We start from the raw sequence: 72089 nt of genomic DNA on the forward strand, positions 1-72089 counted from the left end.
ATATAAGCAGCTTCTCCAAGGTCCTTCATTGAAAAACTTTTATTCAAGTAGGCCTTGATGCTGTCCAAGAGTTCTATATCATTTCCCATCAAAAGTATGTCATCCACATATAATATGAGAAATGCTACAGAGCTCCCACTCACTTTCTTGTAAACGCAGGCTTCTCCATAAGTCTGCGTGAACCCAAACGCTTTGATCATCTCATCAAAGCGAATGTTCCAACTCCGAGATGCTTGCACCAGCCCATAAATCGAGCGTTGGAGCTTGCACACCTTGTCAGCATTCTTAGGATCGGCAAAACCTTCCGGCTGCATCATATACAATTCTTCCTTAAGGAAACCATTAAGGAATGCCGTTTTGACGTCCATTTGCCATATTTCATAATCATAGAATGCGGCAATCGCTAACATGATTCGGACGGACTTCAGCTTCGCTACCGGTGAGAAAGTCTCATCGTAGTCAACCCCTTGAACTTGTCGATAACCCTTAGCGACAAGTCGAGCTTTGTAGATGGTCACATTACCATCCGCGTCTGTCTTCTTCTTAAAGATCCATTTATTTTCTATGGCTCGCCGTTCAACGGGCAAGTTAGTCAAAGTCCATACTTCATTTTCATACATGGATCCTATCTCGGATTTCATGGCTTCTAGCCATTTTTGGAATCCGGGCCCGCCATCGCTTCTTCATAGTTCGAAGGTTCACCGTTGTCTAACAACATGATTTCCAGGACAGGGTTGCCGTACCACTCTGGTGCGGAACGTGTCCTTGTGGACCTTCGAATTTCAGTAGGAGCTTGATCAGAAGTATCTTGATCATTATCATTAACTTCCTCTCTAGTCGGTGCAGGCACCTCAGGAACATTTTCTTGAGTTGCGCCATTTACCGGTTCAAGAGGTAATACTTCATCAAGCTCTACTTTCCTCCCACTTACTTCTTTCGAGAGAAACTCTTTCTCTAGAAAGGACCCATTCTTTGCAACAAAGATCTTGCCTTCGGATCTGAGGTAGAAGGTATACCCAATAGTTTCTTTTGGGTATCCTATGAAGACGCATTTTTCCGACTTGGGTTCGAGCTTCTCAGGTTGAAGTTTCTTGACATAAGCATCGCATCCCCAAACTTTTAGAAACGACAGCTTAGGTTTCTTTCCAAACCATAATTCATACGGTGTCGTCTCAACGGATTTCGACGGAACCCTATTTAAAGTGAATGCGGCAGTCTCTAAAGCATAGCCCCAAAAAGATAGCGGTAAATCGGTAAGAGACATCATAGATCGCACCATATCTAATAGAGTGCGATTACGACGTTCGGACACACCGTTACGCTGAGGTGTTCCAGGCGGCGTGAGTTGTGAAACTATTCCACATTTTCTTAAGTGTGTGCCAAACTCGTGACTCAAGTATTCTCCTCCACGATCTGATCGTAGAAACTTGATTTTCCTGTCACGTTGATTTTCAACCTCACTCTGAAATTCCTTGAACTTTTCAAAGGTTTCAGACTTGTGTTTCATTAAGTAGATATACCCATACCTACTTAAATCATCAGTGAGGGTGAGAACATAACGATAGCCACCGCGAGCCTCAACACTCATTGGACCGCACACATCAGTATGTATGATTTCCAATAAGTCAGTTGCTCGCTCCATTGTTCCTGAGAACGGAGTCTTGGTCATTTTACCCATAAGGCATGGTTCGCACGTGTCAAATGATTCATAATCAAGAGACTCTAAAAGTCCATCTGCATGGAGCTTCTTCATGCGTTTGACACCTATGTGACCAAGGCGGCAGTGCCACAAGTATGTGGGACTATCATTATCAACCTTACTTCTTTTGGTACTCACATTATGAACATGTGTAGCATCACGTTCGAGATTCATAAAGAATAAACCATTCACCATAGGAGCATGACCATAAAACATATCTCTCATAAAAATGGAACAACCATTATTCTCAGATTTAAAAGAGTAGCCATCTCGAATTAAACGAGATCCCGATACAATGTTCATGCTCAAAGCTGGCACTAAATAACAATTATTAAGGTTTAAAACTAATCCCGAAGGGAGATGCAGAGGCAGCGTGCCGACGGCAATCACATTGACCTTGGAACCATTCCCGACGCGCATCGTCACCTCGTCCTTTGCCAGTTTCCGCTTATTCCGCAGCCCCTGCTTTGAGTTACAAATGTGAGCAACTGCACCGGTATCAAATACCCAGGAGCTACTACGGGCACTAGTAAGGTACACATCAATTACATGTATATCACATATACCTTCTGTTTTGCCGGCCTTCTTATCCGCTAAGTACTTAGGGCAGTTCCGTTTCCAGTAACCGCTTCCCTTGCAATAAAAGCACTCAGTCTCGGGCTTGGGTCCATTCTTTGGCTTCTTCCCGGCAGCTTGCTTGCTGGGCGCGGCAACCTCCTTGCCGTCCTTCTTGAAGTTCTTTTTACCCTTGCCTTTCTTAAACTTAGTGGTTTTATTGACCATCAACACTTGATGTTCCTTCTTTACTTCTACCTCCGCTGATTTCAGCATTGAGAACAACTCAGGAATGGTCTTTTGCATCCCCTGCATGTTGAAGTTCATCACGAAGCTCTTGTAGCTTGGTGGAAGCGACTGGAGGATTCTGTCAATGACCGCATCATCCGGGAGATTAACTCCCAGCTGAGACAAGCGGTTATGCAACCCAGACATAGTGAGTATATGCTCACTGACAGAACTATTTTCCTCCATCTTACAGCTGAAGAACTTATCGGAGACTTCATATCTCTCGATCCGGGCATGAGCTTGAAAAACCATTTTCAGCTCTTCGAACATCTCGTATGCTCCATGTCTCTCAAAACGTTTTTGGAGCCCCGGCTCTAAGCTGTAAAGCATGCCACACTGAACGAGGGAGTAGTCGTCAACACGTGTCTGTCAAGCGTTCATAACGTCTTGGTTCTGTGGTACGGGAGGATCACCTAGCGGTGCTTGTAGGACATAATCTTTCTTGGCAGCTATGAGGATGATCCTCAGGTTCCGGACCCAGTCCGTATAGTTGCTGCCATCGTCTTTCAGCTTGGTTTTCTCTAGGAACGCGTTGAAGTTGAGGACTACGTTGGCCATTTGATCTACAAGACATATTGCAAAGATTTTAGACTAAGTTCATGATAATTAAGTTCATCTAATCAAATTATTAATGAACTCCCACTTAGATTAGACATCCCTCTAGTCATCTAAGCATTACATGATCCGAGTTAACTAGACCGTGTCCGATCATCACGTGAGACGGACTAGTCAACGTCGGTGAACATCTTCATGTTGATCGTATCTTCTATACGACTCATGCTCGACCTTTCGGTCTTCTGTGTTCCGAGGCCATGTCTGTACATGCTAGGCTCGTCAAGTCAACCTAAGTGTTTGCATGTGTAAATCTGTCTTACACCCGTTGTATGTGAACGTCTGAATAAAACACCCGATCATCACGTGGTGTTTTGAAACAGCGAACTGTCGCAACGGTGCACAGTTAGGGGGAACACTTCTTGAAATTATTATGAGGGATCATCTTATTTACTACCGTCGTTCTAAGTAAACAAGATGCAAAACATGATAAACATCACATGCAATCAAATAATAAACGTGACATGATATGGCCAATATCACATAGCTCCTTTGATCTCCATCTTGGGGCTCCATGATCATCTTGTCACTGGCTTGACACCATGATCTCCATCATCGTGTCTCCATGAAGTTGCTCGCCAACTATTACTTCTACTACTATGGCTAACGCGTTTAGCAGTAAAGTAAAGTAATTTACATGGCGATTCTCGATGACACGCAGGTCATATAAAAGAATAAAGACAACTCCTATGGCTCCTGCCGGTTGTCATACTCATCGACATGCAAGTCGTGATTCCTATTACAATAGCATGAACATCTCATACATCACATATAGATCATTCATCATCCATCACAACTTTGGCCATATCATATCACAACCCACTTGCTGCAAAAACAAGTTAGACGTCCTCTAATTGTTGTTGCAAGTTTTACGTGGCTGAATTAGAGTTCTAGCAAGAACGTCTTCTTACCTACGTTAAAGCCACAACGTGATTTGTCAACTTCTATTTACCCTTCATAAGGACCCTGTTCATCGAATCCGCTCCAACTAAAGTGGGAGAGACAGACACCCGCCAGCCACCTTATGCAACTAGTGCATGTTAGTCGATGGAACCGGTCTCACGTAAGCGTACGTGTAAGGTTGGTCCGGGCCGCTTCATCCCACAATACCGCTGAAGCAAGAAAAGACTAGTAACGGCAAGAAAGTTGACAAATCTACGCCCACAACTCATTGTGTTCTACTCGCGCAAGAAGAACTACGCATAGACCTAGCTCTGATACCACTGTTGGGGAACGTTGCAGAAAACAAAAATTTTCCTACTCGTTTCACCAAGATAATCTAGGAGTTCATCTAGCAACGAGTCATCTAATGCATCTACATACCTTTGTAGATTGCGCACGGAAGCGTTCAAAAGAACGGTGATGATGTAGTCGTACTCGACGTGATCCAAATCACCGATGACCAGCGCCGAACGGACGGCACCTCCGCGTTCAACACACGTACGGGACGGGAGACGTCTCCTCCTTCTTGATCCAGCAAGGGGGAAGGAGAGGTTGATGAAGATCCAGCAGCACGACGGCGTGGTGGTGGATGCAGGGCGTCACAGAAGCAGGGCTTCGCCAAGACTACGAGGGAGAGACGCAACGGGGAGAGAGGGAGGCGCCAGGGGCTGGTGTGAAATCCCTCCTCTCCCCCCCACTATATATAGGGGTTCCAGGGGGGTTGGTGCGCAGCCTAGGAGATCTGATCTCCTAGGTGCGGCGGCCAGGGGAGGGTTTCCCTCCCCCCCAAGGCACCTCGGGGTGCCTTCCACCACTTGGACTCCTCCTTGGTGGAAACCCTAGGCGCATGGGCCTAGTAGGGCTGGTGCCCTTGGCCCATGTAGGCCAAGGCGCACCCCCTACAGCCCATGTGGCCCCCCGGAACAGGTGGCCCCACCCGGTGGGCCCACGGGACCCCTCCGGTGGTCCCGGTACAATACCGATAACCCCGAAACTTGTCCCGTTGCCCGAAACAGCACTTCCTATATATAATTCTTTACCTCCGGACCATTCCGGAACTCCTCGTGACGTCCGGGATCTCATCCGGGACCCCGAACAACATTCGGGTTACTGCATATACATATCTTCACAACCCTAGCGTCACCGAACCTTAAGTGTGTAGACCCTACGGGTTCGGGGGACAAGCAGACATGACCGAGACGACTCTCAGGTCAATAACCAACAGTGGGATCTGGATACCCATGTTGGCTCCCACATGCTCCACGACGATCTCATCGGATGAACCACGATGTCGAGGATTCAATCAACCCCGTATGCAATTCCCTTTGTCAATCGATATGTTACTTGCCCGAGATTCGATCGTCGGTATCCCAATACCTCGTTCAATCTCGTTACCGGCAAGTCACTTTACTCGTACCGTAATGCATGATCCCGTGACCAGACACTTGGTCACTTTGAGCTCATTATGATGATGCATTACCGAGTGGGCCCAGCGATACCTCTCCGTCATACGGAGTGACAAATCCCAGTCTCGATCCATGTCAACCCAACAGACACTTTCGAAGATACCCGTAGTCTACCTTTATAGTCACCCAGTTACGTTGTGACGTTTGGTATACCCAAAGCACTCCTACGGTATCTGGGAGTTACACGATCTCATGGTCTAAGGAAAAGATACTTTGACATTGGAAAACTCTAGCAAATGAACTATACGATCTTGTGCTATGTTTAGGTTTGGGTCTTGTCCATCACATCATTCTCCTAATGATGTGATCTCGTTATCAATGACATCCAATGTCCATAGTCAGGAAACCATGACTATCTATTGATCAACGAGCTAGTCAACTAGAGGCTCACTAGGAACATGTTGGTGTCTGTTATTCACACATGTATTATGATTTCCGGATAACACAATTATAGCATGAATAAAGACAATTATCATGAACAAGGAAATATAATAATAATGCTTTTATTATTGCCTCTAGGGCATAGTTCCAACACCTGCATCTACTACTATTACTCCACACATTGACCGCTATCCAGCATGCATCTAGAGTATTAAGTTCATAAAGAACTGAGTAATGCATTAAGTATGATGACATGATGTATAGGAATTAACTCAAGCAATATGATGAAAACCCCATCTTTTTATCCTCGATGGCAACAATACAACACATGCCTTGCTGCCCCTACTGTCACTGGGAAAGGACACCGCAAGATTGAACCCAAAGCTAAGCACTTCTCCCATTGCAAGAAAAACCAATCTATTTGGCCAAACCAAACCAATAGTTCGAAGAGAATTACAAAGATATCAACTCATGCATAAAAGAATTCAGAGGAGATTCAAATAATATTAATAGATAAGTTGATCATGAATCCACAATTCATCGGATCTCGGCAAACACACTGCGAAAAAGTATTACATTGGATAGATCTCCAAGAACATCGAGGAGAACATGGTATTGAGAATCAAAGAGAGAGAAGAAGCCATCTAGCTACTAGCTATGGACCCGTAGGTGTGTGGTAAACTACTCACGCTTCATCGTAAGAGCAATAGAGTTGATGTAGAAGCCCTCCCTGATCGAATCCCCCTCTGGCAGGGTGTCGGAAAAGGTCCCTAGATGGGATCTCATGGGTACAGAAGGTTGCGACGGTGGAAAAGTGTTTTCATGGATGCCTCTGTTGGTTTGGGGGTATATGGGAATATATAGGCGAAAGAATAAAGTCAGGAGGTGCACGAGGGGGCCACAAGGGTGGGGGCGCGCCCTACCCCCTGGGCGCGCCCTCCGTCCTTGTGGCCGCCTCGTGGCTCCTCCGACTTCATCTCCAAGTCTCTTGGTTGTCTTCTAGTCCAAGAAAAATCATCACGAAGGTTTTATTCTATTTGGACTCCGTTTGGTATTCCTTTTCTGTGAAACTCAAAAATAGGGGAAAACTAGAACTAGCACTGGGCTCTAGGTTAATAGGTTAGTCCCAAAAATAATAAAATAGCATATTAATGCATATGAAACATCCAAAACAGATAATATAATAGCATGGAACAATAAAAAATTATAGATACGTTGGATACGTATCATGGAGCCCTCTGTGGACTCGCGCAACCGTTACCCTTCGTGGGTTGAAGTCTCCATCAACGTGGATGTACGATAGCACCACCTATTAGAACCATGCCAAAAATCTCCGTGTCTTCATTGTGTTTGCACACTCCAATCACATCCCTTTACTTTCTTGCAATTAGCATGCTTTACTCTTTCCGCTGCTCATACTCTTGCCATGCTTTCTTGAAATGTATTGTGAATGCTTAAAATTGTGCTAAAACTCCACCTCAACTTGAAGAACCTAAAAACTGTTATTTTTGCTTCTTGAGGGTCTAAGCACCCCCCTCTAGACACCTCTTCTCGATCCTTTCGATTGGTATCAGAGCTTTGGTCTCCATTGCTTTGGTTTAATCAACATTGGAGGAAGATGGATGAGTCTACGATTGGGAGTATTAGACGTAGAGTGCCTATGCTTGATGGAGAGTTCTATAGTGCTTGGAAAAATGATATGCTTGATATTTTCAATGACTATCATTTGAACAAGTATATTACTAGCCCTTGTGCGCCTCATATTGATCCCTTGCATCCTACCCCCGATGAGTATCTTGACATGACCCGCAATCTTAGAGCTATTGATCTTATCATAAGAGGGTTGCCTAGAAATTTACTTGTATGCATGCCTACATTTGAATGTGCTTATACCATATGGATATATCTTGAGGAGCGCTTTCCAAACTATTCCTTGAAAAATCTAGATGAGATCCTTCAAAAGTCCATAGCTTTTCATAAAATGAATACTAGTGATCCCAAATTTGGTGATTGTCTATTTGAGCTTCGTGACCTTATGCGTGCCAAAGGAGAAGTTGGAGTCATCAGTAGCATCATTTCTCAAGTCATTAGAATTCATAAAGATGCACATTATCATGGTCATAAATCTAATGAATCACTCTCTCTAGGTGATGATCAATCGCAAGACAATGTTGAACATGGATATTATTATAAGGATGGTGATAGTGACTTCGATCTTGACGAGTCAATGGGACACTTTGGTCTTATGGCTAACCTTCGTGGTTACATGACCGGAGGAAAGGAATGGGTTCTTGATAGTGGATGTACTGATCATATGATCGGAGATAAGGACATGTTTCATGAGCTTGCTGAAACCGACGGTCCCCGAAAGTATGTCACGTTTGGTGATAACTCAAAGGGTAAGGTGGTTGGCCTTGGTATGGTGGCCATCTCACATGACAACTCTATCCAAAATTTTATGCTCGTTGAATCTCTCGGCTATAATTTACTTTCCGTATCTAGACTAGCCGACTTCGGTTTCAATGTCCTATTCACTGAAATAGATTGCCAAGTGTTTCGAAGAGATAATCATAATATGGTCTTTACGGTACATGTAGAGGTGATCTATACATTGTTGACTTCACTAAAAGAGCTAAACCTAGAACTTGCTTAATTGCTAAATCTTCTAAAGGTTGGTTGTGGCATAGAAGGTTAGGTCATGTGGGCATGCGAAATCTTGATAAGCTCATTAAAGGTGAGCATATCCTTGGTGTTAAAGATGTTATATTTGACAAGGATAGACTTTGCAGCGCCTGTCAAGCAGGAAAACAAGTTGGAAGAAGTCATCCCGTGAAGAACATCATGACCACGAGAAGACCACTTGAGCTACTTCATATGGATCTTTTTGGTCCCAACGCCTACAAGAGTCTCGGTGGTAACTCGTTTGGATTGGTTATTGTTGATGATTTTTCAAGATTTGTGTGGGTGTTCTTTCTTGATGATAAATCGCATGTCCAGAAGATCTTCAAGAACTTCGCTAGGAAGGCCCTAAATCAATTTGAAGTGAAGATCAAGAAGGTTCGGAGCGACAACAGAATGGAGTTCAAGAACGCCAACGTGGATACCTTTCTTGACGAAGAAGGGATTTCACATGAGTTCTCGGCTACATACACACCTCAACAAAATGGAGTTGTTGAGAGGAAGAACCAGACACTTATTGAGATGGCAAGAATGATTTTGATGAATACAAGACTCCAAAACACTTTTGGGCGGAAGCGGTTGAGATAGCTTGTCATGCAACAAATCAACTATATCTTCCCAAGCTTCTCGGCAAGATGGCATACGAGCTTCTCACCGGTAACAAACCCCAAGTTGGATACTTTCGAGTATTTGGCTCAAAGTGCTACATTCTTGACAAGCATCATCGTTCAAAATTTGACCCTAAATCTCATGAAGGTTTCCTACTCGGTTATGGCTCAAACTCTCACACTTACCGTGTCTACAACAATTTCACCCGAAAGGTTTCATCGTTCAAAATTTGACCCTAAATCTCATGAAGGTTTCCTACTCGGTTATGGCTCAAACTCTCACACTTACCGTGTCTACAACAATTTCACCCGAAAGGTTGAAGATACGGTAGATGTGAAGTTTGAAGAATCTAACGGCTCGCAAGTAGAGCAATTGCCAATTGGTGTAGGAGACAAAGACCCTTCAGAAGCAATTCAAGACTTGCCTATTGGAAAGATTCATCCAGCGGAGGTGAAGGAGAGTACCTTGTCCGTTCAAGTGGAAGCCTCGACTTCAAGGCAAGGTGAACCATGGGTTGACTTGGAGGCATCCACAAGTGGAACACGTCAAGATGAAGGAAACGAGGAAGTACAATAAGATGAACCTCATCGACCTCCTTTAGAAGAGGGTGTTCCACCCCGACCCAAACAAAAGCTCTCATGAGTTAGAGCAAGAGTCTCAAGAGACCATCCCGTCAAACAAATCTTTGATGATATTCAAACCGGGAGAATTACTCGCTCTAAAACTCGTTTGGCTAACTTTTGTGAACATTACTCATTCATTTCTAGTATTGAACCTATGGAGGTTGAAGAAGCTCTTGATGATCCATATTGGGTGAATGCCATGCATGAAGAGCTACACAATTTTGAGAGGAATCAAGTGTGGACATTGGTAGAAAAGTCAGATGAGAACCACAATGTCATTGGAACCAAGTGGGTGCTTCGGAATAAGCAAGATGAGAATGGACAAGTTGTACGCAACAAGGTTCGTCTCGTCGCCCAAAGCTACACTCAAGTCGAAGGTATGGACTATGGTGAGACATATGCCCCCGTTGCTAGACTTGAGTCCATACGCATCTTACTTGCTTATGCCAATCACCATGATATCACTTTATACCAAATGGACATTAAAAGTGCTTTTCTAAATGGTGAAATTGAGGAGGAAGTCTATGTTAAACAACCTCCCGGCTTTGTTAATCCCAAGAAACCTGGTCATGTTTACAAACTTCACAAAGCTCTTTGTGGTCTTAAACAAGCTCCTAGAGCATGGTATAAATGCTTGACCAAGTTCCTTATTGAAAAAGGCTTTGAAATTGGTAAAATTGATTCTACTCTTTTTACTAAAAGGGTTAATGGAGAAATATTTGTGTGCCAAATTTATGTTGATGATATCATATTTGGTTCAACTAACCCTCATTTTAGTGAGAAGTTTGGAAAGCTAATGTCGGAGAAGTTTGAGATGTCTATGATGAGTGAACTCAAATTCTTTCTCGGTTTGCAAATCAAGCAAACTAAGGAAGGTACCTTTGTCTCTCAAACAAAGTACACCAAGGACTTATTCAAGAAGTTCAATATGCAAGAATGCAAAGGTATGACTACACCCATGCCTACTAGTGGACATCTTGATTTGAGCAAAGATGGTGAACCGGTTGATCAAAAGGTTTATCGCTCTATGATTGGTTCATTGTTATATCTATGTGCCTCTCGTCCCGATATTATGCTAAGTGTGTGCATGTGTGCACGATATCAAGATGCTCCTAAAGAGTGTCATCTTAAGGCTGTGAAAAGGATAGTGAGATACCTAATCCATACACCAAATTTTGGCATTTGGTACCCTAAGAGGTCCTCTTTTGATCTTGTTGGCTACTCCAATTCGGACTATGCCGGAGACAAGGTTGATAGAAAATCCACTTCGGGTACTTGTCAATTCCTTGGTAGATCTCTTGTGTCTTGGTCCTCCAAGAAACAAAACTCGGTGTCCTTATCCACCGCCGAAGCGGAATACATTGCCGCCGGATCATGTTGTGCTCAATTACTTTGGATGACCCAAACTCTTAAGGATTATGGGATATATGTGAAACATGTTTCATTGCTATGTGATAATGAAAGTGCTATTAAGATTGCTCACAATCTCGTGCAACATTCTCGAAGTAAGCATATTGAAGCTCGACATCATTTCATTCAAAATCATGTTGCTAAAGGAGATATCAATCTTAACCATGTTCATACCGATAAGCAATTGGCGGATACATTCACCAAACCGCTTGATGAGAAAGTATTTTGCCGTTTGAGAGGTGAATTGAACATCATTGATGCCTTAAACTTGTAGTAGAAACTCCATTTGGATACATGCAAGGCATGAGCCTTTTTGACTAATCCTTGATATCTCTCTTATGATGATGATCATATGTCTTGGATCTATACATGTACCCTTGCATATTATCTAATCCTTGTAGATACTTGGATGAGCCCAAATCTATGAGATTGCAAGTCACTCGCGTATTTAGCAATCTCTACATCACCAAGTTTCTACTATATGGTTGTTGACTACAAGGAAGCATGAATCCACTCAACATATCCTTTGACAATTTCTATATATCAAATTTCATTTGATATCAAGCTTCATGGTTGCCATTTTGGATACACAAGTGCTTTTCCTTTTAACACTAACCCATGTAGGAAGATGAACTCAAACTATAAGTGGTGCTCCCAACTCTTGATGAACTACATCAACCTTGAGCATCCAACATAAGTTCGACTACATGACCAAGATCAACACCACCACCCAAGGTATGTTATTCCATCTTAGAGAAGCTTTACTCCAAGTCATGGGTCAAAGCAACTCAACAAGATGTGAATACATAAAAGTTCTTAAACGAAAAATGGTAACCCCATTTTGAGCTTAAACGATGAGTATGACCTACGAGCAAGTGTCATCACTTGACTCCTCAATCAATATACTCTAACATAGGCGACCTTGTCGCCGACCCCTTCTAGATGAAGTTCTCTAGTGTTTCTTTGTTTTGTGTTTTGCATACGTTTCTTGCTATCTTGTTTCCCCTAATCAAAAAAAACTTCATCTAGATTTCTTTTCCTATTGTATGATTTTCTTTGTATTTTCTGCATCTAATTCATTGCAAATATTTTAGTTAATTCATTGCAAATACTTGTGAGATTTAATTTTCCTAGTGAGCTGAGTTGACAAAAAAATCCTCTACACTGAACTCGGACTCACCGATCCAAGCCTATCGGCTAGACCAAACTACAAGAATACCTTGTAGATAGTTCACCGGTACAACCGACATGGACTAACCCGGTCTGACCGGTATGCAACATCTATGACACTGCCAACTCGGTGTCACCGATGAAAACTGATCGGCATTACCGATTTCACTGCTGAGAAAACTTTTTGCCATTGCATATTTCATTTCTTCTCCAGCTCCACTCAATGATTCTTATCTTCTACCCGCATCTTAATCTACACTAGTAGAATGCCCGTGCGTTGCCACGGGCTTTTAAAATTTTTTTACTGGTTACATATATAAACATAATGCATGTCAAATTTCACATGTATAAAAAAAATTGGCGTCGAATAACATAACAATGTTGCTCTGGTTGTATTTGTTCGGACAACTTTATCTCTTCTAACATTGGTTCTTAATTTTAAGGACACATATCTTATTTCTCACACCCCATCAACAAGACAAAATTGCCTCTTCCTTCACCCTCTTTTATCTCGGTCTACTCCTTTCTCTAGCTTTGGTGTCATCACTTTATGTCTACTCCTTGCTCTAGCTTTGGTGTCATCACTCTATGTCACTCCATACAGTTTCATTATGACATGACAAACTAACTCTTACTATGCCTTCTCGCAAAAAAAATCTCTTACTTTGCTTGTCATTTGTTATTTTTATCGATCAGAAACGCTCATATAGGTGTGTGTTTATCAACTATTTGGATTTTGGACTATCAGGCCACTAAAAATGCTTCCCATGATTTTCTTAAGATGAACATATTTTGCCATTTTCTGGTCAAAGCAAGTGTAGCAAAAACATAGTGGTTTTGGAAGATGAAAACACAATATGCATGAACTCTTACTAAAATCTGATGATGATATATAGAAAGTGAAGATAGTTCTATATGTACATGCTTGCCCACCAAATGGAATTTGAACCACATAGACATGTGAAAAATAATCTAAGTGTATATTGATGCCATCAAAATCTTAGTGTGAACCTTGCGGAACAAGTATTGAACCAATTGATCTTTCTTTCAAAAATTTAAGATGCATTGACAAACTCCGATGTCTTTCTCCCACATCACTACATACTTAGTGATCATCATGTCCATTTATCCACATGCAAGTCCCACCCGAAACACATATAGGTAAAGTTTGATGATGGTCTTCATCTTCCTTCACTACTTTTCTGTCTGGTCTTCATATATGCCTTCGGCTCCCTATACCTTCTTTCTTATGTATCATTTCTTCTAACTCCAAAGAGAATTGTTGTCGTGCTCTCATTGTTTGCGATGAGAAATGTACACGTGAAAAGCAAACTTTAATATAGGTAATGAAGGAGGACATGTCACAATCACAATATCCCTGCAACCCACACTCACTAATGTGAACAAATGTGCAATCAAGTTTGCCTCCGACTTCACACCAACCAATGCCTAAGCAGGGGTGAAGGGTTTAGAAAAAAGTTTAGAATGTAAACAAAACATATATCAACAATGCTATGAGATTTCAAGAAAAAAACATAAACATAGCTTATTAAAAAAAGTACCGTTCGTCTATTAGCTCTATAAATTTGTCATTTCGGTTTCCCAGGCTCATAAATTTTGCAGAACAGACATACTCCATGGGAATATGATAAGTCGATCACCATGATTGTTTATATTTTGGATGACCGGCCGAGCGCTCGGTCGGTCGCCCCTCGCTCGCTGGCCTTTTTACGCGGAAGCGATTGGGCCAGGTGCGTTCATGGGCCTCAAGCGAGATATCCCTTTTCTCCCACACAACCTTTTTTTCTTTGCTTTTTTCTTCTTCCTCTTGCCTTTTGCTTCTTTGCCTCCTTACGCAACCCGGCCATCCCTTACTCCTTTCATCATTCACGGGGAAAGCTATAACCAACAAGTCCCCGTATTGCAACCTTCGTCGCCTTTTGCTACGACCTCTGACGGGAATTGCTGCAACCATTCATGTCTATAACGGCAATGACAATTTTTGCTTCAACCGTTATCGGTATTTGCTATGACCGGCGATTGGAATTGCTACAACCATTCATGTCGATGTCACGACATGCGGCCCACGATAACGACGACGACGATTTTGCTTCAACCTTTGTCAGCTTTTGTTACGAGCGGTGATGAGAATTGCTACAACCATTCATGTTGATGATGTGACCTGTGACGATGACAACAATGTTTTTTTCAACCTTCATCGACTTTTTCTACAACCAGCGATTAGACTTGCTACAACCATTCACGTTCACAAGCGACCCATATGGCGGCGGCGCGACATTTTTGTTGCAACTGTCAATTAATTTTGCTACAACCGCCAAAGGAAAGTGCTACAACCGGCAAGGCCGGGAGCTGCAACCGGCACAGGCGGCGGTGGCAATTGTTAAGTACCTTTACTCTTAAGTATGAGCTAGCAGCTCTCTCCTAACAGAGTAACAACAAGCATGTGATTACTCATTCTCCTCATATGTACATAGCTTAGGACTCGTATACAAGATAGATTTGTTATCCTCTCTGTTATTTCCCCAACCCCTATTACTCATTTCATCTTATTTTTGATGGCAAAGCACATATATAGCCTTGTAGATAGAAAAACAGGTATGTCATATAGAGATAAGAACACACCGGAGATTTACGTGGACATGGTGCATTTTCATCAATAAAGTTACGAAAAGAAAGAGAATAGCTCGAACAGAGATTTGCATAAAAGATATTAGCGGATACAAAGGTCGTATGTTGTGTCCAGGTGAGTCAGACAATGTTTCAAAGATTCAACCGATGTTGGACTTGACAGGATAGGAATCATGCTTTAAAGGGGTCACAATCTAGCGTGGATGAAATGGTGCCTGGTAATCCTGTGCGCTCGTCCTCTGAAGTGCAGTTGTAGTAGGCTAACATGTCAAGGAGAGAAATCATCATCAAGATGAAACCTACATCATCTCTCAAAGGAAACATGAACAAAATCAGATGATACAAATAAGATCCCTCCAGCCAGGTGAACACCTTATTTAACTATATGTATTCACACTCAGAGACTCCTACAAACATATATACAGATTCACCAAATGACTAAGAAGTGATGCTAAAAAGACACACCAGCAAGCACAGAAATTTCAGTTGCTCAACAAAACCCGACGAGAAGACAGGCCAAGCTTCCAATTTCAGTACTAATTGAAGTGATTCTAAAAAGACACGCCATAACCCATACCGAGCTTCCAATTTCAAAACCGCCTCGGAATCGATGGAAAAACATGATGAATTTTTTTCAAACTCCTTGAAAAATATACTTGTCCTGTAATTAGTTCTCATACAACTCAGTACACGTTACACGGTATGGTTAACCTTGCAGCTTTCGAGGGGAGTGACAAAAAGCCATGGTACATCTTCAGCTCCACCCCCAGTCATGGCAAGCTTGCTGTCATCTATGGAGTTGCACATGGTCTCTTGAAACATGGTGTGAATAAAAATCAGAAGGTGAGAACAAGTATGAGCTGCAAATAATCTATAATTAGGTGCCCATGTGTTCGAGCGGGGCCATAAATTTTCAGTGGTTCAACATCAATTGTGTCAAACATATACCTCATAATACTATCCAATTTATTTTTCAAACATCATAGCTTTAAGGAGTTGCACACTGAGTAATAAAAATTGAAATAATATTTAATGAATAAAAATATATAGTTTTGAGAATGTCCCTCATTATACAAGCATTACTGAAAACCCGGATCTTATTATCGGTTGGAAATTCTTGTAATACAGTCTTGACTGAATGAAGTTATCATGGCTCTACTTTTGGTAGATTACTGATTCCTTCTACAACATAGCATGTGACTATATAGCTTGATGGTTCAACAAATGATATCGAGTAGGCTAATTAATGTAGAAACTACATCAAATTTGCTCAAGAGAACTGGACCCAAGTACACCATATAGGAAATCAAAGGTAAACTCTATATGACCAGCAATAACCAATGGAAGAATTTCCATCTAATTCAGCCACACACACCAATTAGCAAAGACCTCAAATAAAAGCATGCTAGAAACCTACTTATAACACAACTTAGCAAAGACCTCAAATAAAAGCATGCTAGAAACCTACTTATAACACCACTTAGCAAAGACCTCAAATAAAAGCCTGCTAGAAACCTACTTATAAGTGTAATGAAATGCACATGTACTGAAACTATGTACCAAATTTACATGCACATTTATTCTCTAGACATATCATTCTACTCCCTCTGTTTCTAAATATAACTCTTTTTAGATATTTCAACACATGCTACATAAGGATGTATATAGACATATTTTAGAGAGTAGATTCACTCATTTTGCTCCGTATGTAGTCCCTTATTGGAATCTCTAAAAAGACTTATATTTAGGAACGGAGGGAGTAGTTTCTACAAGAAAAGGGTAAGTTAGCCTAAGAATATTGCACCATGACCAAATCTTGTCGGAATCATTTTTATTTCAAACTATCAAGTTACTTTCCTCTTACATTGATGAACAAAAATATCACACGGATGGCCCGCGGACACAGCGTATCCGCACAGGCGACCCGCATCACACCAAGCCCAACACAACAGGACACACCCTGCAATGAACAGAGGAATCTAATGGAGAATCAGCGAATATGATACCCCAAGATCTTACCTGACATATCAAAGGCCACCACGGAACCAGCATCATCCAAGCGAACATGAAAGCCATCATCCTCAATGCTCCTTTATTTTGCAGGACAGGTTTTGACACATCATAAGGTGTCTCTGCAAACAGAACAAGACCAAGATCAACACATCACACCACATGCCTGCAAAATTCGGAACAAGCAAATATAATTCAAACAGAAAAGAACGAGGGCCATCTTATGCTAACTATTCTGAAACAAGTCATCATTTGAAAACAGGTAAACTTCTTATGGTGCATCACGTCATGTTGACTTCAATCTGACAGTAAATAGGAACATAAATAAAAAAATCGTGAGGGCACAGGAGAGATTGGGGGGGTCATCGCCGACCCTGGCCAGAGCCGGGTAAGGTCCCGCTCTGCATCCAGTAACGTCCATGACGTCATCTAGTATTACACGAAAGCTAAAGAAATGCATAAGAAACAATACTAAGTTCAGCAAAACGGAGCTAAAACACTAAATTAGTAGGTCCTGCTTTACACAAAAGCGTAAAAAGGTGATGCAACATACATATTAAACTTGCATGCAAATATGTGTAATAAGAAAGATTAGATTTGTAACCATCTAGAGTGGTTTGACATTTTTTTAATCACCTCTTTCCTTTTGTTTCTAGTTAGTCCTCAAATCCATTTATACAACTTGTACCCAAAGCATTTATACATCTTGTACTACATATTAGAAGGCTAGATCTTCTACCAGTTCTATATGGAATTTTGCAAGACATGGAGCTCAGAACAGATTGCAGCAAGAATAGGATATGCAATTAGGCATTTAGATAGTAGAGTTGTTATTGAATCAGCTGTGATACTCACTACTCAGAACCTAACTAAGAACTAAAGTAACTGATCCTAGCTAGGCTAGCCTTTTCCTATAAATATCTTATTATTAAAAACTAAAGCCTTCTCCAATAATTGCAGTAACTTGGTCATCACAGCCACATTCTTAAATCAGATACATACTTTTAAGGTTGATTTAACTATGATGATGTAGTGGACACTCCGCACTTAACAACACAAGTTAAGCATAGGAAATTAAACAACCCGGTTACTTGACATGCAGCGAGACAAAAGTAAATTCACCAGTGAGCGAAGGAGAAACTTTGGACCATAAATAAGAAAGAACAAACATATACCATAATTCCATGGGTTCAACTCATCGTCACCTTCCTTCGGAGTTCAGACTCCTCAAGTGTGTCATTGCTGAGGCATGGGCAGGTTAGATAAGACATCAAATGGAGGATATATTGTAAAAGAATGAGAAAAGAGTGCATACTTTTCCTCTGTACAGAATCAATTGCATAACTGATGAAAATACCGACGATAACTCCCTCTCCATGCTATTAAATAATAAATATAGATGTACCAAAGATGCAAGTCAGAGAAGGAAAACTGTAAGAAGTGTTAGGAATATGCAACTTGTATTCCCATGAGGCCATAGGCCGATATATATATACATGTACAGGTGTGGAACATATGCAGGAAACCCCTTATACAACGGGATAAATACAAAGGGGTACATGACTTATATTATAACTCTAACACCCCCCCTCAAACTCATGGTGGATGAACAACACTGAGTTTGGAGAGATAAAAGCCATGTTGTGCTCTAGTCTGAGCCTTCGTCAGGAAATCCGCCAACTGTAACTCGGAAGGCACATACTGAAGAGCAATAACCTGATCCTGCACAGCAGCACGCACATAGAACGCATCAACACCAATATGCTTGGTGAGCTCATGCTTCACAGGATCGCGTGCAATGCTGATAGCACCCGTACTGTCAGATAAAAGCAGAGTTGGTGTAGTGACAGAAACACCAAAATCCTGAAGTAACCACCGTAACCAAGTCACCTCTGCCGTCAAAAGAGCCATTGCTCGCAACTCAGCCTCGGCACTCGAACGGGAAACTGCAAGCTGTTTCTTCGTCTTCCAGGCAATGAGAGAACCACCAAGAAAAACACAGTAAGCAGAAAGTGAACGGCGATCGGAAGGATCACTAGCCCACGTAGCATCCGAATAGGCCTGGAGCTGTAAAGAACTGGAGCGAGGAAAGAATAGACGGTGAGAGATCGTGCCTCGAAGATATCGAAGAACACGAAGGAGATGACTAGTGAACCGAGGTGGGGGCAGAGACAAACTGACTCAGAATATGAACCGGATAAGAGATGTCCGGACGAGTGACAGCTAGATAGACAAGACTGCCAACAAGATGACGATAACGCGTCGGGTCAGGGAGAGGATCACCATCAGTAGCACGAAGGTGAACATTGAGCTCCATAGGAGTCTCAACAACGCGCTCGTCAGTAAGAGCAGCACGAGCAAGAAGATCCTGGATATACTTTTCCTGGGATATAAAAAAGCCATCAGAGGTAGAAGAGACTTCAATCCCAAGAAAGTAGCGAAGAGGTCCAAGATCAGACATAAGAAACTGCTCACTAAGACGGGCCTTTACAAAGGCAATATACTCGGGATCATCCCCCGTGATGATCATGTCATCAACATAAAGAAGAAGAAGAGTCCGACCACGAGGAGAAAGGTGAATAAACAATGCTGGATCATGAGCACTGGCTAAAAAACCAGCAGCAGTGATCACAGAAGCAAAGCGCTCAAACCAGGCGCGGGGGGCTTGCTTAAGGCCATAGAGAGAGCGACGAAGACGACATACCATGCCATCAGGAACAGAATACCCAGGTGGTGGCTGCATATACACCTCCTCACGCAGCTCACCATTAAGAAAGGCATTCTTAACATCAAGCTGAGATATAGACCAGTGGCGTGCAGAGGCAACGGCAAGAAGTGTACGAACAGTGGTCATATGAGCCACAGGAGCAAAAGTCTCGTCATAATCACGACCATGCTCCTGCTGAAAACCACGAGCCACAAGACGAGCTTTGTGACACTCAAGAGAACCATCGGAGCGAGTCTTAACCTTGTAGACCCACTTACAAGTGATCGGACGGACTCCGGGAGGAAGAGAAACAAGATCCCGGGTACCAGTGCGTTCAAGAGCAGCAATCTCCTCTGCCATCGCAAACTGCCATTCAGGATGAACAACAGCCTGACGGTAAGAAGTCGGCTCAAGAACAGCAGCACCAGCGGTGGGAAATCCAAAGCGATCAACAGGCGGACGAGGACGAGAACGCAAGCCATAAGTAGGCTGGGAGGAAGATGACGACCCATCCACAGAGGCATCGACTGGTCGTGGACGACGAGTGTAATGCTGAGGAAAAGATGGAATAATCGAAGGAGGATTCGGCAAGGTAGAATCAGGGGGTGGCGACGAAGAAGTCACCGGAGATGAAGGTGTAGAATCCGGTGACAGGCTGGGAGAGGAGACCGGGGAGGAAGTCACCGGAGATGAAGGTGGAGAACCCGGTGACATGCGAGGCGAGGAGACCGGGGAGGATGGTGGCTGCAAATCAACTAGATGGGGAGAAGAAGAGGAAGTGAAACGAAGAGGTACATTCTCGGCGGAGGTGATAGGTGAGTCAGGAAAAGTGAGGAAAGAGATATCCTGCACTGAAAAAGTCGAGGAAGATGGGCGTGGGTAGAAGGGACGAGACTTCAAAAGTCACATCTCGAGAGATACGCATCCGACGACCAATAGGATCCCAACAACGATAGCCCTTATGCTCATCACTGCAGCCTAAGAAGACACACTCAACAGACTGAGCGGTCAGTTTGGTGCGTTCGCGAGGGGCAAGAAGGACATAGCAAACACAACCAAACGAGCGAAGCATCGAATAATCAGGAGAACGATCAAAAAGTCGCTCAAAAGGAACACCACCCTGTAGAGCAGCGGAAGGTTGTATATTGATAAGATAGGTGGATGTGGAGACGGCCTCAGCCCAAAAATGAGGCGGGAGAGAGGCAGCAATCATCAATGCACGAGCCGTCTCAAGAAGATGTCGATGCTTTCGCTCAGCTACACCATTCTGAGCATGAGCACCAGGACAAGAGAATTGAGAGAGAGTCCCGTGCTCAGCAAGAACACCACGCAACATCTTAGAGATATACTCGCCAGCGGAGTCAGCACGAAAAACACGAATGGGTGAAGAGAACTGAGTATGAACCATGGCAGCAAAACGCTTATAAATAGACAACACCTCAGAACGAGAAGTCATGAAATAAAGCCATGTGTAACGAGAGAAATCATCTATGAAAATAATATAGTATTTATGACCACCTTTCGAAGCGAAAGGGGCCGGACCCCATACATCAGAATGGACTAAATCGAAAGGACGCTTAGACACTGACTCACTATGTGAATATGGTAACTGAATCTGCTTGCCAAGATGACAACCCTAACACTCTAAAGAGACATCTCCTGAGACAGACCCCAGAAGGCCTCGACGAACTAAAGAAGACAACCGAGAACCACACAGATGACCAAGTCGATGATGCCACTGCTGGAAGGAACCAGTGACGGAGGCGACAGAAGCGGAAGAACTGGCGATGGTGGTGGCAGCAGAAGGAACATGAAGCCAGTCCAACTCCCAAAGACCCTGAGAATCACGGCGGCGAGGGCCAGCCCCAACCAGAGTGTGCGTGTGACGGTCCTGGACAGAACAAGAGTCAGCGTCAAGGAGGACGCGACAACCAGAATCCGTAAGTTGACCAGCAGAAAACAAATTCATGGTAAGGCGAGGAACATGAGCAACATCAAGAACAGAATAAGGAGTAGTAAGATTGCCTCTACTAGCAACAGAAAGTGGAGTACCATCAGCAGTGAAGACATGAATAGGGGAATCCAGTGATCGAAGAGAGGACAAAGTGGAAGAATGAGAAGACATATGAAAAGAAGCTCCAGAGTCCAGAACCCAAGGGGATGTACCTGACTGTGTAGAGGGTGATTGCTCAGTGCGGGAAGCATTAGTCACAGAACCGGCAGTACCCGTCGAGGAAGAACCTGAAGCCACGAGCAGACGCTTAAGTCGCAGAATATCCTGCTCAGTCAAAGCAATGGCTGAAGCTGTCGAGGTAGATGACGAAGTCCCGGAAGATGATGATCGAGCCTTGCGCAGGTGTTTCTTCTTCGTGTAGCACTGAGACTCAAGATGACCATCATTGTTGCAATAGGCGCAATGTGGACGGGGGCGACCTGAACCTCCAGAAGGAGTGGGCAAGAGCGGCGGAGCACTCGAGCGAGAAGGGGACGGTGGAGCAAGTGGCGTAGGAGCACGAGTAGCAAGCACAGAGGGAACCTCCAGCAAACCAGCACCACGTAAGCGAGTCTCCTCAGCACGAATCTCAGAAAGCGCCTCCATGAGAGAAATACGGCCACGAGCAAACAGCTGAGCACGCCGGGGCTCAAACTCCTTACGGAGCCGAGACAAGAACTCATAGACGCGATGAAACTCCAAATTGGCCTGGACAGCCTGGCAACAGGGGCAGGTACGACACCCAGCACTACGGAGAGAATCAAGCTGGCGCCAGATAGCAGAACTCTGTGCATAGAAGTCATCAACAGTGGAGTCACCCTGCTGAAGAGCATGCTCCTGACGGATCACAGAGAGGTATAAGGCATCACCAGAGGGCTGATAGCGCTCACAAAGACGGGTCCACATCTCAAAGACAGTAGAAAGACCCAGAAATTCAGAAGCAAACTGAGGTAGAACACTAGCAGTGAGAACAGCTGCAGCACGAGCATCATCATCAAGCCACTGGGTGTAAACAGACAGAGCACCATGATATGTCTGAAGAGCCTCCTCATAAGCCAAAACCCTCTCATCATAAGCACGATCAGCAGCCTCATCAGCAACCTTAGCCGCATCCTTGGCGGCCTGATTAGCATCCGTAGGAAGAACCGATGGAGTTGGCGGAGTAGGAGCCACCGGAGGAACTGGACGTGGCGGACAGCAGACCTCGCCAGAAAGAACACCCCAAAGACGGATGCCACGCATGTGAATGCGCATGAAGCCAGTAAACTCAGTGTAGTTAGTACCATCAAAGATCACCGGACAGCGAGGGACAGCAACATAGCCCGATGCAGCAGACATTTTTTTTAGGAACCAACGAGAGCACCAGCGACAGCCGAGGACGCTAGCGATGGGATCCTAGCGGAAGAGAGAGCGCTGGGGGATCGAGGCCGGCCCGTCGATCGGGAAAGAGGGCAGTTGGGACCCGGCTATCTTGGGCAGCTCAGCTGGATCGCGGGCGGGACCTCGTGGCTGAAGCACGAGCGGAGCCGGGCAGGAATCGATCGGGAACCGGGCGCGGATCCTGGCGGCGGCCGCCGATTCCGCCGTAGGGGAGGGAGGCGTCCCGAGAGCAGTTGCGTCCCGGCGTGGAAGTCGCGCCGGAGCTGGCTGGGGAGATCCGATCGGGAGGGAGATCCGATCGGGAGGGAGATCCGATCGGGAGGGCCCAGGAGATCGAGGACGGGGGGATCGAGGACGGGGGCTTCGAGTGAGATGAGACAGGCGGCTGGGAATCGATAGCACGAGTTGCAACGTGCAGAAAAAATTACCCTAGCTCTGATACCATGTTAGGAATATGCAACTTGTATTCCCATGAGGCCATAGGCCGATATATATATACATGTACAGGTGTGGAACATATGCAGGAAACCCCTTATACAACGGGATAAATACAAAGGGGTACATGACTTATATTATAACTCTAACAAGAAGAACACAGCTGCTACGACCACAAACTCTCCCGTTTCACCTACATGATGTGCGTCCACTCCCACAATTTCCCCCCTTACTCTGGTGAGGCCGTCGTTACCTCCAAATGTTAGGTTGCCATCACGGATAAATTGGCATACTGCACACAAACATATGTGATAAAAGTTCCTGCGATCTAACAATACAGAGATAGAGCAACACGGAAAACGAAATATCATGCTTCTCAGCTTCAGACATCTGCAGTTTAAAAAAATGGTGATAGCCTTACCACATTTTTCAGACTCACATCCATATTGAAAATAATTCATGCATTGAGGAACACCACAGAAAGTAATTTCGAATCCAAGAAGAACGAACAGCAAGCAACGGCGACATGGATGGCTACTGAATGGCATGAGCCATTGCCCGCATGCACGAAAATAGTCCCAACCATGCACAGCTTGCCAAGAAACTTTGTGTCAAAACCAGGGTGTTGGTACCTTGAGCAACGACACGCTCGCATTGGCAAGTGCCCAATCCAACTCCTTGTGGCCACCTCGGCCGCCGCATGGCCATCCTCGTCCGACGCATGTACACACGCCCCTAGAACCTAGGGGCATTCCGAATGACATCCTTCCCACTTCCCAAGCAAGATGGTCAGCCACCGTAGCTTCTCCATGGCGAATCCTTTCAAAGGCGCCGCTGACAACGACGTCCCTATGGCGTTACTCCTTTCTCCTAGTGCCTTTTGCTCCATATGCCTCCTTCCTATGAAATGTTTAGTAACAAGATAATTTCAGTAATAGTCAGTAAAAAAAGTAAATTTTAGTACAAGAAAAATGAATATCTTGACAAAGTTTTAGTAGAAATCAAATCTCCATACAGTAGGATATTTCAGTACCTTTTGAAAAGAATAGTACAAGGGCAATCATCCAGGCAAACTGAACAATATCATCACAAGTATGAAACTGAACCTTTAGTTGCACCAGATGACTACCCTTGTCACCTCAAACTTCAAGCCTCTCCTCTTATCCTCTTCTTCAACCATGCACTGAAAAGTGCACAAAATGCAGAAAATGTACCTTAAACCAACCTTCATCAATAAACCTTTTTTGAACGATGGTCGACTTTGTACATGGTCCAGAGATTGGATCGTAATGAAAACTAAAATATTGGGTTAGCCTTTCCCATAAGTTTTTTGAAGAAGAAAATCAGAAGCATCAGCGCCTACTACATGAAAAAAAATCCCTTCAGAAAAGTTCTGCATGTAAATTATGATATTATCCTAGCTTCTTTATGATTCAGATTTTAACCGTATTCAGGACAATATCAGTGGCATCTCAACGATCTAGTTAAATACCTAGACCAAAACTCAATGAAGAACCACAAACCAGTCGAACCTAAACATGAAAATTTGGAACTCGCTGACTTTATGTCAGTCTAGCAGTAATAGTAGTACGAGCTCTGGTAGAAAATGTAACTCGCAAGGTGCATATAGATACACTGCTGTCTTTTTTGTTTCGAAGAGAATGCTCGTGAAGAGAAGATACAAAGGATATGTTAAAAACATTTTCATGTAATAAAACTGCAGCCAACGAAGTAGATAACTGCATAGGCTATGCACCGTAATCGTGGCAGCAACCCAGCAACAGTAAATACCAGATATCAGTTGACAACGTCAAAAATAACCCAAGAATAACGTGTTATTCTTTTCAAACAGAAAAAGCATGCTCTGCATAATATACCTGGGTTAAGTCTCATCTTCCTCCATTACCCTGCCGAGGGAAACACCAAACAAGAACTTCTAGACCATCAGAATGAAGCTTCTCCATTACCCTGCCGAGCTACACTGTCATGCACGACATAACATTAATTTGGCATGTATTATGTGAAAGTCAAACTTACGTATACGCATGACAGACACTAGTTGTTCCTGTCACTTGCTCGTCTCAAAAACAGAGGAAAATCAACCTAATTGCGGGGAAATTTTGGGATCAATTTCATTCAGATCTGAGGCGAGTAGCTAGGGTTTCCGCCAGCCGGAACACGGCGGCTTAAGGGCCAAGCCCCGATAGAATTCAGAATACCTTCTCCACAAGCCAGAGGAGGGTTTATAAAGCGAATTCAGAGCTAAAAGTAGAAAGCGACAGGTTCATCAGGTAAAAGCAACGCGGTAACTTTTAAAAGTAAGTTGACAATGGTCTGAGCCGTCCAGATGAAGATCTACGGCTGAAAACGCAGCTCGGCAGCAAAGCGGTAAGTTCTTCTAAGCTTCATTGGATCGCAGATCGACGGTTGACACGCATCCAGGCAAAACTCAATGTCACTGTGCTTCATCAGGTGATCTTCTACAGTTACCTGGCCTGACAATTCCCCCCGACGAAGAACAGACTTGCCCTCAAGGATGGAAATCAGGGAATACTTTCTGAATGAAAGCCGCATCTTCCCAGGTGGCATTCTCCACTTGTAGATTGAGCCACTTGATACGCCATTGCACTACTGGAATGCTAATGTCTCCCTGGACTCGTGGGATTAGCCTTCATTCAAGCAGAGCTTAAGGCTGAATGAGGATGTTACCATGTTCATCTAGGAGAGGCAATTTAGGGTTAGGTACAGCTTCAGGACCAATGTGCTTCTTGAGTTGGCTTACATGAAAAGTGGGATGAAGCTGACAACCCTCAGGCAGGAGGAACCTATAAGCCACAACTCCAATTCTCTCCAGGACTCTGAAAGGCCCATAATATTTGGAGTGAAGTTTCAGGTGTTTGTGTATGCTCAAGCTGGTGTGTCTGTATGGTTGCAATTTGACATAGACCATATCTCCAACAGCAAGTTATCTCTTAGATCTCTTCTTGTCTGCAAAGAACTTCATTCTCTCTTGTGCTTTGAGTAAATTGTCCTTGATCTGTTGGGCTATTGTGTCCCTGTCTAGTTCAGCTTGGTGATCCTCACCTTCCGCTGGTGGTAACATTAACTCAGCAATCAGGGGGAGGTCTGGCATACAGAGCTTGAAAAGGAGTCATTTTCAGTGATGTGTGGAATGTGGTGTTGTACCACCATTCAGCCATGGAAAGCCAAGTATGCCATTTCTTGGGATGAGCAAAAGTCGTGCATCTTAAGTAATTCTCAAGACATTGATTTACTCTCTCCGTTTGCCCATCTGATTAGGGGTGGTAGGAAGTACTCATGTGTAATTTGACTCCCATTTTATTGAACAAGTGCTACCAGAGATGACTAGTGAATATCCTATCTCTGTCAGTTACTATGACTGTAGGCAGTCCATGTAATCTAAATATGTTGTCAGTGAAAGTTTGTGCTACTGTCTTTACAGTGATGGGGTGTCTCATGGCCACAAAGTGAGCATATTTAGTGAAACGATCAACCACAACCAGTATCATGTCTTTGTGTTCAGATTTGGGCAGCCCTTCCACAAAGTCCATGCTAATGTGGGTCCAAGCAAAATCTGGAACTAGGAGGGGTTGTAACAGGCTAGGGGGTGCACATGTTGTGCCTTGTTCAATTGACAGACAAGGCACTGCTGAACAAAGGTTTGCACTGCCTTCCTCATTCCAGGCCAAGTAAAAAGGATTTTCAATCTGTGATAAGTTGCTCTTTCCCGAGAGTGTCCTCCTAATTCAAACTTGTGAAAAGAAGTGAGCAAGGAATTTTCCAGTTCACTGTTGTTGCCAATCATGATTTTTCCCTTATACCCAAGCACTCCACTAGTGAGAGTATAGGGAGGTTGGCCAGTTGGATCTATTGCAAGTTTAGCAATTAAGTCAGAACATTTAGTGTCTCCTTTGTAACTATTCACCACTTCAGAAATCCAAGAGGGAATTGCAGTGCTAGAGCCCAGGGCATTTAGAGCATATTTAACTCTGGAGAGAGCATCAGCTACTCTGTTTTCCTTGCCTTTCTTGTATTCCACTGTGAAATTGTACCCCATGAGTTTAATGAGGAGTTTGTGTTGAACCCCTTCAGTTACTTTTTGCTCCTGTATGTATTTCAAACTCTGCTGGTCAGTTCTGATAATCAGAGAGGATGAAGCAAAGTAGTGTTTCCATTTCTTAAGTGCTTCATTGATTGCCAGTGCCTCTTTGTCATATGTGGACCAGCCAGCAGCTTTAGGGCCTAGAGCTTTGCTCATATATGCAATGGGCTGTCCCTTTTGCATTAACACTGCTCCTTTAGTTGTTGGGAAGAAATCAGGAAAAGTGGTCATTTGTCTGTCAGTCCATTGAAATCCTTCCTTTTTCAATGCATCAAACAATGGCTTGCAAATCAGTGCATAATTCTGAACAAACCTCCTGTAGTATCCAGCTAATCCCAAGAAACTCCTCAAGTGTGTCACATTCTGAGGTGTGGGCCAGTTTACTATGGCTTCTATTTTTGCAGGATCTGTGGAGACTCCCTTGTCAGTAACCACATAGCCCAAATACTCCACTTTGTTTTGTGCAAAGGTGCACTTAGAGAGCTTTGCATATAGCTGATGTTTCCTGAGTTCTTCCAATACTAGGGCTACATGTTCCAAGTGTTCCTTGTATGTCTTGCTAAAAATGAGGATATCATCAAAGAAAACTAGCACATAGTGTCTCAGTAATGGCCCCAATACAGTGTGCATGAGTTCTGTAAAGGTGGGAGGGCCATTTGTCACTCCAAAAGGCATTACCAAGAACTCAAACAAACCAATGTGTGTGCTAAAAGCAGTTTTCTCCATGTCTCCTTTCATTCTGATTTGATGATAACCACTTTCAGATCCAGTTTGGTGAAGATTTTGCTCCATTCAATTCATCCAAAAGATCCTCTATCATGGGTATGGGATATTTGTTTTTGATTGTGTGTGCATTCAGTTTTCTGTAATCAATGCATAGCCTCCAAGTCATGTCCTTTTTCTTGACCAAAATAGCAGGAGAGGAATATGGACTGTGACTTAATCTGATAATCCCTTTTTGGAGAAGATCTTTAATGATTTCTTCCAATGCATTTTTCTGATGATGTGGCAATCTGTATCTTCTCTGATTTATAACTGGGGCTCCAGGTTCAAGGTTAATTGCATGGTCACATTCTCTTTGTGGAGGTAAACCAGTGGGCTCTGCAAAAACATCTTTTAAGTTTTCTAATATTGTAGTAATTCCAGGTTTCTGCACAGAGTTATGTATGGTTTCCAGTTGCACTGGTTGCATCCACATCAAAGCTCCAGTAAGCATGTCATCTAGTATGTTTTCCATGTCTTGCAATATAGGAGTGCAAGGGTTAGTGGGCAAACTCTCATCCAGGAAGGTGGTTTGGTACCCATTGGGTTGTCTGATCCCCAACCTCATGTTAGGCAGATCAAAAGTGACAGGGTTGTGCTTATACATCCAGCCAGCTCCAAGTATGATATCATATCCAGTGAGTTTCAACATCCTGAAATCAGATACCAATTCTACTCCTTGGATGTTGTACTTGATGTTGTGGAGAGAAAAATCACTGTATAATTTGCTACTGTCACTTGGACTTGTTTTACTGCTGTGGCAGGGCATCCAGATTGTAAAGCAAGAGCAGGGGAGATGAAAGTAGTAGTGCTTCCACTATCCACCAAGGCTAGACCCATTGTTTTTCCAATTTGGACCTGGAGAGTAAAAGTATGTTTCTTTTTCTCTTCAGGTACTCCTGTAGTTGCATGCATGGAAATTTTGAGCTCTTGGTTATCAAGAGGTTCTTCATCCCCATATGATTGTAGCTCCTCTGCATCTACTATGTAGATAATGTCAGGGTTTTCTCCTTGTTCTTGCAGTGCCTGAACTTGTGCTTTTTGTGACATCTTGCACACTTGCTTGTGCCCTGGGAACCATGGTTCTCTGCATTTATAACAAATGCCCTTTTCTCTAGCTTGTTGTATAACAGAAGCAGGAGATGTGCTTGCAGGAAGTACAGGTTTAGATATTTCTCATGTAGTTCCTCTTGTGTAGTTCGGCACATAGGGTTTCTGAGTAATGGCAGGAGGACAAGACTTCTCAATTCTTCTGGCTAACCACATAGCTTTGTTCATGTCTGTAGGTTCTAAACATTCCAGGTGACTTTGGATGTAAGGGTTTAGCACAGCAATGAAACTATGCATATAATAGTCATCTGGTACTGCAGGGTTGTCCCTCCTCATTAAGTTCATGTGTTGTTAAAACTCTGTTATATACTGAGCAACTGAAGTTGTTGTGTTAACTTGTGAAAAGCTTTCACATTTTCACATACAGACGTTACTGCAAATCTTTGTGTGATTGCAGAGCAGAACTTGTGCCAAGGAGTATGATTGGCAATGAACCCTGTACCTCTCCACCATTGGATAGCTTCTCCTTTTAAGTATGAAACTGCTATCTCAGTTCTTTGCTCAATTGGGGTTCGAGCAGCCGAAAAATACTGTTCAATATTCTGTATCCATGAGTCTGCATCAACTCCATCGAATTCAGCAATGTTTAACTTTGCAGGTTTAACACAAAGGAGATTTCTTCGAACTTCAGGTGTATAAGGTATGTTCTTTTCTCTTCTGACCTCTGCTTCAGGTAATTCCTCCACTGTCATGAAATGTTTTGTGACCTGGCCTTGTTGTTGCTGAGGGGTGTGGAATTCTTGCTTGTTGGTTGTATGATTAGGGTGCCTATAAGGGCCCTTTGGCGTGCCATCCATGTTCATCTCTCTGTCTGTTGCTTTGTCAACTAGAACAGCAAATCCCCCAGTTGCAGGATCATGTTTATCAGTGGCAAGGTGGTTGTTTGGTAGTTGCTTTGGCCTTCCTGGAGGAACAGTCGTGCTTCCTTGCCCTGACAGCGGATCTGGTCTTTCTTCCTCCTCTTCTTCTTCGTCAACTGACTGCTCTGCTGTTAACTTCAGCAAGGAACTCTGAATTTTCTTGAAGTTCTTATGTATGCTAGCGAAGTTCTTGTTGACATAGTTTGTGAAATGGTAGAATTCCTTTCTGTCTTCCTCGCGTTCTTGCCGAAGTGTTTTTATGTCAAGTTGCAGAGATTCAAGCTCCAAACAATTAGTATCTTGCGTCTCACCTGCCATGTCTTCAGGTGCCTTGTTGGTCATTCCTTGAAGATCTGGTCCAAGGGTGAACTTGGGAGGGAGTGGGAAGGGATTTTACGCCGGTCGCCCAGCAACCAACCACACAATCTCAAATTTCTCCATCAGATCGGAGTAGAAACTGCATCGCCGGAACGAGCAGCACTGAAAGGGAGGGTTGGGTGGTATTTTCTACTGAAGAAATTTTCTTCAGAAACCACGGCTCTGCCTTTCTGCTACCGAACGATCTCCGCCGCCGCAACAGATCAGAGCCCAGATTGGATCTGGAGCTCAATTCTCGCCTCCAAGGACTACAACCTACGCTCTGTATAGCACTTGACAGACACTAGTTGTTCCTGTCACTTGCTCGTCTCAAAAACAAAGGAAAATCAAGCTAATTGCGGGGAAATTTTGGGATCAATTTCATTTAGATCTGAGACGAGTAGCTAGGGTTTCCGCTAGCCGAAACACGACAGCTTAAGGGCCAAGCCCTAATAGAATTCAGAATACCCTCTCCACAAGCCAGAGGAGGGTTTATAAAGCGAATTCAGAGCTAAAAGTAGAAAGCAACAGGTTCATCACGTAAAAGCAACGCGGTAACTTTTAAAAGTAAGTTGACAACGGTCTGAGCCATCCAGATGAAGATCTACGGCTGAAAACGCAGCTCGGCAGCGAAGCGGTAAGTTCTTCTAAGCTTCGTTGGATCGCAGATCGACGGTTGACATGCATCCAGGCAAAACTCAATGTCACTGTGCTTCATCAGGTGATCTTCTACAGTTACCTGGCCTGACAACGCATCTCCTGCAATATTTAAAAAAATTAGTATCCTTTAATTGTCATAAGGAACACGTATGTAGAGATAAAAAGTTGTCTGCAACCAGAGATAACTACATAATTATATCCAAAGAATAATTTTGCAATTTGTCAATAATCTCATGAATCATAAAGAAGGATCAATAGCTATACGTACAAAATAAATTGAATTGGCTATAAAATCATTCAACATGAAACTAAATGTGCCTGAGATTAGGGAGTTATTGGAGACACCAAATCTGATTTGAGCAATAAGGGTTATAGAAGAAAAGATACATAATGTTGACAATAAATTACATGAAACACCAGAAACTTAAACCTGATTATAAGTAGACTCCATGAACAACATGAATCGAATTCAAGAACAAACCTGGAATTTGATGCCAAGCAACATCTTGTATACATCATCACGACATCAGAGTCTAATATTCTTAACAATTTGGTCACTGCGGCCCCTAGAGTGTGTTGCCTCTTAGCGTGCTCACCAACCTTCTCAATCCAGGGCACCTTCTTCTCCGCTGGTGTGTCAGTTAAAGCAATTGAAGCGGTGCACAAGGAAAAAAAGACACACTCAAGCAAACATACCTGAAGTCACAACGGCTGTCTCGCTACCCATCTTGTCGTTTGACACCAGCGGCAGCCGGAACCTTCATATTGTCCACCTGCAGCACCCACATCTATCGAGGGAGGCCGCTAGCGGGAGGAAGGGAGGGAGGGGAAGGGGGTGGTGTGCACCTATGGGTTGGGGGAGGGGAGATCAGCAGCAACAACATGGCTAGGACATGGGTGTCTGGTCAAGGAGATGACAGATCAAGGTGGGGACGGGTGGCCATGGCGGCAAACATGACCAAGGAGGCATGACACGAGCAGAGCAGCGAGCAGCGCGGGTAAGTCAGTGGTGGCAGCGACGTGACCTCTTACGTCGGCGGCGGTGATCCCGTACCGTGGAGGCGACTCCGTACGTCGGCGGCGCGAGATCGCACGAGATCCGGCTGTGAGATCGGCGGCGGCGGCTGTGAGATCGCATGAGATCGGGCCGCATCGGGTCGACGGAGCAGTAGGGGCGGCGCCGGAGCACGAGGAGAGGGAAGGAGAGAGGCCGCATCGGGAGGGGTGGATCGAGAGGATCGGCGGCACTGTGTGCCTGTGTCCTCCAGGAGGATCGATAGGGTTTTTTTGCGGTGTGTTTTTTTTGCGTGCGCGCGTGGGGTGGGGAGGGAGACGGAGAAAAACCAGCAAAATAAAATGGACGAAAGTGGTGGGACGAAAATAAACTGTGGATATTTTTCACCAACTCACACATTAAGAGTAGAGATTTTGCTTTGTAGTATGTCTCAAGGACCAAACCTATTTGACTCATGTTCCAGAAGGTCCATTGCTGGAAATTGATGTCAAAGAGGGAGAGAGAGCACATCAAAGCTTATCATATGGGAGAGAGAGCACATCTTTTCAGATGTTAGTAAAACAAAGAGGAGAGAAGTCACATGTTTGTAAGAGGGGAAAGACATGTCAATATATGATTGTTTGCACCTTCTCATTGCTCAAATTTTTCTTGCTCTGGTTTTCTCTCACCCTACCTTCTCCTATTATCCAATATCAGATTCAAGGAGAGAAAGAGTCCATGTCTAGGAAAGAAAAACTTTGAAATTCTTAGCATATCTTTAATCCTTGGGGACATGTCTATCCAAATGAAGTACTAAGTAATCACCCATTTCATGTTATCCCAATCTTGATACTCTTTTGGTTTCCTGAACTTGCTTTAATTAGAGTATTCTTGCGTTATCTAACCTTATTTTCTCAAGTTCACCTCCTCCAAAGCTAGCTCAAGACCACAAAGTAAGTATATGTATCACACTCATGTGCATGATAATCTCTTGCTGCTGCACATATTGTTTGCAAGAAGGATTCATGAACATGAAGGTACACTTATTTTATTTACATCATCTGCTTTGATGCATATAGCCAAGATACATGTAACTCATTACTTGCTTTGACATGCTTATGCATTCACATGTTCTTATATTCCATCTTTACATGATTACATACATGTGGAGGGAGCCTATGCATGTTACATGTCCTTCCAAAGCTTTACTTGTTACTCTTCATATTTTTATCCAAAACTTTGATGTATGTTGTCATCAATTACCAAAAAGGGGAAGATTGAAAGCACAAGTGCTCCCTGGGTGATTTTGGTAATTAATATCAACATATATCTTGTTGGACTAATATTTTTATCTAATATATTTCAGATGAGTTCAACAAGAGCGTGGCAAGGGCAAGAGGATGTGGAACCCCTTCAAAATGCTAAGGACAAAGATTGGCAAAGGCTCAAGACTCTTCATTTTCATTTTAGTGATCCAAGATCACATTGAGTCCATAGGAAAGACAATACTATTAAAAGGGGATGAGGTGTTGCTTAATGATCTACTTGCTCACAGTGCTTAGTGATATTGCTCCAAAACCCTCAGCCACTTTCTCATTTCCACATATGTCCAAAACCTAAAAGTCAAACACGGCCCCACCGATTTGATCTATCCAACGCCACCGAGTTCATTTGACCTAGTCAGTGCCAGAAACCCTAAACGGTCTCACCGATCGGGATCTTGGTCTCACCGAGATGGCCTTGCAAACTCTTTGTTGCCTGTTGTAATTATTTCATTCTCACCGAAATGTGCAATCGGTCCCACTGAGTTTGCTTGACTAGCTCTTTGTTTGCTCATTGCTGAAATCGGTCTCACCGAGATGAGGTTTTGCCCTAACCCTAGCACATCGGTCCCACCAAGTTGATCATGTTGGTCCCACCAAGATTCCTAACGTTCACATTTTGAACCGAATCGGTCTCACCAATTTCTTCTATTCGGTCTGACCGAGTTTGGTCAAATGTGTGTAACCGTTGGATTTTGTGTGGAGGCTATATATACCCTCCACCCCTTCTCCATTTGAGAGAGAGCCATCAAAACGTGCGTACACTTCCACTACTCATTTTCTGAGAGAGAACCACCTACTCATGTGCTGAGACCAAGTTTTTTTTTGGACCTTCACTTTTTTTATAGCCTCTTTTTTCTTTCTTTTTTTATTTTTCGTCCGGAGTCTCATACCGACTTGTGGGGGAATCATAGTCTCCATCATCCTTTCCTCACATGAGACAATGCTCTAATAATGATGATCATCACACTTTTATTTACTTACAACTCAAGAATTACAACTCGATACTTAGAACAAAATATGACTCTATATGAATGCCTCCGGCGGTGTACCGGGATGTGCAATGGATCAAGAGTGACATGTATGAAAGAATTATGAATGGTGACTTTGCCACAAATATGATGTCAACTACATGATCATGCAAAGCAATATGACAATGATGAAACGTGTCATAATAAACGGAACGGTGGAAAGTTGCATGGCAATATATTTCGGAACGGCTATGAAAATGCCATAATAGGTAGATATGGTGGTTGTTTTAAGAAAGATAATGGTGGGTGTATGGTACCGGTGAAAGTTGCGCGGCACAACAGAGACTGGCAATGATGGAAGAGTGAGAGTGTGTATAATCCATGGACTCAACATTAGTCATAAAGAACTCACATACTTATTGGAAAAATCTATTAGTTATCGAAACGAAGTACTATGTGCATGCTCCTATGGGGATAGATTGGTAGGAAAAGACCATTGCTCATCCCCGACCGCCACTCATAAGAAAGACAATCAATAAATAAATCATGCTCCGACTTCATCACATAATGGTTCACCACTACGGGAATCATAAAATTTAACACAAATATCTCTCAAACTCACAACTACTCAACTAGCATGACTCTAATATCACCATCTTCATATCTCAAAACAATCATCAAATATCAAACTTCTCATAGTATTCAATGCTCTATATGAAAATTTTTATTATACCCATCTTGAATATCCATCATAGTAGGACTAATTTCATAACCAAAGCAAATTAACATGTTGTTCTAAAAGATTCTCAAAATAATATAAGTGAAGCATAAGAGTTCGACAATTTCTTCAAAATAAAACTACCGCCATGCTCTAAAAAGATATAAGTAAAGTACTAGAGCAAATGATCGACTATTCCAAAAGATATAAGTGAAGATCAATGAGTAGTTGAATAATTATGTAACTATGTGAAGACTCTCTAACATTTAAGAATTTCAGATCTTGGTATTTTATTCAAACTTCAAGCAAAACAAAAAAAAATAAAATAACGATCCAAGCAACACACATATCATGTGCTGAATAAAAATATAGCCTCGAGTAAAGTTACCGATGAACGAAGACGAAAGAGGGGATGCCCTTCGAGCTTAGGCTCTTGGTTGTCCTTGAATATTACCTTGGGGTACCTTGGGCATCCCCAAGCTTAGGCTATTGCCACTCCTTATTCCGTAGTCCATCGAATCTTTACCCAAAATTTAAAAACTTCACAACCCAAAACTTAACAGAAAATCTCATAAGCTCCGTTAGTATAAGAAAATAAATCATCACTTTTGGTATTGTTATGGACTCATTCTAAATTCATATTGGTGTAATATTTATTGTGTTCCAACTTCTCTATGGTTCATACCCTCCGATACTACTCATAGATTCATCAAAATAAGCAAACAACACATAAAAAACAGAATCTATCAAAAATAGAACAGTCCATAGTAATCTATAGGTTTCGAATACTTCTGTAGCTCTAAAACTCCTGAGAAATTAAGAAGTCCTAAAAAATATGTTTATTAATCTACTGCAAGTGGAATTGGTATTTTATCGCTCTGGTAAAAAACTAAAATTATTCTTGTGAGCGCATACTTTCTGGTTTTTACAGCAAGATCAAATAACAATCACCCAAGAAGATCATAAAGGCTTTACTTGGCACAAACACTAATTAAAACATAAAAAACACAATCATAACAGAAGCTAGATTAATTAATTATTACTAAACAGAAGCAAAAAGCAAAGAGCAAAAATAAAATTGGGTTGCCTCCCAACAAGCGCTATCGTTTAACGCCCCTAACTAGGCATGATGATTTCAATGATGCTCACATAAAAGATAAGAATTGAAACATAAAGAGAGCATCACGAAGAATATGACTAGCACATTTATATCTAACCCACTTCCTATACGTAGGGATTTTGTGAGCAAACAACTTATAGGAACAATAATCAATTAGCATAGGAAGGCAAAACAAGCGTAGCTTCAAGATTTTCAACATGTATAAAGGAAACTTGATATTATTGCAATTTCTACAAGCATAAATTACTCCCTCATAATAATTTTCAGTAGCATCATGAATGAATCCAACAATATAACTATTACATAAAAAGCATTTTTTTTCATGAGCCACAATCATAAAAAAAAATTTACTCTCCACATAAGCAAAATTCTTCTCATTCGGAATAGTGAGAGCATCATAAGAAACTCGAATACTATAAATTGTTTCCACATTAAAGGAGAAATGTTTAGAAAAAGGGTAATCATAATCATGACAAGTTTTATAAATATAATCATCTCTACTTTTTATAGCATAAGTATCATCATAATAATCATCATAAGTAGTAACTTTGTTCTCATCATAATCAATTAAAACCTCTTCCAAAATGATGGAATCATTACTAAATAAAGTCACGACCTCTTCAAATCCACTTTCATAATTGTCACAATAAGATTCAACATCCTCCAAAATAGTGGGATCATTACTTCCTAAAGTTGACACTCTTCCAAACCCACTTTTATCAATATAACCATCATAAATAGAAGGCATACTATCATCATAATCTAAGCAACTGAAGAAAACTCATATAAAAATACAGGTTTTGCTTCCAAAAAAGGCGCTCTAATCATACTCAAGCCCTTACAAGGTAGTGATGAGTTTCACGCGCTCTAAGCCCCAGTAGATGCTATTCGTACAGTATGTTTGCAACGAGCGAAAGTTATGAAAATTTGCATATCAAAACTTGGAAGGTTAAATAAATCATATTCATGAAACATAACATCCCCAAATTTGAGACAAACATTAATTGCAGCAAATAAATTCTCAAACATGTCATTCTCATCAAACATAGCATCCCTAAGCTTGAGCCTTTTCATATCATAAGCATAATCACTCTCATCATTAATAGTATGGATAGCACCTATAGTATTGACATTATCATCACTAGTAGAATGCCTGTGCGTTGCCACGGACATTTTAAAAAAATTGACTAATTTGTCATGATAATGTTCCACTGGAAAAAACATATGAGGTTTACGGATATATGATATTCCCCCGCACACGTGGTGATTATGCCAATATTATGACACTGGCAAACCTCAAAAAAAATATTATGACACTGGCAGAATCCACGCACTAAACATGTGATGGTGACCAGGCTTGGTTAGCGGTTGAAACGTGCCTATGTTTAAGAAATGTTTACTCAAAACAGATAGTTCCAGGGATAATTTATTTAAAGGAAAAGGAGATATTTGGGTACAACCCAAATTACCGCATACATTTTAGGGAACAAATTTCATCAACTCACCATCTAAAATAGATGGACTTCTTATTAGGGGTAGATAGAGTTGCAGAATAATAGAAAACGATGTTATATATACTCCATGATGGACTTTCTTATTATGGCCATAATTCTGTGAAGCAAATAGTGAAGACTCAATAGCATGAAGTTATTCCTTTTAAAAGGTAAGTCACATAACACCTATAAATCTATTTTTCCTTCCTCTTGGACACACAATAAACCGTGTCATTCTATATAGAGGAAATAAACTAATAACTACAAACAATAGCCTTCTACTTTGCGCAACAATCAGTATAAATATATTTTTATGACATTGTGCTAACGGGATCTAGGGGGTGGCTGCCCCGCCCATGCATCACCGTAACTTGGAGGTTGCGGTAAATCGATAGTCTTGGAAGAGTGGGCTTGGTCAAGTCGGTCATGTAGTAGCAGTAGCACGTGCATAAAAGTTTCAGGCGATATTTCCATTTTTTAGTGAAATGAAAGTAGAGAAGGATAAGCTAAGGCCATGTATGCACAACCAACATATGAAAGACCAATGTACTATAGTCGGACATCATTTCAGTTCATAGATAATCAGTGAACAAGAGGGCATCAATTTAGTTCAAAACCAACCTTCTATATAAATTCATGCTAATTGAAAGGGTAAAACTACTAACCCATCTCCAGTAATTCTACAGCCAGAGAAAGTTAGAACATAACTGCTCATTATAAATTCTAGAAATGATTTTCATCACTATTCCATGTTACAAAAAATACCCCCACCCAAAGGTTAAAACCTAAGAGAGAGAAAAATGTATTTCAGAGTTCATGTAATATCCAGAAAATATTGAGCATCAACTGATCCACACATATTGCAGCCTAGAGAAAATGGCTATCTGAATTTCTAAGAACTTATGAATGCTTAATAAAATCAATTAGCTTTAGGAGAAACATACTCAACCACTATCTGAGTCAACTGTTACTCATTAATTCCCTATTATGACTTTTTGTGCTACCACTACAACCTAAAACAGTAAATCATATAACAGCAAATTGAGGTACATCCAAGTGAATCGGACCCTGATTACTCTATGTACAAAGGATCACCAATTGGTTTCTTATACATATATAAAGATTGATCCGCATATTGAATTTAGTATTATCAGAAGAATATGCGATTGATGCACATAACTATTGCTTGTGCTTAAAAAAAATACAAATTGGCAATGTGGATGTAAAACTGCAACCAATGGTATAAAATGAGCTATTCTGCTTCCGCTCGTTAGATTTTCAAAGACGATTTAATGAGTGGCAAGCACAAACAATAGTTTCCACTGCAAATAACCCCCAAAACGAAAAGGAAACAAGCTAGTGTGGAATGGGTAATACACCAGAGACCACTATTGCACTAATTGACGATAAATAAATATAGAAGGTGGAGGGATAAATGTCTCAATGGCTTTAAAACATGAAAATTCTTTAGACGAACTTGTAAGCAGGACTCACCTGTTCACACCTTCAGCACCAGATTCAAGCAAGAATAAACATACACACACATATGGAGTCTCATATTCCAACTATAGAATGGATCCATAACTGCATATTTCCTAATAAATTCATCAAATAATGTTAATTAGCATAGCCATCTTGTATATATGGCTTTACTCTGGAGATAAAATTATTAATATCTGCTAGATACAATAATGTTCTAGACATTGTTGTGAGCAAAAAATATGGGTCTCCAAATCTGAACTAACAATATTAGCCCAACAGATTAGGAAATCTGCTCCTACATGATGCATGATAGACCATCGATCTTATCTTCATCAACGAAAAGGAAAAGAATGAGAATAAAACAAATTGTAGTGACTGTGGGTACGAACATTTTCAGCAATCAGCAGTCATGCATTTAAAATGTCTGAGATGCTTCCGATTCCCCCACCAATTGAAACACCCTAATAAAAGCTCTAATCAGATCCAGCGACTCGGCAAAAATACAAAAAAAGGAAAAGAGCTTCCACTAAAAGCAATTGGTACCGTTCTTTCCTTCTTCTTATTTTCCGAAGGCAACCAATTTTCATCTCTCAAAGCTTCATCAGCTGCACATAGAGCATATATGCTATAAATCCCATTCTTTCATTCTTCTGATTTTCCGAAGGCAGACAATTTGCATCCCTAAAAGACTCATCAGCTGCACATAGAGCATATGCTATAAATCCCGATATAGATCTACTGTCATGGAAACAAAAATGTTCAATAACCAATTCGAAATATGAAACAAAGTTTAACTATGAGACATAAAACATCACCAGTTACATATTAGTCATATGATAGCATCTCATCAGAACATAACAGATTTCCAATTGTAGAAGAGAGACAATCGGTCTACCACAATGAACGTGTAATTAATAACTTCTATCTACTTAAATCATAGAGATACCTGGCAGAAGAAACGCCAAAGATAGGTCCAACAACGTGTTGTGGCATTGTAGACTGTTACTCCAAATGGCACTGAAGATAAGGGTCCTTATATCAGCACCAGTTATCACATGACAGTATTGCAGCATTGTCTACGGGAAAGCATGTATAGTATGCTGAAACATAACAACCTTATTTAAATTTCTCTTGAGCGGCTTATACATGAAATCCAAGAATGCACTGATACAGATACATGTATTAGTATAAGGCTGATAAGGATACGTAAATTCGCCATTTCCTAAAAGCACCAATATGGGGATACGCTTTTTTTAGTTCACAAAAAACATATCATCACCATCAGCTAATTAAAATTCAGTTCATTGAATCAGTACACAACTTCATCAGCATTTTGTGCATAACATTCCCATCAGCGAGGGTGAGTTACCGAGCATGGCACAGAGCAGGGCCGACCTCGGCAGGTATGGGCAGAGTGCTCACCAGTCCGGTCAGATCTGCCAACATCCCGAGCTCCACCATGGCAGGCAACTCAAAGTCCCGGCCTTTGGCGAGAGAACAAACACAACCAGTAGTCAACAAGATGAGAAGAAGCAAGAAATCACGCTGGATCAAAAGGATGTCAAGTAGCAATTCATATATGATAAATCACAAGTGGAACAATCATGTGCAGAAAAGGGAACAACAATCCAATCTTACAGCTACAGTGGGAAAACCAATTTATACCGGATAGTTAGGCCTCGTGTCCACGCCTCCTCGTCGAAGAAATACATGGGAGTGACAACTACGAAACTAAAGCAAAACAACACAGAAGAAACCTACCCATGAGAATAGAAAAATAACTAAAATAATAATAATTGGAAGAGAATGAATGGAGTTACCGTCAGCCAGCTAAGGTCTTGATCATTAGTTTCCTTTTATATTGAGGGATTGATTGTTACTTTCCTACCCAGGCAAACATATAACTAATAATATATATGCTGTGAAAGAAAAATAAGATATAGAGTAGCCTTAGAAATACTTCTCTTTTCCTACTTAAGCGATGGTGTACGAGCATGAATTAAATCTAATTTTGAGGGGTTGCATACGAGATTGTATTCAATAATTCATATGATAGCAAAAAAAATGCTTCCATCCTGATCTTTCACACCCAATAATTATTTGTCTTATCCTTTATAACATATTGTATATCTATTTCCCACATTAATATCTATTTCCCTAGCACTACATGACCATCAGGTAATGTAGGTGCTGAACATTACGACTGATAAGCTTCTTGTCAGCAAAAACGCTTTAAAAGTCAACGCTGAAAAGATAGTACATCTACTGGAAGCAGCAAGAATGCAGCACACAATTACATACATATATCATTTATAAATGTAATCTTCGTTCCTACTTAACAATGAAACTGGCAGCGGGGATGCATAATATAAACCCAGATGCAATAATTGATGTCTATACTTTACTGGGTGATGGGAACATGTAGGCTGCATCATACGAATCCATAAGCAATTGGAATTCTACAAGGAGGCAAACAAATCGCTATGTGAGAATGACTCTTTCCTCGATAATGGCTGTTTTTATGTTTCGAACAAAACAACGGCAAAGCTTATGAGACCTTGTTTGGTCTGATCCTATGAGAGAATGTAAGCCCTGCCCAAATTGAACAACACTACAGAGGACTAAAAAACAGAGTGCAAATTCAGGAGGACTAAACCATTACATACCCAGTGGTCATTCACATCGACTACCTTAGTCCTGCGTCGTTCTCCAACAGCACATCGTCCATGGCCATGGCCTCGCACAACATCGTCCAGCGCAGCAGCGATGCCTGCTGCACACATTCTTCCAGTTTACGCTCCCCACATGCCGCAAAAGACCAACGAAACACATCCGTGCACGAATCATTCAACAAGGTGGCCCAAATCAGTGCCAATTCAAGGCCAGCAGTAGCAAAAATCATGTACATAATGAGAATTTCAAAAGGAAAGATCATGCATATATATATATATAGAAGAAACACTAATAGACATGATTTTGAGGAATCCAAGAATCTGGTAAAAGTTAAATGTCAAATGTATAGGGATTATTAGTATTATCTTTCTCATACCTTCTCTTCATTCTGGAAAAGACAATGATTAGAGATATATATACCATGCAGATAATTGAGATTTTGTTAACACGTGCTACACACATCAACCTGCACTGTGTTGGTAAATTATTCAGAAAAAAATTAAATTGACATAGAGCAGGAAGAAATCATATTTCAGTCTTGAAATAGAAAAATAGTATACCTATTATCCCATCTCAGTAAATATTTGCCACTCAAGACAGTAGTACAATAATCTGTACCAACAATATAGGGCAGGTCATAACCAAAAACTCAAGACGAGTTTGAGCTCTTTATTGAGAATCAGACCAAGAACCATAGAAAATTTAAGAAAGAAGACGGAAGACGAGGCATAGCTTACTGTGTGGTTGGACCCGATCCAGCCGAAGAGGAAGCAATCAGGCATCATGGACCCTGTTGCGGAAGGCCTCGATGGCAAATAAGGACCCCAGCCGGCAGGGCGGTGTTTTGAGCAATGGCAAGACGGAGACGTCGACATGCTTCACGAGCAGCCCCGGGACAGACTCCTCAAACACCTCCACTGCTGTTCAACGAAGGGTCAGGTACGTCTGTGTCTGTGCGTGCGTGAGCAAAGAGAAGAAGGTTCAGATCAGAGAGCGTACTGGCGTGGAGGAGCCTTGCGAAGAGAGCCCATCCTCGAGATGCCCAATCCATACCATACTGCATCCCGCGCAGCCGCCGTTGACGACCGAAGCACATCGTCCCACTTCGATTCCATCCAGTGGGAGGTCCGCGACATCCATATGGAGCCACCTCCGTTGCCAATTCCACCTCCCGAGTACCGCATCACCTGGCTGTCTTCTTCATCTCCGGCAAGCCAACGCCATCGGGTTTCCGTAACCTCCACGACGAGTGGAGTAGCCACAGGGGTCGCGATGTGGGCGCTGAAAAGGGAGGAGGTGGGCAGGGCTCCGGGGTATGCGTGGGTGCGCGGAGAGAGAGAGAGGGTCGCCGCCGCCGCCGCCGCCGCCGTGATCCAGATCGAGTTCCCAGGCGCGGGGAGAGATCGTTAGTTTTTTTTCTTTGTGTGAGGGGTCGTCGTACGGTTCTTTTTCGCGAGGGCGGTCGTCGTCCGGTTTTTTTCTCGCGCGAGGGGGCATCGTGCTTGGGTGTGAGGGAGGTGGGAGGATTGATAAAAAAATCAGCGAAAATAAACCATGGAAACTATTCATCAATTTCTATTAGGAGTAGAGATCACAATAAATAATAGGAGCAACATCATTTGGGGATACCTTTTTACCTTTGTTTTTTACGTTTTTTCTTTTTCTTCTTCACATCATGTGGGTTTAACTTTTTTTGGAGCTCTTTATTAATGAGATTGGTTGGATAGAAGGCTCTTTCTCATTACCTGATTCATCATAAGAAAAAATAGGAGGATATTGGAAAATATCTTCTCTTTCATTAGTATTCTCTTCATCTTCTAATTGTTTTCTTGACTTTATGTAATTGGTAATATAAGGATTTTCAATGCAATTCATCACATAATACATATAAATTTCCTCTATATCAAAATCAAGAACTTTATCAAAGACAAATTCTGAAATATCCTTACTTATACGTTTCATTTCTTCATAACCCAGAAGCAAACTAAATTCATTATGATGCGCAAGGGAAATCAAGTCATCACAATTTTTGGACATGTTTCGATCATGAAACAATTTGCATTGGATATTTAAATGACCATGTTTATTGCAAATTTCATAAGGATGGCTAAGAAAATTTAAAATTTCAGCACAAACATCTAGCCTTTTTTGCAACCATTTAGTTTTTAAATACTTATGCCTCTTGCAAAATCTATCTTCCCTATTTGGTGTGTACTTGCAAACCCTATGCACTTCACAAAAATTGACATGCTTATAAGAGATATTTTCATCATGACTAGTGCAATCATCAGTAATACTATGGATATTCAAAGAGTTCGTACTAACAACATTGCAATCATGCTCATCATTAAAAGATTTAATGCCAAACATATAATGCATTCTTCTTCTAGCATTTTGGCACAATTATCGGAATCCTTATTTTCATGAAAGATGTAAAAAAGATGAAGCATATGAGGTACCCTCAATTCCATTTTTTTGTGATTTTCTTTTATAAACTAAACTAGTGATAAAACAAGAAACTAAAAGATTCGATTGCAAGATCTAAAGATGTACCTTCAAGTGCTAACATCCCCGACAACGGCGCTAGAAAAGAGCTTGATGTCTACTACACAACCTTCTTCTTGTAGACGTTGCTAGGCCTCCAAGTGCAGAGGTTTGTAGGACAGTAGCAAATTTTCCTCAAGTGGATGACCTAAGGTTTATCAATCCGTGGGAGGCATAGGATGAAAATGGTCTCTCTCAAACAACCCTGCAACCAAATAACAAAGAGTCTTTTGTGTCCCAACACACCCAATACAATGGTAAATTGTATAGGTGCACTAGTCCGGCAAAGAGATTGTGATACAAGTGCAATATGAATGGTAGATATAGGTTTTTGTAATCTGAAAATATAAAAACAGCAAGATAACTAATGATAAAAGTGAGCGTAAACGGTATTGCAATGCTAGGAAACAAGGCCTAGGGTTCATACTTTCACTAGTGCAAATTCTCTCAACAATAATAACATAATTGGATCATATAACTATCCCTCAACATGCAATAAAAAGTCACTCCAAAGTCACTAATAACAAAGACCAAACGAAGAGATTATTGTAGGGTACAAAACCACCTCAAAGTTATTCTTTCTGATCGATCTATTCAAGAGTCCGTAGTAAAATAATACTAAGCTATTATTTCCGTTCGATCTATCCTAGAGTTCGCACTAGAATAACACCTTAAGACACAAATCAACCAAAATCCTAATGTCACCTAGATACTCCAATGTCACCTCAAGTATCCGTGGGTATGATTATACGATATGCATCACACAATCTCAAATTCATCTATTCAACCAACACAAAGAACTTCAAAGAGTGCCCCAAAGTTTCTACCGGAGAGTCAAGACAAAAACGTGTGCCAACCCCTATGCATAAATTCACGAGGTCACGGAACCTGCAAGTTGATCACCAAAACATACATCAAGTAGATCACGTGAATATCCCATTGTCACCACAGATAAGCACATGTAAGACATACATCAAGTGTAAATCCTTAAAGACTCAATCCGATAAGATAACTTCAAAGGGAAACTCAATCCCTTACAAGAGAGTAGAGGGGAAGAAACATCATAAGATCCAACTATAATAGCAAAGCTCGCGGTACATCAACATCGTGCCGAATCAAGAACACGAGAGAGAGAGAGATCAAACACATAGCTACTGGCACATACCCTCAGCCCCGAGGGTGAACTACTCCCTCCTCGTCATGGAGAGCGCCGGGATGATGAAGATGGACACCGGAGAGGGATTCCCCCTCCGGCGGGGTGCCAAAACGGGTCTAGATTGGTTTTCGGTGGCTACAGAGGCTTGAGGCGGCGGAACTCCTGATCTAGGTTTCTGTTTGGAAGTTTGGGTATATATAAGAGGTGTTGGAGTCGGGAATAAGTCAGGGGGGTCTCCGAGGCGGCCACGAGGTAGTGGGTGCGCCCGGGGGGTAGCCCCCCCCCCACCCTCGTGGGTGCCTCGGGACTCTTCTGGCCCATCTCTGATACTCCGTGGACTTCTTCTGGTCCAAAAATAGTCTCCATGAAATTTCAGGTCAATTGGACTATGTTTGGTTTTCCTTTTCTGCGATACTCAAAAACAAGAAAAAAAACAGAAACTAGCACTAGGCTCTAGATTAATAGGTTAGTCCCAAAAATCATATAAAATATCATATAAATGCATATAAAACATCCTAGATGGATAATATAGTAGCATGGAACAAACCAAAATTATAGATACGTTGGAGACGTATCACCAAGACATTCCAATCCAACCACAAGAATCTTGATCTCTAGCCTTCCCCAAGTTGCTTTCCACTCAAATCACCTTTCCACCATAGCCAAATCCATGAGAAAGAGTTGAGTGTTGGGGAGACTATCATTTGAATCACAAGAGCAAGGAGTTCATCATCAACACACCATCTATTACCTTTTGGGTGGTGTCTCCTAGATTGGTTAGGTGTCACTTGGGAGCTTCCGACAAGATTGTGGAGTTGAACCAAGGAGTTTGTAAGGGCAAGGAGATCGCCTACTTCGTGAAGATCTACCCGAGTGAGGCAAGTCCTTCGTGTGTGATGGCCATGGTGGGATAGACAAGGTTGCTTCTTCATGGACCCTTCGTGGTGGAGCCCTCCGTGGACTCGCGTGAAGGAAATATGCCCTAGATGTTGGAAATATGCCCTAGAGGCAATAATAAAAGCATTATTATTATATTTCCTTGTTCATGATAATTGTCTTTATTCATGCTATAATTGTGTTATCCGGAAATCGTAATACATGTGTGAATAACAGACACCAACATGTCCCTAGTAAGCCTCTAGTTGACTAGCTCGTTGATCAACAGATAGTCATGGTTTCCTGACTATGGACATTGGATGTCATTGATAACGAGATCACATCATTAGGAGAATGATGTGATGGACAAGACCCAATCCTAAACATATCACAAGATCGTATAGTTCGTTTGCTAGAGTTTTTCCAATGTCAAGTATCTTTTCCTTAGACCATGAGATCGTGTAACTCCCGGATACCGTAGGAGTGCTTTGGGTGTGCCAAACGTCACAACGTAACTGGGTGACTATAAAGGTATACTACGGGTATCTCCGAAAGTGTCTGTTGGGTTGACACGGATCAAGACTGGGATTTGTCACTCCGTATGACGGAGAGGTATCACTGGGCCCACTCGGTAATGCATCATCATAATGAGCTCAAGGTGACCAAGTGTCTGGTCACGGGATCATGCATTATGGTACGAGTAAAGTGACTTGCTGGTAACGAGATTGAACGAGGTATTGGGATACCGACGATCGAATCTCGGACAAGTAACATATCGATTGACAAAGGGAATTGCATACGGGGTTGCTTGAATCCTCGACATCGTGGTTCATCCGATGAGATCATCGAGGAGCATGTGGGAGCCAACATGGGTATCCAGATCCCGCTGTTGGTTATTGACTGGAGAGTCATCTCGGTCATGTCTACATGTCTCCCGAACCCGTAGGGTCTACACACTTAAGGTTCGGTGACGCTAGGGTTGTAGGGATATGTATATGCAGTAACCCGAATGTTGTTCGGAGTCCCGGATGAGATCCCGGACGTCACGAGGAGTTCCAGAATGGTCCGGAGGTAAAGATTTATATATGGGAAGTCCTGTTTTGGGCATTGGGACAAGTTTCGGGGTCATCGGTATTGTACCGGGACCACCGGAAGGGTCCCGGGGGTCCATCGGGTGGGGCCACCTGTCCCGGGGGGGCCACATGGGCTGTAGGGGGTGCGCCTTGGCCTACATGGGCCAAGGGCACCAGCCCCAAGAGGCCCATGCGCCTAGGGTTTCAAGGAGGAAGAGTCCTAGGAGGGGAAGGCACCTCCTAGGTGCCTTGGGGAGGAGGGATTCCTCCCCTTGGCCGCACCCCCTAGGAGATTAGATCTCCTAGGGCCGGCGCCCCCCCCTTGGCCCTCCTATATATAGTGGGGAGATGGAGGACTTCTTACCCTTGCCTTTGGTGCCTCCCTCTCCCTCTCCAACACCTCCTCCTCCATAGTGCTTAGCGAAGCCCTGCCGGAGTACTGCAGCTCCATCACCACCACGCCGTCGTGCTGCTGTTGGAGCCATCTTCCTCAACCTCTCCTTTCCCCTTGCTGGATCAAGAAGAAGGAGACGTTACGCTGACCGTACGTGTGTTGAACGCGTAGGTGCCGTCCGTTCGGTGCTAGGATCTCCGGTGATTTGGATCACGTCGAGTACACCTTCCTCATCCCCGTTCTTTGAACGCTTCCACGCGTGATCTACAAAGGTATGTAGATGCAATCCAATCACTCGTTGCTAGATGAACTCATAGATGGATCTTGGTGAAACCGTAGGAAATTTTTTGTTTTCTGCAACGTTCCCCAACAGTGGCATCATGAGCTAGGTCTATGCGTAGTTCTTCTTGCGCGAGTAGAACACAATTTGTTGTGGGCGTAGATGTTGTCAACTTTCTTGCCGCTACTAGTATTATCTTGCTTCAGCGGTATTGTGGGATGAAGCGGCCCGGACCAACCTTACACGTACGCTTACGTGAGACCGGTTCCACCGACCAACATGCACTAGTTGCATAAGGTGGCTGGCGGGTGTCTGTCTCTCCCACTTTAGTTGGAGCGGATTCGATGAAAAGGGTCCTTATGAAGGGTAAATAGAAGTTGACAAATCACGTTGTGGCTTTCACGTAGGTAAGAAAACGTTCTTGCTAGAACCCTAATTCAGCCACGTAAAACTTGCAACAACAATTAGAGGACGTCTAACTTGTTTTTGCAGCAAGTGCTTTGTGATATGATATGGCCAAAGTTGTGATGAATGATGAATGATCTATATGTGATGTATGAGATGTTCATGCTATTGTAATAGGAATCACGACTTGCATGTCGATGAGTATGACAACCGGCAGGAGCCATAGGAGTTGTCTTTAATTTTTATATGACCTGCGTGTCATTGAGAAACGCCATGTAAATTACTTTACTGCTAAACGCGTTAGCCATAGTAGTAGAAGTGATAATTGGCGAGCAACTTCATGGAGACACTATGATGGAGATCATGATGATGGAGATCATGGTGTCAAGCCGGTGACAAGATGATCATGGAGCCCCAAGATGGAGATCAAAGGAGCTATGTGATATTGGCCATATCATGTCACGTTTATTATTTGATTGCATGTGATGTTTATCATGTTTTGCATCTTGTTTACTTAGAATGACGGTAGTAAATAAGATGATCCCTCATAATAATTTCAAGAAGTGTTCCCCCTAACTGTGCACCGTTGCGACAGTTCGTTGTTTCGAAGCACCACGTGATGATCGGGTGTGATAGATTCTAACGTTCACATACAACGGGTGTAAGACAGAATTACACATGCAAACACTTAGGTTGACTTGACGAGCCTAGCATGTACAGACATGGCCTCGGAACACAGAAGACCGAAAGGTCGAGCATGAGTCGTATAGAAGATACGATCAACATGAAGATGTTCACCGACGTTGACTAGTCCGTCTCACGTGATGATCGGACACGGCCTAGTTGACTCGGATCATGTTATACTTAGATGACTAGAAGAGGGATGTCTATCTAAGTGGGAGTTCATTAAATAATTTGATTAGATGAACTTAATTATCATGAACTTAGTCTAAAATCTTTACAATATGTCTTGTAGATCAAATGGCCAACGTAGTCCTCAACTTCAACGCGTTCCTAGAGAAAACCAAGCTGAAAGACGATGGCAGCAACTATACGGACTGGGTCCGGAACCTGAGGATCATCCTCATAGCTGCCAAGAAAGATTATGTCCTACAAGCACCGCTGGGTGACGCACCTGTTCTCCCTGCAGAACAAGACGTTATGAACGCTTGGCAGGCACGTACCGATGACTACTCCCTTGTTCAGTGCGGCATGCTTTACAGTTTAGAGCCGGGGCTCCAAAAGCGTTTTGAGAGACATGGAGCATATGAGATGTTCGAAGAGCTGAAAATGATTTTTCAAGCTCATGCCCGGGTTGAGAGATATGAAGTCTCCGACAAATTCTTCAGCTGTAAGATGGAGGAAAATAGTTCTGTCAGTGAGCACATACTCACTATGTCTGGGTTACATAACCGCTTGACTCAGCTGGGAGTTAATCTCCCAGATGACGCGGTTATTGACAGAATCCTTCAGTCGCTTCCACCGAGCTACAAGAGCTTTGTGATGAACTTCAATATGCAGGGGATGGAAAAGACCATTCCTGAAGTGTTTGCTATGCTGAAATCAGTAGAGGTAGAAGTCAAGAAGGAACATCAAGTGTTGATGGTCAATAAAACCACTAAGTTCAAGAAGGGCAAGGGTAAAAAGAACTTCAAGAAGGACGGCAAGGGAGTTGCCGCGCCCGGCAAGCAAGCTGCCGGGAAGAAGCCAAAGAATGGACCCAAGCCCGAGACTGAGTGCTTTTATTGCAAGGAAGTGGTCACTGGAAGCGGAATTGCCCCAAATACTTAGCGGACAAGAAGGCCGGCAAAACAAAAGGTATATGTGATATACATGTAATTGATGTGTACCTTACCAGTACTCGTAGTAGCTCTTGGGTATTTGATACCGGTGAAGTTGCTCACATTTGTAACTCAAAGCAGGAGCTGCGGAATAAGCGGAGACTGGCGAAGGACGAGGTGACGATGCGCGTCGGGAATGGTTCCAAGGTCGATGTGATCGCCGTCGACACGCTACCTCTTCATTTACCTACGGGATTAGTTTTGAACCTCAATAATTGTTATTTAGTGCCAGCTTTGAGCATGAACATTGTATCGGGATCTCGTTTAATTCGATATGGCTACTCATTTAAATCCGAGAATAATGGTTGTTCTATTTATATGAGAGATATGTTTTATGGTCATGCTCCTATGGTGAATGGTTTATTTTTAATGAATCTCGAGCGTAATGCTACACATGTTCATAGTGTGAGTACCAAAAGAAGTAAGGTTGATAGTGATAGTCCCACATACTTGTGGCACTGCCGCCTTGGTCACATAGGTGTCAAACGCATGAAGAAGCTCCATGCAGATGGACTTTTAGAGTCTCTTGATTATGAATCATTTGACACGTGCGAACCATGCCTTATGGGTAAAATGACCAAGACTCCGTTCTCAGGAACAATGGAGCGAGCAACTGACTTATTGGAAATCATACATACTGATGTGTGCGGTCCAATGAGTGTTGAGGCTCGCGGTGGCTATCGTTATGTTCTCACCCTCACTGATGATTTAAGTAGGTATGGGTATATCTACTTAATGAAACACAAGTCTGAAACCTTTGAAAAGTTCAAGGAATTTCAGAGTGAGGTTGAAAATCAACGTGACAGGAAAATCAAGTTTCTACGATCAGATCGTGGAGGAGAATACTTGAGTCACGAGTTTGGCACACACTTAAGAAAATGTGGAATAGTTTCACAACTCACGCTGCCTGGAACACCTCAGCGTAACGGTGTGTCCGAACGTCGTAATCGCACTCTATTAGATATGGTGCGATCTATGATGTCTCTTACCAATTTACCGCTATCTTTTTGGGGCTATGCTTTAGAGACTGCCGCATTCACTTTAAATAGGGCACCGTCGAAATCCGTTGAGACGACACCGTATGAATTATGGTTTGGAAAGAAACCTAAGCTGTCGTTTCTAAAAGTTTGGGGATGTGATGCTTATGTCAAGAAACTTCAACCTGAAAAGCTCGAACCCAAGTCGGAAAAATGCGTCTTCATAGGATACCCTAAAGAAACTATTGGGTATACCTTCTACCTCAGATCCGAAGGCAAGATCTTTGTTGCCAAGAATGGATCCTTTCTAGAGAAAGAGTTTCTCTCGAAAGAAGTAAGTGGGAGGAAAGTAGAACTTGATGAAGTATTACCTCTTGAACCGGAAAATGGCGCAACTCAAGAAAATGTTCCGGAGGTGCCTGCACCGACTAGAGAGGAAGTTAATGATGATGATCAAGATACTTCTGATCAAGCTCCTACTGAAATTCGTAGGTCCACAAGGACACGTTCCGCACCAGAGTGGTACGGCAACCCTGTCCTGGAAATCATGTTGTTAGACAACGGTGAACCTTCGAACTATGAAGAAGTGATGGCGGGCCCGGATTCCAAAAATGGCTAGAAGCCATGAAATCCGAGATAGGATCCATGTATGAAAATGAAGTATGGACTTTGACTGACTTGCCCGTTGAACGGCGAGCCATAGAAAATAAATGGATCTTTAAGAAGAAGACAGACGCGGATGGTAATGTGACCATCTACAAAGCTCGACTTGTCGCTAAGGGTTATCGACAAGTTCAAGGGGTTGACTACGATGAGACTTTCTCACCGGTAGCGAAGCTGAAGTCCGTCCGAATCATGTTAGCGATTGCCGCATTCTATGATTATGAAATATGGCAAATGGACGTCAAAACGGCATTCCTTAATGGTTTCCTTAAGGAAGAATTGTATATGATGCAGCCGGAAGGTTTTGTCGATCCTAAGAATGCTGACAAGGTGTGCAAGCTCCAACGCTCGATTTATGGGCTGGTGCAAGCATCTCGGAGTTGGAACATTCGTTTTGATGAGATGATCAAAGCGTTTGGGTTTACGCAGACTTATGGAGAAGCCTGCGTTTACGGAAAGTGAGTGGGAGCTCTGTAGCATTTCTCATATTATATGTAGATGACATACTTTTGATGGGAAATGATATAGAACTCTTGGACAACATTAAGGCCTACTTGAATAAGAGTTTTTCAATGAAGGACCTTGGAGAAGCTGCTTATATATTAGGCATCAAAATCTATAGAGATAGATCGATACACCTCATAGGTCTTTCACAAAGCACATACCTTGATAAGATATTGAAGAAGTTCAATATGGACCAGTCTAAGAAGGGGTTCTTGCCTGTGTTACAAGGTATGAAATTGAGCTTAGCTCAATGTCCGACCACGGCAGAAGATATAGAAGAGATGAGTGTCATCCCCTATGCCTCAGCCATAGGTTCTATTATGTATGCCATGCTGTGTACCAGACCTGATGTAAACCTTGCCGTAAGTTTGGTAGGAAGGTACCAAAGTAATCCCGGCAAGGAACACTGGACAACGGTCAAGAATATCCTGAAGTACCTGAAAAGGACTAAGGAAATGTTTCTCGTTTATGGAGGTGACGAAGAGCTCGTCGTAAAGGGTTACGTCGACGCTAGCTTCGACACAGATCTGGATGACTCTAAGTCACAAACCGGATACGTGTATATTTTGGATGGTGGGGCAGTAAGCTGGTGCAGTTGCAAGCAGAGCGTCGTGGCGGGATCTACATGTGAAGCGGAGTACATGGCAGCCTCGGAGGCAGCACATGAAGCAATTTGGGTGACGGAGTTCATCACCGACCTAGGAGTCATACCCAATGCGTCGGGGCCGATCAAGCTCTTCTGTGACAACACTGGAGCTATTGCTCTTGCCAAGGAGCCCAGGTTTCACAAGAAGACAAGGCACATCAAGCGTCGCTTCAACTCCATTCGTGAAAATGTTCAAGATGGAGACATAGATATTTGTAAAGTGCACACGGACCTGAATGTAGCAGATCCGTTGACTAAACCTCTCCCTAGAGCAAAACATGATCAACACCAGAATTCCATGGGTGTTCGATTCATCACAATGTAACTAGATTATTGACTCTAGTGCAAGTGGGAGACTGTTGGAAATATTCCCTAGAGGCAATAATAAAAGCATTATTATTATATTTCCTTGTTCATGATAATTGTCTTTATTCATGCTATAATTGTGTTATCCGGAAATCGTAATACATGTGTGAATAACAGACACCAACATGTCCCTAGTAAGCCTCTAGTTGACTAGCTCGTTGATCAACAGATAGTCATGGTTTCCTGACTATGGACATTGGATGTCATTGATAACGAGATCACATCATTAGGAGAATGATGTGATGGACAAGACCCAATCCTAAACATAGCACATGATCGTATAGTTCGTTTGCTAGAGTTTTTCCAATGTCAAGTATCTTTTCCTTAGACCATGAGATCGTGTAACTCCCGGATACCGTAGGAGTGCTTTGGGTGTGCCAAACGTCACAACATAACTGGGTGACTATAAAGGTATACTACGGGTATCTCCGAAAGTGTCTGTTGGGTTGACACGGATCAAGACTGGGATTTGTCACTCCGTATGACGGAGAGGTATCACTGGGCCCACTCGGTAATGCATCATCATAATGAGCTCAAGGTGACCAAGTGTCTGGTCACGGGATCATGCATTACGGTACGAGTAAAGTGACTTGCCGGTAACGAGATTGAACGAGGTATTGGGATACCGACGATCGAATCTTGGGCAAGTAACATATCGATTGACAAAGGGAATTGCATACGGGGTTGCTTGAATCCTCGACATCGTGGTTCATCCGATGAGATCATCGAGGAGCATGTGGGAGCCAACATGGGTATCCAGATCCCGCTGTTGGTTATTGACCGGAGAGTCATCTCGGTCATGTCTACATGTCTCCCGAACCCGTAGGGTCTACACACTTAAGGTTCGGTGACGCTAGGGTTGTAGGGATATGTATATGCAGTAACCCGAATGTTGTTCGGAGTCCCGGATGAGATCCCGGACATCACGAGGAGTTCCAGAATGGTCCGGAGGTAAAGATTTATATATGGGAAGTCCTGTTTCGGGCATCGGGACAAGTTTCGCGGTCATCGGTATTGTACCGGGACCACCGGAAGGGTCCCGGGGGTCCATCGGGTGGGGCCACCTGTCCCGGGGGGGCCACATGGGCTGTAGGGGGTGCGCCTTGGCCTACATGGTCCAAGGGCACCAGCCCCAAGAGGCCCATGCGCCTAGGGTTTCAAGGAGGAAGAGTCCTAGGAGGGGAAGGCACCTCCTAGGTGCCTTGGGGAGGAGGGATTCCTCCCCTTAGCAGCACCCCCCTAGGAGATTAGATCTCCTAGGGCCGCCCCCCCCTTGGCCCTCCTATATATAGTGGGGAGATGGAGGACTTCTTACCCTTGCCTTTGGTGCCTCCCTCTCCCTCTCCAACACCTCCTCCTCCTCCATAGTGCTTAGCGAAGCCCTGCCAGAGTACTGCAGCTCCATCACCACCATGCCGTCGTGCTGCTGTTGGAGCCATCTTCCTCAACCTCTCCTTTCCCCTTGCTGGATCAAGAAGAAGGAGACGTTACACTGACCGTACATGTGTTGAACGTGGAGGTGCCGTCCGTTCGGTGCTAGGATCTCCGGTGATTTGGATCACGTCGAGTACACCTTCCTCATCCCCGTTCTTTGAAAGCTTCCGCGCGTGATCTACAAAGGTATGTAGATGCAATCCAATCACTCGTTGCTAGATGAACTCATAGATGGATCTTGGTGAAACCGTAGGAAAATTTTTGTTTTCTGCAACGTTCCCCAACACTAGAAGCAATAATAAAGTTGTTATTTATATTTCCTTATATCATGATAAATGTTTATTATTCATGCTAGAATTGTATTAACTGGAAACTTAGTACATGTGTGAATACATAGACAAACAGAGTGTCACTAGTATGCCTCTACTTGACTAGCTCGTTTATCAAAGATGGTTAAGTTTCCTAGCCATAGACATGAGTTGTCATTTGATGAACGGGATCACATCATTAGAGAATGATGTTTGACTTGACCCGTCTGTTAGCTTAGCACTATGATCGTTTAGTTTATTACTATTGTTTTCTTCATAACTTATACATGATCCAATGACTATGAGATTATGCAACTCCCGTATAGCGGAGGAACACTTAGTGTGCTATCAAACGTCACAGCGTAACTGGGTGACTATAAAGATGCTCTACAGGTGTCTCCGATGGTGTTTGTTGAGTTGGCATATATCAAGATTAGGATTTGTCACTCCGTGTATCAGAGAGGTATCTCTGGGCCCTCTCGGTAATGCACATCACTATAAGCCTTGCAAGCAATGTGACTAATGAGTTAGTTGCGGGATGATGCATTACGGAACGAGTAAAGAGACTTGCCGGTAGGGAGATTGAACTAGGTATTGAGATACCGACGATCGAATCTCGGGCAAGTAACATACCGATGACAAAGGGAACAACGTATGTTGTTATGCGGTTTGACCGATAAATATCTTCGTAGAATATGTGGGAGCCAATATGAGCATCCAGGTTCCACTATTGGTTATTGACCGGAGATGAGTCTCGGTCATGTCTACATAGTTCTCGAACCCGTAGGGTCCGCACGCTTAACGTTCGATGACGATCGATATTATGAGTTTATGTGTTTTGATGTACCGAAGGTTGTTCGGAGTCCCGAATGTGATCGCGGACATGACGAGGAGTTTCAAAATGGTTGAGACATAAAGATTGATATATTGGATGACTATATTCGGACACCGAATGAGTTTCGGGGGTCACCGGATATATATTAGAGTGCCGGAAGGGTTATCGGAACCACCGGAGAAGTAATCGGCCTTATTGGGCCTAGGGGAGAAAGAGAGGGGCTGCCAAGGGCTGGACGCCCCCCTGGTCCTAGTCCGAATTGGACTAGGGGGAGGGACGGCTCCCCCTCCTTCCTTCTCTTCCCCCTCCTTCCTTCTTCTCCTCGTAGGACTAGGAAAGGGGGGAGTCCTGCTCCTACTAGGAGGAGGATTCCTCCCCCCTTGGCACGCCTATGAGGGCCGGCCGGCCTCCCCCTCCCTCCTTTATATATGTGGGGAGGGGGCACCCTAGGACACACAAGTTGATTGTTTAGCCGTGTGCGGTGCCCCCTCCACAGAATTCCACCTCGGTCATATCGTTGTAGTGCTTAGGCGAAGCCCTACGTCGGTAACTTCATCATCACCGTTATCACGCCGTCGTGCCGATAAAACTCTCCTTCAGCCTCAACTGGATCAAGAGTATGAGGGACGTCACCGAGCTGAACGTGTGCAGATCGTGGAGGTGCCATGCGTTCGGTACTTGATCGGTTGGATCACGAAGACGTTCAACAACATTAACCGCGTTTCATAACGCTTCCACTTTCGGTCTACGAGGGTACGTAGACATACTCTTCACCTCTCGTTGCTATGCATCTCCAAGATAGATCTTGCGTGATCGTAGGAATTTTTTTGAATAAGAATTTTTTTTAAAGACCTCGGTGAAGCTGCTTATATATTGGGCATCGAGATCTATAGAGATAGATCAAGACGCTTAATTGGACTTTCAGAAAGCACATACCTTGATAAAGTTTTGATGAAGTTCAAAATGGATCAAGCAAAGAAAGGGTTCTTACCTGTGTTACAAGGTGTGAAGTTGAGTCAGACTCAATGCCCGACCACTGCAGAAGATAGAGAGAAAATGAAAGTCATTCCCTATGCTTTAGTCATAGGTTCTATCATGTATGCAATGCTGTATACCAGACATGATATGTGCCTTGCTATTACTTTAGCATGGAGGTACCAAAGTAATCCAGGAGTGGATCACTGGACAGCGGTCAAGAACATCCTACCTGAAAAGTACTAAGGATATGTTTCTCGCTTATGGAGGCGACAAAGAGCTTGTCATAAACGGTTACATCGATGCAAGCTTTGACACTGACCCGGATGACTCTAAGTCACAAACCGGATACGTATTTTTATTGAATGGTGGAGTTGTCAGTTGGTGCAGTTCCAAGCAGAGCATCGTGGCGGGATCTACTGTTGGGGAACGCAGTAATTTCAAAAAAAATCCTACACACACACAAGATCATGGTGATGCATAGCAACGAGAGGGGAGAGTTTCGTCTACGTACCCTCGTAGACCATAAGCGGAAGCGTTATGACAATGTGGTTGATGTAGTCGTGTGTCTTCATGATCAACTGATCCTTAGTACTGAAAGTACGACACCTCCATGATCTGCACACGTTCGGCTCGGTGACGTCCCACGAACTCATGATCCAGCAGAGTGTTGAGGGAGAGCTTCGTCAGCACGACGCCATGATGACGATGATGATGATGCTACCAGAACACGGCTTCGCCTAAGCACCGCCACGATATGACTGAGGTGGATTACGGTGGAGGGGGGCACCGCACATGGCTAAGACATCAATGATCAACTTGTGTGTCTATAGGGTTCCCTCCTCCCCCGTATATAAAGAAGTGGGGGAGAGGGAGGGTCGGCCCTCTACTATGGCGCGCCCTGGGGAGTCCTACTCCCACCAGGAATAGGATTCCCCATGTAGGAGTAGGAGAGAAGGAAAGGGAAGAGAGAAGAGAAGGAAGGAGGGGGCACCGCCCTCCCCCTAGTCCAATTCGGACTAGGCCTTGGGGGGCGTGGCCTGCCCTAGGCAGCCCCTCCCTCTCTCCCCTAAAGCCCATTAGGGCCCATATACTCCCCGGGGGGGTTCCGGTAACCCCCGGTACTCCAGTTAATGCCCAAACTTACCCGAAACCATTCTGATGTCCAAACATAGTCATCCAATATATTGATCTTTATGTCTCGACCATTTCGAGACTCCTCGTCATGTCCGTGATTATATTCGGGACTCCGAACAACCTTCGGTACATCAAAACACATAAACTCATAATACTGATCGTCACCGAACGTTAAGCGTGCGGACCCTACGAGTTCGAGAACTATGTAGACATGAATGAGACACGTCTCTGATCAATAACCAATAGCGGAACCTGGATGTTCATATTGGCTCCCACATATTCTACAAAGTTCTTTATCGGTCAAACCGCATAACGATATACGTTGTTCCCTTTGTGATCGGTATGTTACTTGCCCGAGATTCGATCGTCGGTATCTCAATACCTAGTTCAACCTCGTTACCGGCAAGTCTCTTTACTCGTTCCGTAATGCTACATCCCGTAACTAACTCATTAGCTACATTTCTTGCAAGGCTTATAGTGATGTACATTACCGAGATGGCCCATAGATACCTCTCCGACAATCGGAGTGACAAATCCTAATCTCGATCTATGCCAACTCAACAAACACCATCGGAGACACCTGTAGAGCACCTTTATAATCACCCAATTACGTTGTGACGTTTGGTAGCACACAAAGTGTTCCTCCGATATTTGGGAGTTGCATGATCTCATAGTCATAGGAACATGTATAAGTTATGGAGAAAGCAATAGCAACAAACTAAACGATCATCGTCCTAAGCCAACGGATGGGTCAAGTCAATCACATCATTCTCTAATGATGTGATCCCGTTAATCAAATGACAACTCGTGTCTATGGTTAGGAAACACAACCATCATTGATTCAACGAGCTAGTTAAGTAGAGGCATACTAGTGACATTCTGTTTGTCTATGTATTCACACATGTACTAAGTTTTCGGTTAATACAATTCTAGCATGAATAATAAACATTTATCATGATATAAGGAAATATAAATAACAACTTTATTATTGCCTCTAGGGCATATTTCCTTTAGTCTCCCACTTGCACTAGAGTCAATAATCTAGATTACATTGTAATGATTCTAACACCCATGGAGTCTTGGTGTTGATCATGTTTTGCTCGTGAGAGAGGCTTAGTCAACGGGTCTGCAACATTCAGATCTATATGTATCTTGCAAATCTCGATGTCTCCCTCCTTGACTTGATCACGGATGGAATTGAAGCGTCTCTTGATGTGCTTGGTTCTCTTGTGAAATCTGGATTCCTTTGCCAAGGCAATTGCACCAGTATTGTCACAAAAGATTTTCATTGGACCCGATGCACTAGGTATTACACCTAGATCGGATATGAACTCCTTCATCCAGACTCCTTCATTTGCTGCTTCCGACGTAGCTATGTACTGATATGTCTCCAACGTATCTATAATTTTTGATTGCTCCATGCTATATTATTTTCTGTTTTGGACATTATTGGGCTTTATTATACACTTTTATATTATTTTTGGGACTAACCTATTAACCGGAGGCCCAGCCCAGAATTGATGTTTTTTTGCCTATTTTAGGGTTTCAAAGAAAAAGAATATCAAACAGAGTCCAAACGGAATAAAACCTTCGAGAACATGATTTTTGGAACGAACAAGATCCAGGAGACTTGGACCCTACGTCAAGCAACCAACAGGGAGGCCACGAGGTAGGGGGGCGCGCCTATCCCCCAGGCGCGCCCTCCACCCTCGTGGGCCCCCTGTTGCTCCACCTACGTACTCCTTCCTCCTATATATACCTACGTACCCCCAAACGATCAGATACGGAGCCAAAACCCTAATTCCACCACCGTAACTTTCTGTATCCACGAGATCCCATCTTGGGGCCTGTTCCGGAGCTCCGCCGAAGGGGGCATCGATCACGGAGGGCTTCTACATCAACACCATAGCCTCTCCGATGAAGTGTGAGTAGTTTACCTCAGACCTTCGGGTCCATAGTTATTAGCTAGATGGCTTCTTCTCTCTTTTGGGATCTCAATACGAAGTTCTCCCCTCTCTTGTGGAGATCTATTTGATGTAATCTTCTTTTGCAGTGTGTTTGTTGAGACCGATGAATTGTGGGTTTATGATCAAGTTTATCTATGAACAATATTTGAATCTTCTCTGAATTCTTTTATGTATGATTGGTTATCTTTGCAAGTCTCTTCGAATTATCAGTTTGGTTTGGCCTACTAGATTGATATTTCTTGCAATGGGAGAAGTGCTTAGCTTTGGGTTCAATCTTGCGGTGTCCTTGCCCAATGATAGTAGGGGCAGCAAGGCATGTATTGTATTGTTGCCATCGAGGATAACAAGATGGGGTTTTCATCATATTGCATGAGTTTATCCCTCTACATCATGTCATCTTGCTTAAAGCGTTACTCTGTTCTCTTGAACTTAATACTCTAGATGCATGCTGGATAGCGGTCGATGTGTGGAGTAATAGTAGTAGATGCAGGCAGGAGTCGGTCTACTTGTCTCGGACGTGATGCCTATATACATGATCGTACCTAGATATTCTCATAACTATGCTCAGTTTTGTCAATTGCTCAACAGTAATTTGTTCACCCACCGTAAAATACTTATGCTCTTGAGAGAAGCCACTAGTGAAACCTATGGCCCCCGGGTCTATCTTCATCATATTAATCTTCTAACACTTAGTTATTTTCATTGCCTTTTATTTTACTTTGCATCTTTATCATAAAAATACCAAAAATATTATCTTATCATATCTATCAAATCTCACTCTCGTAAGTGACCATGTAGGGATTGACAACCCCTTATCGCATTGGTTGCGAGGATTTATTTGTTTTGTGTAGGTGCGAGGGACTCGCGCGTAGCCTCCTACTAGATTGATACCTTGATTCTCAAAAACTGAGGGAAATACTTACGCTACTCTGCTGCATCACCCTTTCCTCTTCAAGGGAAAACCAACGCAAGTGCTCAAGAGGTAGCAAGAAGGATTTCTGGTGCCGTTGTCGGGGAGGTCTACGCAAAAGTCAACATACCAAGTACCCATCACAAACCCTTATCTCCCGCATTACATTATTTGCTATTTGCCTCTCGTTTTCCTCTCCCCCACTTCACCCTTGATGTTTCATTCGCCCCCTCTCTCTCTCTATCCTCCCTCTCTTTCTCTATTTGCCTCTTTTTGCCCGTTCCTCGTTTGCTTGTGTGTTGGATTGCTTGCTTGTCACGATGGCTCAAGATAACACTAAATTGTGTGACTTTACCAATACCAACAACAATGACTTTATTAGCACTCTGATTGCTCCTCTTACCGATGCTGAATCTTGTGAAATTAATGCTGCCTTGCTAAATCTTGTCATGAAAAATCCGTTTTCCGGCCTTCCTAGTGAAGATGCCGCTACCCATCTAAATAGCTTCGTTGATTTGTGTGATATGTAAAAGAAGAAAGATGTGGACAATGATATTGTTAAATTGAAGCTATTTCCTTTTTCGCTTAGAGATAATGCTAAAGCTTGGTTTTCGTCTTTGCCTAAAAATAGTATTGATTCTTGGAATAAGTGCAAAGATGCTTTTATCTCTAAGTTTTTTCCTCCCGCTAAGATCATCTCTCTTAGAAACGATTATGATTTTTAAGCAACTTGATCATTAACATGTTGCACAAGCTTGGGAGAGGATGAAATTAATGATACATAATTGCCCTACGCATGGTTTGAATTTATGGATGATTATACAAAAAATTTATGCCGGATTGAATTTTGCTTCTAGAAATCTTTTAGATTCGGCCGCGGGAGGCACTTTTATGGAAATCACTTTAGGAGAAGCTACTAAACTCCTAGATAATGTTATGGTTAATTATTCTCAATGGCACACTGAAAGATCTACTAATAAAAAAGTGCATGCGATAGAATAAATTAATGTTTTGAGTGGAAAGTTGGATGAACATATGAAATTATTTGCTAATAAAAGTGTTTCTTCTGATCCTAATGATATGCCTTTGTCTACTTTGATTGAGAATAATAATGAATCTATGGATATGAATTTTGTTGGTAGGAACAATTTTGGTAACAACGCGTATAGAGGAAACTTTAATCCTAGGCCATATCCTAGTAATTGCTCTAATAATTATGGTAATTCCTACAACAATTCTTATGGAAATTATAATAAGATGCCCTATGATTTTTAGTCTAATATTAAAGAATTTATTACTTCACAAAAAAATTTCAATGCTTTGATTGAAGAAAAATTGCTTAAGATTGATGAGTTGGCTAGGAACGTTGATAGAATTTCTCTTGATGTTGATTCTTTGAAACTTATATCTATTCCTCCTAAGCATGATATCAATGAGTCTCTCAAAGCCGTGGGAATTTCCATTGATGAGTGCAAAGAAAGAACCGCTAGGATGCGTGCTAAGAAAGATTCCTTTATAAGAGCGTGTTGTTCTAGTTTCCATGATAATAAAGATGAAGATCTAAAAGTTATTGATGTGTCCCCTATTAAACCTTTGTTTTGCAATATGAATCTTGATAATGATGGGACTGAATATGATCCACCTTTACCTAGACGGCGTTCCAAAAATTCGGAGTCTTTAGATCTTGATGCTAAAATTGTTAAAAGTGGGATTGAAGAAGTCAAAACTTTAAATAGTAATGAACCCACTATTTTGGATTTCAAGGAATTTAATTATGATAATTGCTCTTTGATAGATTGTATTTCCTTGTTGCAATCCGTGCTAAATTCTCCCCATGCTTATAGTCAAAATAAAGCTTTTACCAAACATATCGTTAATGCTTTGATGCAATCTTATGAAGAAAAACTTGAGTTGGAAGTTTCTATCCCTAGAAACTTGAGTGGGAACCAACTATTAAAATTAAAATTATAGATCATGAATGATATGCTTTTTGTGATTTGGGTGCTACTGTTTCCATGATTCCAAAAACTTTGTGTGATTTGTTAGGTTTCCGTGATTTTGATGATTGCTCTTTAAACTTGCACCTTGCGGATTCCATTATTAAGAAACCTATGGGAAAAATTAATGATGTTCTTATTGTTGCAAATAGGAATTATGTGCCCGTAGATTTTATCATTCTTGATATAGATTGCAATCCTTCATGTCCTATTATTCTTGGTAGACCTTTCCTTAGAACGATTGGTGCAATTATTGGTATGAAGGAAGGAAATATTAGATTCCAATATCCGTTAAGGAAAGGCATGGAACACTTTCCTAGAAAGAAAATTAAATTATCTTATGAATCTATTATGAGAGCCACTTATGCCTACCAAAGATGGCACTACCTAGATCTATCCTTGCTTCTTATGCCTAGCTAGGGGCGTTAAACGATAGCGCTTGTTGGGAGGCAACCCAATTTTATTTTTATTCCTTACTTTTTGCTCATGTTTAGTAATAAATAATTTATCTAGCCTCTGTTTTGGTTGTGTTTTTTGTGTTTAATTAGTGTTTGTGCCAAGTAGAACCGTTGGGAAGACTTGGGGAAAGTCTTGTTAATCTTGTTGTAAAAAACAAAAATTTTAGCGCTCACGAGAACTGCTGCCATTTTTATTTGGATAGTGCTATGTAGTTAATTCTTTTGCAGATGATTAATAGATAAATTCCTCACGTCTAGCAATTTATTTTAGAATTTTTGAGGTTCCAGATTGTAGCGACCTGACCTCAAACAGTCAAGTCTCTGTGTTTCAGTGTCATCCCTGGATCGGTAATGCTGACACACACAGTACTCGAAGGATTTATAACAGAGTAGCAATCACACACTTATTACATCGAATGTCTCAAAAGAGAACTTATTACAATAATATGGCTTAAGGCCATCTAATGCGATAACAGCGGAAGGCTTGGAAGATAAAGTGAGTCCATCAACTCCAACGGCATAGCTGAGCTACACGGCAACGACCTAACGGACCTTACTCCTCGTCTGAAAAGTCTATAACATAATACATTGCAGCCCGAGAACGGGTCAGCACATGGAATATGCTGGCAATGTAACACAGTAGAGCAAGAACAGAATAAAGCTATCACTAGATGCATATTTGGCTGGTGGAAAGCTCTATGGTTAAAGTTTTTGCGAAAAGCCAATTTTTCCCTACAATAAAGGAATAGATTTTAATTTAACTATCATGGTAGTTGAACAAATATTGAGAAGGTAACCCCAACTCAATCCCAATTAAAGTAATTAACAACCCAACAATATTAATTAAGAGTGATGAGACACATGTGATAACTCAAGTACTAGATACTCAAGATTGTCCATAACCGGGGACACGGCTAATCATGATTAGTTTGTGCACTCTGGAGAGGGTTGCACACTTTTCCCCACAAGACTTGATCGCCTCCGTTGGATTTCTCGCACCACACGGTGTTTGAGAAACAGATGACCAAGACACAGTCTTTCAGAAACATTAACTCTCTACTCCGGGTAGACCATACCAAACCTACAAAACTCACTACCTGCTGATCTACCTCTTCAAGAGCTTCACGTAACTTACTCAACTATGCTAGAGCCCATAATAGCTTGTGGTTGCACACGGAAGTTTCTAGCATGAATCATCTCAGTTCCCTTTGAGCCTGGGTGGCGGTCCATAGGAAGATCACATGGGTACCCCGGGATTTCCAAAAAAATAGACAACACTGGGTTCCCCAGATGCCTCAATCCACCCAGATGTTAATTTAAGTCGCCACCTTAAGTTGAACCATTAATTAATAACCTCACATCTGTCATGGATTTCACTCAAACCCGAACCACGTCTACGAGTATAGCATAGCATAGCAATATAAGCAACGCGTAGAAGTAACTCCCAAGGGTTTGATAGTAACAGGGCAATAGGTTCTACCTCAACAACTACTTCACAACCCACAAGTTAATGACATCCTAATCATGCAATGTTTTAGGATTGGAACTAATGCATAAAAACTGGGTATGAAAAGAGTATGATCAATGTGTTACTTGCCTTGCTGACGATCCGCAAAACCTAGGGATTCGTAGTAGCACGCTTCGCACTCCGGGTGTTCTATCGCAAACAAACAATAACGTACATAATCACTAAGCAAAGATGCACAAGCAAAACTCAAATACGAGGGGTTGACCAGAAAGTTCAACTTAAGAACTCCGGTTTGCAAAAAGAATCAAATCAAACGGAGCAACGAAACTCAAACGACAAAAGAAATAAGATCCATTTAGTAATATGAACTAAGGTCAAATTTTACTGTACCGAAATCTTGTTCAAGTTGATTAAACAGAAAGAGGGTCTTGAGACGAAGATCTAGGCGCTTGAATCGCCTGATTCCGACTAATGAGCGAAAAGATAAACAGAAACTAAGATCGGATCAGAAATTGCGATCGAAAATAATCGCGGATAAATCCGATAAAAGAAACTGACGAATAGACTAATGAACGAACGTTCGTTAACTGTAACTAACGGGCGAAAATCGTTTGCTAAGACGAACGTACGGACGAATGTCCGCAAAAAAGAAAAACCGAAAAAAACCGGCGAACCAAAAAAAACGTATCTAGGGTTTCTTAAAAAAAACCGAACGGTTTTAAAAAAAGAAAACTGGCGGTCTCGGATCCAGCGAGGGGCTCCGGCGAGGCGGCGGGGCAACGGGGCGGCGGCTCGCGGGCGGCGGTGGCAAGCGGCGACGGCGAGGCGCGACAGGCGACGGCGGCTCGAGGCGCGGGCGGCGGGGCTGCGGTGGTGGTGGTTTGGGGCGGCGACTTATAAAGAGGGGGGCGGCTGCTTGGGGGAGGGGGCAAGGCAGCGGCGGTGGAGAGGAGTCCGGGTCGGCGGCGGTAGCGGCGCGCGCGCGGGGAGGCGGTGGCGGCTGGGCCGGCGGCCTGGCTGGGTTCGGCCCAGTCGGGCGCGGGAGTTTTTTTTAATAATTTCGCTGACAGAAATAAAATCCTAGAAAATAAAATAAAATCTAAAAATGCCAAAGCAAATTTTCACCGTCTAAAAATATTTAGAACGAGATGAACATTTTCTTGGCCCTAAAATGCAATTTTGAAAACGTGCAATTTTTCTAATGCAAATAAAATCAAATAAAATGATTTTAATATTTTTTTCTCCAATATTTCAATTATTTTGGAGAAGTCATATTATCTCCTCTCATATCTTTTAATATGAAATATTTTTCGGAGAAAAAAATAATTAAAATCAAAATCCTCGTTTCATTATTTGATAAAAAAAATCAAATATGAAAACCGGGAAATCCCCAACTCTCTCCGAGGGTCCTTGAGTTGCTTAGGATTTTCGAGGATTGCAGAGCGGAAATGCAATAAAATATGATATGCATGGATGACCTATGTATAACATACCAAATTGAAAATTTGGGATGTTACACAGATCTTGCGCTAGCTACAGATTACTACAGACTGTTCTGTTTTTGACAGATTCTGTTTTTCATGTGTTGTTTGCTTATTTTGATGAATCTATGGCTAGTAAAATAGTTTATAAACCATAGAGAAGTTGGAATACAGTAGGTTTAACACCAATATAAATAAAGAATGAGTTCATTACAGTACCTTGAAGCGGTCTTTTGTTTTCTTTCGCTAACGGAACTCACGAAATTTTCTACTTTAAGTTTTGTGTTGTGAAGTTTTCAAGTTTTTGGTAAAGATTTGATGGATTATGGAACAAGTAGTGGCAAGAGCCTAAGCTTGGGGATGCCCATGGCACCCCCAAGATAATCTAAGGACACCTAAAAGCCAAAGCTTGGGGATGTCCCGGAAGGCATCCCCTCTTTCGTCTACTTCTATTGGTAACTTTACTTGGAGCTATATTTTTATTCACCACATGATATGTGTTTTGCTTGGAGCGTCTTGTATGATTTGAGTCTTTATTTGTTAGTTTAACACAATCATCCTTGTTGTACACACCTTTTGAGAGAGACACACATGATTCGGAAATTATTAGAATACTCTATGTGCTTCACTTATATCTTTTGAGTTATATAGTTTTGCTCTAGTACTTCACTTATACTCCCTCCAAATTACTTGTCGCAGAAATGGATGTATCTAGAACTAAAATACATCTAGATACATCCATACCTGCGACAAGTAATTCGGAACGGAGGGAGTATCTTTTTAGAGCACGATGGTGGATTTGTTTTATAGAAACTATTGATCTCTCATGCTTCACTTAGATTATTTTGAGAGACTTAAATAGCATGGTAATTTGCTTAAATAATCCTAATATGCTAGTTATACAAGATTAATAATAAAATTCTCTTATGAGTGTCTTGAATACTATGTGAAGTTTGATACTCGATAATTGTTTTGAGATATGGAGATGGCGATATTAGAGTCATGCTAGTTGAGTAGTTGTGAATTTGAGAAATACTTGTGTTAAAGTTTGTGATTCCCGTAGCGTGCACGTATGGTGAACCGTTATGTGATGAAGTCGGAGCATGATTTATTTATTGATTGTCTTCCTTATGAGTGGTGGTCGGGGACGAGCGATGGTCTTTTCCTACCAATATATCCCCCTAGGAGCATGCGTGTAATACTTTGCTTTGATAATTTGTAGATTTTTGCTATAAGTATATGAGTTCTTTATGACTAATGTTGAGTCCATGGATTATACGCACTCTCACCCTTCCACCATTGCTAGCCTCTCTAATACTGCACACCTTTTGCCGCTATCATACACTCACCATATACCTTCCTCAAAACAGCCACCATACCTACCTATCATGGCATTTCCATAGCCATTCCGAGATATATTGCCATGCAACTTTCCACTGTTCCGTTCACTATGACACGCTCCATCATTGTCATATTGCTTTGCATGATCATGTAGTTGACATTGTATTTGTGGCAAAGCCACCGTTCATAATTCTTTCATACATGTCACTCTTGATTCATTGCATATCCCGGTACACCACCGGAGGCATTCATATAGAGTCATTTCTTTTTCTAAGTATAGAGTTGTAATTCTTGAGTTATAAGAAAATAAAAGTGTGATGATCATCATTATTAGAGCATTGTCCCAGTGAGGAAAGGATGCTGGAGACTATGATTCCCCCACAAGTCGGGATGAGACTCCGAACGAAAAATAAAAAATAAAAAAGAGGCCATAAAAAAAGGAGAAAAGGCCCAAACAAAAAAATGAGAGAAAAAGAGAGAAGGGACAATGCTAATATCCTTTTACCACACTTGTGCTTCAAAGTAGCACCATGATCTTCACGATAGAGAGTCTCTTGTTTGGTCACTTTCATATACTAGTGAGAACTATTCATTATAGAACTTGGCTTGCATATTACAATGATGGGCTTCCTCAAAATGCCCTAGGTCTTCGTGAGCAAGCAAGTTGGATGCACACCCACTTAGTTTCTTTTTGAGCTTTCATATACTTATAGCTCTAGTGCATCCGTTGCATGGCAATCCCTACTCACTCACATTGATATCTATTGATGGGCATCTCCATAGCCCGTTGATACGCCTAGTTGATGTGAGACTATCTTCTCCCTTTTTGTCTTCTCCACAACCACCATTCTATTCCACCTATAGTGCTATGTCCATGGCTCACGCTCATGTATTGCGTGAAAATTGAAAAGGTTTGAGAACACCAAAAGTATGAAACAATTGCTTGTCTTGTCATCGGGGTTGTGCATGATTTAAATACTTTGTGTGGTGAAGATAGAGCATAGTCAGACTATATGATTTTGTAGGGATAACTTTCTTTAGCCATGTTATTTTGAGAAGACATAATTGCTTAGTTAGTATGCTTGAAGTATTATTATTTCCATGTCAATATTAAGCTTTTGTCTTGAATCTTTCAGATCTGAATATTCATACCACAATTAAGAAGAATTACATTGAAATTATGCCAAGTAGCATTCCACATCAAAAGTTCTGTTTTTATCATTTACCTACTTGAGGACGAGCAGGAATTAAGCTTGGGGATGCTTGATACGTCTCCAACGTATCTATAATTTTTGATTGCTCCATGCTATAATATCTTTTGTTTTGGACATTATTGGGCTTTATTATACACTTTTATATTATTTTTGGGACTAACCTATTAACCGGAGGCCCTGCCCAGAATTGCTGTTTTTTTTGCCTATTTTAGGGTTTCGAAGAAAAGGAATATCAAACGGAGTCCAAACGGAATAAAACCTTCGGAAACTCGATTTTTGGAACGAACAAGATCCAGGAGACTTGGACTCTACGTCAAGCAACCAATAGGGAGGCCACGAGGTAGGGGGCGCGCCTACCCCCCAGGCGCACCCTCCACCCTCTTGGGCCCCCTGTTGCTCCACCGACGTACTCCTTCCTCCTATATATACCTACGTACCCCCAAACGATCAGATACGGAGCCAAAACCCTAATTCCACCGCCGTAACTTTCTGTATCCATGAGATCCCATCTTGAGGCCTGTTCTGGAGCTCTGCCAGAGGGGGCATCGATCACGGAGGGCTTCTACATCAAAACCATAGCCTCTCCGATGAAGTGTGAGTAGTTTACCTCAGACCTTCGGGGCCATAGTTATTAGCTAGATGGCTTCTTCTCTCTTTTTAGATCTCAATACAAGGTTCTCCCTCTCTCTTGTTGAGATCTATTCGATGTAATATTCTTTTGCGGTGTGTTTGTTGAGACCGATGAATTGTGGGTTTATGATCAAGTTTATCTATGAACAATATTTGAATCTTCTCTGAATTCTTTTATGTATGATTGGTTATCTTTGCAAGTCTCTTCGAATTATCAGTTTGGTTTGGCCTACTAGATTGATATTTCTTGCAATGGGAGAAGTGCTTAGCTTTGGGTTCAATCTTGCGGTGTCCTTGCCCAATGACAGTAGGGGCAGCAAGGCATGTATTGTATTGTTGCCATCGAGGATAACAAGATGGGTTTTTTATCATATTGCATGAGTTTATCCCTCTACATCATGTCATCTTGCTTAAAGCGTTACTCTGTTCTCTTGAACTTAATACTCTAGATGCATGCTGGATAGCTGTCGATGTGTGGAGTAATAGTAGTAGATGCAGGCAGGAGTCGGTCTACTTGTTTCGGATGTGATGCCTATATACATGATCATACCTAGATATTCTCATAACTATGCTCAATTCTGTCAATTGCTCAACAGTAATTTGTTCACCCACCGTAAAATACTTATGCTCTTGAGAGAAGCCACTAATGAAACCTATGGCCCCCGGGTCTATCTTCATCATATTAATCTTCTAACACTTAGTTATTTTCATTGCCTTTTATTTTACTTTGCATCTTTATCATAAAAATACCAAAAATATTATCTTATCATATCTATCAGATCTCACTATCGTAAGTGACCGTGTAGGGATTGACAACCCCTTATCGCGTTGGTTGCGAGGATTTATTTGTTTTGTGTAGGTGCGAGGGATTCGCGCGTAGCCTCCTATTGGATTGATATATTGGTTCTCAAAAACTGAGGGAAATACTTACGCTACTTTGCTGCATCACCCTTTCCTCTTCAAGGAAAAACCAACGCAAGTGCTCAAGAGGTAGCATGTACTCCGCTTCACACGTAGATCTCGCCACGACGCTCTGTTTGGAACTGCACCAACTGGCAACTCCACCATTTAATAAAAACACGTATCCGGTTTATGACTTAGAGTCATTCGGATCAGTGTCAAAACTTGCATCGACGTAACCGTTTACGACGAGCTCTTTGTCACCTCCATATACGAGAAACATATCCTTAGTCCTTTTTAGGTATTTCAGGATGTTCTTGTAACGCCCCAGATATACTTTCCATATTTATATCCAACTCTTGCCGTCTCCGGCGCTAAGTTATATTTATTTCTCGGGTTCGGGTCTTTGTCTACGTGTGTTGTTTTTCTTTTTCGTGCATCTCTTATCATGTCATCACGTGCATTGCATTTGCATACATGTTCATCTCATGCATTCGAGCATTTTCCCCGTTGTCCGTTTTGCATTCCGGCGCTTCGTTCTCCTCCGGTGGCCATTTCTAGATTTCTTTCGTGTGTGGGGTTCAAACATTTCCGGATTGGACCGAGACTTGCCATGCGGCCTTGGGTTACTACCGGTAGACCGCCTGTCAAGTTTCGTATCATTTGGACTTCGTTTGATACTCCAACGGTTAACTGAGGGACCGAAAAGGCCTTGTGTGTGTTGCAGCCTAACACCCTCCAAATTTGTCCCAAAACCCACCAAACTCTGCTCCATGTCCTAGAGCGTTCGATCACGATCGCGTGGGCGAAAACCGCACCTCATTTGGACTCTCCTAGCTCCACTTATGCCTATTTAAAGGCCCCCATTTTCGGATCTCGTCTTCCTCCCCGTCCTCCTCCTTAAAAAAAAGCAGATCAAACCCCCCCCTCACCGACGGACGTGTCCGGATCCGACCGGACACCTCCGCCCCGCCGCCGCCAGCCAACCATTCGCCGCCACCTGTCCCCGGGGCGGGACCGCATCGCCGCCGGCCCGCCTGGCCCGCGCCCGGCCCC

General features: G+C 42.5%; 1 protein-coding gene across 50 annotated transcripts; it reads right to left on the bottom strand.

The window, feature by feature from the left end:
- Nucleotides 1–15650: 15650 nt before the first annotated feature.
- Nucleotides 15651–43742, bottom strand: LOC147975480 (uncharacterized). 50 transcript variants are annotated; one of them, XR_015600835.1, is made up of 17 exons: nt 43253–43735; nt 42991–43173; nt 42814–42865; nt 42630–42724; nt 42247–42364; nt 41246–41311; nt 40950–41125; nt 40696–40744; nt 40527–40597; nt 40124–40277; nt 39970–40041; nt 25486–39693; nt 24642–24791; nt 24241–24508; nt 18269–18335; nt 17103–17215; nt 15651–15895 (listed from the first exon to the last, which is right to left on the bottom strand). XR_015600835.1 is itself a non-coding variant. In XM_087518213.1 (14 exons), the coding sequence occupies exon 14, from the start codon at nt 23129–23131 to the stop codon at nt 21437–21439; it is 1695 nt and encodes a 564-aa protein (XP_087374339.1). In that variant the 5' UTR covers nt 23132–23900; nt 24241–24508; nt 24642–24791; nt 25486–39693; nt 39970–40041; nt 40124–40277; nt 40527–40597; nt 40950–41064; nt 41246–41311; nt 41401–41464; nt 42271–42724; nt 42814–42865; nt 42991–43173; nt 43253–43742; the 3' UTR covers nt 21261–21436. The 50 variants fall into 50 exon arrangements, 48 of the variants coding, with proteins under 48 accessions (XP_087374339.1, XP_087374333.1, XP_087374343.1 ...); XR_015600834.1 differs by lacking the exon at nt 40696–40744 and having other exon boundaries at nt 43253–43732; XM_087518213.1 differs by lacking the exons at nt 15651–15895; nt 17103–17215; nt 18269–18335; nt 40696–40744 and adding exons at nt 21261–23900; nt 41401–41464 and having other exon boundaries at nt 40950–41064; nt 42271–42724; nt 43253–43742.
- Between the last annotated feature and the right edge of the window lie 28347 nt (nt 43743–72089).

This window comes from Triticum urartu, chromosome 4A, assembly GCF_056163025.1.
Source record: "Triticum urartu cultivar PI428250 chromosome 4A, HENAU_Tu73, whole genome shotgun sequence".
NCBI classification, from domain to species: Eukaryota; Viridiplantae; Streptophyta; class Magnoliopsida; order Poales; family Poaceae; genus Triticum; species Triticum urartu.

Bases quoted from the DNA above. Each gene is read 5' to 3' on its own strand.
- LOC147975480 (XM_087518217.1), bottom strand. From the start codon at position 23,131: ATGTCTGCTGCATCGGGCTATGTTGCTGTCCCTCGCTGTCCGGTGATC.